We start from the raw sequence: 72,089 nt of genomic DNA on the forward strand, positions 1-72,089 counted from the left end.
CCGTTATAGATGTCATTTTGAAGGCTACTTAAAACGCCGCCACCTATGGAAACTTCATGAAACTATAGGGGCTAAAGCGGGAATATTCCACGACGTGCCACAACAAATTCCGCTTTTTTTCCGAAACATACCAAGACAAAAAAGTGTTTCACTATTTATTGAACACTCCTCCAAATACTCATTATGCGCTGAGCCAGCGATACGATACTTAAGAAACGTCGCAGCATTCGCCAGATGAGTTAGAAAAAACCACTTTCCCTCGTGCAGTTGTTGCAGCGGTTGCAAATCAGTTTCGTGCCAGAAATACCTCAGATTGTAATTCAGCTCACACGCAGTGGCGCTAAAAATTTTGGTACACGAGCAAATCGCAGATAAAGTACAGATTTTGCGGACGTGTGTGGGTTCTTCCTTGTCGACGTATTAATTTCTGTAACAGAAAATTTTCGGGGCACAGTTTACATAAAACTACGGAATTCTTACAAAAGCAGTAGCTACTTGGAGTGGTCTTGATAAAAGAATTATTCATTTAACGTGCCATATACTGTGTAATATTTTTTGTGACTCAGTTTATACAATGTTATAAGGCATTTTGATAAAACCATGGCCATCATTTAAGAAAAAATTCTTCTTTAACTGTAGAACAATTTCATTGTATCTTTTTATCCTGAGAACGCACTTATATCTGCTTCTTATCGCCGCATACTTTGTGTCTGTCCTCGATTCAGCTAGTCAAGAAATTTGCTTTCAGATAAGAATAGTATTATATCCTATAGAAATAATTATTGCTAGATACTAATCACAAGTAGTTCAAGAAGAGTATCAAGACGATTAATACGAAAGTTGACGTAGATCACGCATACACTGAAATGTCTATAGGTTATAGTTAATTTCTGCACGAGTTTGATGAGCTATTTCAACTTTTACTAGCGATTTGTCAATGGTGTGTCTGAAGGATTTTGTACAATGGTAATATTATTTATTTGTATCAGACATATTAAAGTTACATTACGAGCATTATTTTATTAACAGTATAAAGACTAAAGCGCAGTATGAGACATATTAAATGGAAAAAATTGAAGAAATATATGACGAAATAAAAGAAATTATTCAGATAGTGAAGGGAGACGAAAATTTAATAGTCATGGGTGACTGGAATTCGGTAGTAGGAAAAGGGAGAGAAGGAAACGTAGTAGGTGAATATGGATTGGGGATAAGAAATGAAAGAGGAAGCCGACTGGTAGAATTTTGAACAGAGCACAACTTAATCATAGCTAACACTTGGTTCAAGAATCATAAAAGAAGGTCGTATACATGGAAGAAACCTGGAGATAGTGACAGATTTCAGATAGATTATATAATGGTAAGACAGAGATTTAGGAATCAAGTTTTAAATTGTAAGACATTTACAGGGGCAGATGTGGACTCTGACCACAATCTATTGGTTATGAACTGTAAATTAAAACTGAAGAAACTGCAAAAAGGTGGGAATTTAAGGAGATGGGACCTGGATAAACTGAAAGAACCAGAGGTTATACAGAGTTTCAGGGAGAGCGTAAGGGAACAAATGTCAGGAATGGGGGAAAGAAATACAGTAGAAGAAGAATGGATAGCTTTGAGGGATGAAGTAGCGAAGGCAGCAGAGGATCAAGTAGGTAAAGAGACGAGGGCTAGTAGAAATCCTTGGGTAACAGAGGAAATATTGATGAAAGGAGAAAATATAAAAATGCAGTAAATGAAGCAGGCAAAAAGGAATACAAACGTCTCAAAAATGAGATCGACAGGAAGTGCAAAATGGCTAAGCAGGGATGGCTCGAGGACAAATGTAAGGATGTAGAGGGTTATCTCACTAGGGGTAAGATAGATACTGCCTACAGGAAAATTAAAGAGACCTTTGGAGAAAGGAGAACCACTTGTATGAATATTAAGAGCTCAGATGGAAACACAGTTCTAAGAAAAGAAGGGAAAGCAGAAAGGTGGAGGGAGTATATAGAGGGTCTATACAAGGGCAATGTACTTGAGGACAATACTATGGAAATGGAAGAGGATGTAGATGAAGATGAAATGGGAGATATGATACTGCGTGAAGAGTTTGACAGAGCACTGAAAGACCTGAGTCGAAACATGCCCCCGGGAATAGACAACATTCCATTAGAACTACTGACGGCCTTGGGAGAGCCAGTCCTGACAAAACTCTACCATCTGGTGAGCATGATGTTTGAGACAGGCGAAGTACCCCCAGACTTCAAGAAGAATATAATAATTCCGATCCCAAAGAAAGCAGGTCCTGACAGATGTGAAAATTACCGAACTATCAGTTTAATAAGTCACGGCTGCAACGAATTCTTTACAGACGAATGGAAATACTAGTAGAAGTCGACCTAGAGGAAGATCAGTTTGGATTCCGTAGAAATATTGGAAAACGTGTGGCAATACTGACCTTACGACTTATCTTAGAAGAAAGATTAAGGAAAGGCAAACCTACGTTTCTAGCATTTGTAGACTTCGAGAAAGCTTTTGACAATGTTGACTGGAATACCCTCTTCCAAATTCTGAAGGTGGCAGGGGTAAAATACAGGGAGCGAAAGGCTATTTACAATTTGTATAGAAACCAAATGGCAGTTATAAGAGTCGGGGGGCACGAATGGAAGCAGTGGTTGGGAAGGGAGTGAGACAGGGTTGTAGCCTCTCCCCGATGTTATTCAATCTGTATATTGAGCAAGCAGTGAAAGAAACAAAAGAAAAATTCGGGGTAGGTATTAAAATCCATGGAGAAGAAATAAAAACTTTGAGGTTCGCCGATGACATTGTAATTCTGTCAGAAACAGTAAAGGACTTGGAATGGACTTGGAATGGATAGTGTCTTGAAAGGAGGATATAAGATGAACATCAACAAAAGCAAAACGAGGACAATGGAATGTAGTCGAATTAAGTCGGGTGATGCTGAGGGAATTAGATTAGGAAATGAGACACATAAAGTAGTAGATGAGTTTTGCTATTTCGAGAGCAAAATAACTGATGATGGTCGAAGTAGAGAGGATATAAAATGTAGACTGGCAATGGCAAGGAAAGGGTTTCTGAAAAAGAGAAATTTGTCAGGAAGTCGTTTCTGAAAGTATTTGTATGGAGTGTAGCCATGAATTGTGGACGATAAATAGTTTAGACAAGAAGAGAATAGAAGCTTTCGAAATGTGGTGCTACAGAAGAATGCTGAAGATTAGATGGGTAGATCACATAACTAATGAGGAGGTGTTGAATAGGATTGGGGAGAAGAGAAGTTTGTGGCACAACTTGACTAGAAGAAGGGATCGGTTGGTAGGACATGTTCTGAGGCATCAAGGGATCACCAATTTATTATTGGAGGGCAGCGTGGAGGGTAAAAATCGTTGAGGGAGACCAAGAGATGATTACACCAAGCAGATTCAGAAGGATGTAGGTTGCAGTAGGTACTGAGAGATGAAGAAGCTTGCAGAGGATAGAGTAGCATGGAGAGCTGCATCAAACCAGTCTCAGGACTGAAGACCACAACAACAACAGAGACGTATTACATATACTCCACAGTCGTCGGAACACTGGACCAACGCTGCGCGAAGCACGAGATAACACTTATCTTCAGAATGTCGCCACGCGCTTGGCCTTCGAACATATGTTTCGTAAATTGCGGAAGACACATTTGTAAAGTAATACCTGAACATAAGACGTTCCAGGCACATAAATTTTGAATTTTCTTCTGAATTGATTATTACGCGTGAAATACACAAATAAATTCTCACTACCTGAAAGCATGTGTACAGTTCTTTACGTAGGTGTTTGTCAGACAGTTTGTTCGTAACCAGATAGTGGGAGCGGATTCAATTGCAATATTTTATCTCAGTGATGATTATTAAAACTACTCATCTACATCAGACTGTGTGAATATGTGGGGGGAAACATACTACTTCCGGCTAGTTTATGCCCGACTGTAAACAAAATGCAATAAATTAGTTCAAATGGTTCAATGGCTCTGAGCACTATGGGACTTAACTTCTGAGGTCATCAGTCCCCTAGAACTTACAACTACTTAAACCTAACTAACCTAAGGACATCACACACATCCATGCCCGAGGCAGGATTCGAACCTGCGACCGTAGTGGTCGCGCGGTTCCAGACTGTAGCGCCTAGAACCCACCCATCCACCCACACATACACACACACACACACACACACACACACACACACATCACACACACGACCCAAAATATTATGACTATCTGTCTGCTTAACAGCCTGTTCGACCACATTTGGAGAGCAATACAGCAGTGATTCCGGGTTGCATGATTTCAATATGTCGTTGATACGTTTGTGGAATTGAGAGGCACCAGATGTCAGATGTCTACGAACAAGCCACGTAGTTTTCGTAAATTACGAGCTAGAGGTTTGTGGGGGCGGACATGGCCCGATGGCATCCCAAGTGTATTCCATGAGGTTCAGATCAGGCGAATTCTGTGGCCAAGGCATAATTGTGAGTTCGCTATCATTGTCCTCAAACCACTGCAGCACGGTTCTAGCCTTGTGACAAGGACAGCTTCCTGCTGAAAGTTGCCGTCGCCGTCGGGGAAGACATCAAGCATGTAGGGATGCAAATCGTCTGCAACAATGTTCACGTAGTTGACAATTGTCACGGTGCCTTCCATTACTAAATACCTAAGTTTCAGGTGCAGAATACCGGAAAACCGGTTCATGTTAATGGCCTGGAGAAGAAAAGCAAGTCAGATTAGCAAGACAAGCATATTGTCGTCGGCCCCCTTGAGTTCTGAAAATTTGCTGGTGAGCATTAGATGCATGTAAATGTGCTTCTCTACTCTTAAGTTGATAATTATCACTATGTTTGGATCAGATACATGTCCCGACTCCTGTTCTCTCAATTGAATAACTATAAGTATAAAAAACATATTTGCTTAAGATGTCTCAGTGATTTCTCCTCAGACAGTCAATTAGCGGCGCAGCTAGTAGACTGCGCTTGCAACCACCCGGTATGTGTTATTGCACCTACTGAGAAAAGCAAATACATAAAGTTTAGGACTGCTCACCACCAGGAGCGATGCCTGTTTGTAGTGTACGCCGACTTTGAATACCACCTCACTCCTGTGACCCGCTGTGAAGGTGACCCCACGGCGTCACATACCACCTTTACAGAAAAACATGTACCATATGCGGCAGCGTACCAAATTGCATCCTCCTATGATTCCAGTCTTAATCACTACAAATTTATGTCAGAGATAATCCAGTGTTTGACTATACCCGCCAGGGTAGCCCAGAGTGCTAACACGCTGCTTCCTGGAATCGGGTAGGCGCGCCGACCCCGGATCGAATCCTCCCGGCGGATTAACGACGAGGGCCGGTGTGCAGGCAATCCTGGATGTGGTTTTTAGGCGGTTTTCCACATCCCGCTAGGTGAATATTGGGCTGGTCCCCACGTTCCGCCTCAGTTACACGCGTCGCAGACATTTGGAACACGTCCGCACTATTTCACGATTTACACTAGACGCAGGCATTTAGGATATACTGATTCCGTCCTGGCGGCAGGAAGGGCATCCGGCCATCCCTAAAACTAACATTGCCAAATCAGTTGTAACCACGCCGACCCTGCGATCGCTGCGGGACTATGACGTAAGCGATACATACATAATCCAGTGTTTGACTGCTCACTGAGCTCAAAAAACTTTCATGAGAAGTTGATAAGCTTTACAGCGACAACGTTCCCATGACTAAATCGAAGAAGAATGAAGATTTGCGTAATAACGCGGTTGATTGTCATATTTGTGGGCTGCCATTAGACAGAAAAGCGGAAATATAAAATGAAGCGTCAGCCAAAATTCAACGGGAGTATTAAAAGAATGGAATCAACCAGATTAAAGGGGGATGTAACGGAAAATGTCAACATTTAATTAAAAAACCATTACAGCCATATTTATTAATGTACAAATCTAAAATTTTGCATGTCTAAAGCAAAAGAACTTTGTTTTGACGGAAAAATATAATAAAATATGCAGGATTAATATTTTGCCAGAAATTTTAAATTTAATTTTTTTATTGTCTTTTTTTTATAAAAAGCTGTAACTCAAATTCTAATCATGCAATTAATATGAAAATTTAATTGTAGTGTCCTGTGAAGATTATAAGACCACTGAACTACAGTTATTAATTTATGGTACAAATTGTGTAATTAACAGAGTTTTTAATTTTGCACATCCAAAATTAACTTTCTTTCTTCATACAGTCATCTAAAAATCAGAATACAATTGCAGCATCTCGTATTTTTTAGTTCCAAGGAGACAGCAACACGTTGCGAATAGTTCCTGAAAATTTCATAGCATTAGAGCATATACGTTTTGAGAAAAGGCTTCTAATAACGAAAAAAATGTAAAACAGAGAAAATGAGGTTCAAAGATTTTCTTCTCACACTTCTACATATAATAAGCTTACCTCAATTTTAAAATCCTGCATACTGATACTCCTCATCCTCCAGGTTTCTCTTCTCTTCGAATCTGCCTGGCTTGTATTTGCAGGTAAGACACTTATCTGTTAGCTTGCTTGTCTTTGCTCTCGTCGATAGTGTAGAATGCATTTGTTGTAAAAACACCAGGATCTATACCAACTCTCTTCAGCACTTCAATTCTGCAATTATTTCCGTTATTGTAACATAAAACTACATCACAGACACCTATTTGGAGTACTTCAAGTCCACAGAATGTCCTTTTTGAGCATCTAATCCAAATTAAATTATTGAGGCTTCCATTTGTGTCCTCAATAAATCAGGAGTTACAAGAAATCTGAATGTGGTCTTAAATGCATTCAAAACAAGTTCTGATAATGAGTGTATGTGAGTACGTCTCATTTCTGTTGTAGAACTAACATCAATCGTCTTTCGGACACAGATTGTGCATTGATGTGTGGTCTGTGGATAAGCTGAGAGCTTATGTTCTTCATTTCGAGCTGCTTCCTCTTTTTCGTTTCCTAAACACAGTTTTTCCACCACCATTATGCATAAATCTTGACTTCCACGTAAAGGTTTGCGAATTCAATCTTCCGCCTACCAATAGGTGTTAGTATTGTCAAAATGTAAATAAACCACATGCAAGAAAGTTTTCAGACAAAAATATAGATGTCAGCCAAAGATTTCGAAAGAAAATAGCCTTCACACTGACAAAAATTCCGCTGAAGCAAGCAGTTTCCCAAATGTCGGAAAAGGTGGGAGTGGCCGCCAGCCCAGAGTTAATTAGTTTAAGAATTTAACGGCATTTCTAAAGCTGCTATAATGATAACATTCAAACACAACATAGATTAAACTGTGTAGATCAAGAAAATAATATTTTTGAGAAATCGATTTTTTGGACCAAAATCCATTACACCCCCCCCCCCCTTAACTAGAAAAGCTGTTCAGTTCTACAAAACTCGTATTAAAGCTAAAATTGAAACGATAAAATCGACCGTAGATGTGAAAGTAAAGTTAACCTAAAATAAATGATATATTTTTATAGTAGAGCGCAAGCGGGAAGGTAACCTTACATTCGGCGCTCGCATTTACTCTCTACCTTATAGAGCATTTTACACATATTGGAACTACACACAAAACATTAATAAGTACAATGAGCCGAACAAGAACATTTCTTGCTGACTGCCAGCCTTTTACCGGTCGTGATATGTCTGTTGCCTAACACATTGTCGCGTAAGGCATTGTTTTTAGCCCGAGTGCGTTATAGTCATGATGGCTCAATACCACGCAGTACTCAACTGCAGGCGACTGTCATTGTTTAGCGTGTTTTTCTGCTATTTCAGTTTATATAACTTCTCCCAGGACGCTATTCCAGAAGCTCTCTGTCTAACGACAAAGCAATTATCAAATACACATCAGCGCCCATGTTTAATAGCGTTTTCTCTTGTGGCTGGTCGTTCTTGATAGTATAAGCGCAAGCGCCTCTCCTGTTGCGAGAGCACCAGCAGCAGCGAGTACTGTTTGTATAAAGCGTTTATTTTGCATTTTGTTTACGACCTTCCACTAAGGAAGGGATTCTATTTGTGTTTATCTGCTCTGCATAGTAACTAACAGTTCTTGATAAAACTTTACGTAGTTTTCGTGTTAGATTTCTTAGTGTTTTCTTGATCGTTTAGAACAGAAAGCGCCCTAAAACCGTCTTTTGTTTGTTTCGCGGCCGTTAGCCACTAGTCACTTGAATCAGCAGTTGTCTTGTGACAGCCAGAGCGAGAGCACCAGCAGCAGCGAGTACTGTTTGTATAAAGGGTTTTTGTACTTATTTGCTGCGCTTAGCTTTTAAATAGTTTTTCTGGGAAAACCTAGCGTAGTTTTCGCGTCTCGTATTTCAGTGAGTGTTTCTTGATTATCAGAGTAGCTCATCAGAAGATTATCTTGGGAATTTGTCACCGTATAGAGTAGGGTAAACATAGTCATGTGTAGGGACTGTGGTTGTTGTGAGCGGACGCAAGGAGAATTGGCCACTCGTCGGGGGCAGGTGGAGGCTTTGTCTGTTAGGCTCATCGAGCTCGAGGCGCAGGCGTCGGCTCGTAGTGGCGTTGGGGCAACTGTGGTGAGACCTATGCCTACTTCGGTGGCCTTGGAATCACATGGAACCCCTGATGTCGCTGCGTCTTCCGGCAGTGAGCATCTTACCGGTCAGCCATCACTCCAGGGTGAATGGCGGACAGTGGTGGGCTCGCGCGTGCCTGGCCGAAAGGCGAAGGTGGGATCTGGCCGCGTGGCAGCTGCCTTACCCCTTTCCAACAGGTACGGGGTGCTTCCTAGTGGTGATGACATCGTTTCCGAGCCACCACAGGATGCCTCGCCTGTTGGGCCAGTGGCCGATTCTCCGGCAAGGTCCCGACAGTCACAGAGGGCGGGCCTATTAGTTATAGGGAGCTCCAACGTTAGGCGGGTTATGGAGCCCCTTAGGAAAATAGCGGGTAGGTCGGGGAAGAATGCCAGTGTGCACTCGGTGTGCTTGCCGGGGGGTCTCGTCCGTAATGTGGAGGAGGCCCTTCCGGCAGCTATTGAACGCACTGGGTGTGACCGGCTGCAGATAGTAGCACATGTCGGAACGAATGACGCCTGCCGCTTGGGTTCTGAGGCCATCCTTGGTTCCTTCCGGCGGCTGGCTGATTTGGTGAAGACAACCAGCATCGCACGCGGAGTGCAAGCTGAGCTTAATATCTGCAGCATAGTGCCCAGAGTCGATCGCGGTCCTCTGGTTTGGAGCCGTGTGGAGGGTCTAAACCAGAGGCTCAGACGACTCTGCGACTATAATGGTTGCAAATTCATCGACCTCCGTTATTGGGTGGAGAACTGTAGGGCCCCCCTAGACAGGTCAGGCGTGCACTACACACCGGAAGCAGCTACTAGGGTAGCAGAGTACGTGTGGCGTGCACACGGGGGTTTTTTAGGTTAGAGGGACCCCCCCTTGGGCGAAACGATAAAATACCTGACGGCTTACCAGAGAGGACATTATCATCGTTGATAAAGAACGTTCGTCCTCAGAGACCAAAAACAGGAAAAGTTAACGTAATATTGGTAAACTGCAGGAGTATCCAGGGCAAGGTTCCTGAATTAGTATCTCTTATTGAAGGAAATAGTGCACATATAGTATTAGGAACGGAAAGTTGGTTAAAACCGGAAGTGAACAGTAACGAAATCCTAGACACAGAATGGAATATATACCGCAAGGATAGGATAAACGCCAATGGTGGAGGAGTATTTATAGCAGTAAAGAATTCAATAATATCCAGTGAAGTTATTAGCGAATGCGAATGTGAAATAATCTGGGTTAAGTTAAGTATCAAAGGTGGGTCAGATATGATAGTCGGATGCTTCTATAGGCCACTTGCATCAGCAACCGTAGTAGTTGAGCGCCTCAGAGAGAACCTGCAGAACGTCGTGAAGAAGTTTCGTGATCATACTATTGTAATAGGGGGAGACTTCAATCTACCAGGTATAGAATGGGATAGTCACACAATCAGAACTGGAGCCAGGGACAGAGACTCTTGTGACATTATCCTGACTGCCTTGTCCGAGAATTACTTCGAGCAGATAGTTAGAGAACCAACTCGTGAAGCTAACGTTTTAGACCTCATAGCAACAAATAGACCGGAACTTTTCGACTCCGTGAATGTAGAAGAGGGTATCAGTGATCATAAGTCAGTGGTTGCATCAATGACTACAAGTGTAATAAGAAATGCCAAGAAAGGAAGGAAAATATATTTGCTTAACAAGAGTGATAGGGCACAAATCGCAGAATATCTGAGTGACCACCATCAAACGTTCATTTCTGAGGAAGAGGATGTGGAACAAAAATGGAAAAAATTCAGAAACATCGTCCAGTACGCCTTAGATAAGTTCGTACCGACTAAGGTCCAAAGCGAGGGGAAAGATCCACCGTGGTATAACAATCATGTACGAAAGGTACTACGGAAACAAAGAAAGCTTCATCATAGGTTTAAGAGTAGTCGAATCATAGCTGATAAGGAAAAGCTGAACGAAGCGAAAAAGAGCGTAAAGAGAGCAATGAGAGAAGCATTCAACGAATTCGAACATAAAACATTGGCAAACAATCTAAACAAGAACCCTAAAAAGTTTTGGTCATATGTAAAATCGGTAAGCGGATCTAAATCCCCTATTCAGTCACTCGTTGACCACGATGGCACCGAAACAGAGGACGACCGAAGAAAGGCAGAAATACTGAATTCAGTGTTCCGAAACTGTTTCACTGCGGAAAATCGTAACACGGTCCCTGACTTCAGCCGTCGCACGGACGCCAAAATGGAAAATATTGAAATAAACGATATCGGAATTGAAAAACAACTGCTATCACTTAGTAGCGGAAAAGCATCCGGACCAGACGAGATACCCTTAAGATTCTACAGTGATTATGCTAAAGAACTTGCCCCCTTTCTATCAGCAATTTATCGTAGATCGCTGGAAGAACGTAAAGTACCTAGCGACTGGAAGAAAGCGCAGGTCGTTCCCATTTTCAAGAAGGGTCGTAAATCAGATGCGAATAATTATAGGCCTATTTCGCTTACGTCAATCTGTTGTAGAATAATGGAACATGTTTTGTGTTCTCGTATTATGACGTTCTTAGATAATACAAATCTCCTTCATCATAACCAACATGGATTCCGCAAACAGAGATCATGTGAAACTCAGCTCGCCCTATTTGCCCAAGAAATTCACAGTGCCGTAGACACTGGCGAGCAGATTGATGCCGTATTCCTGGACTTCAGGAAGGCATTTGATACGGTTCCGCACTTACGTTTAGTGAAAAAAATACGAGCTTACGGAATATCGGACCAGGTTTGTGATTGGATTCAGGATTTCCTAGAAGAAAGAACACAACATGTCATTCTTAACGGTTCAAAATCTGCAGATGTAGAGGTAATTTCGGGAGTACCGCAGGGAAGCGTGATAGGACCTTTACTGTTTACAATATACATAAATGACTTAGTTGACAACATCGGTAGCTCCGTGAGGCTATTTGCAGATGACACGGTTGTCTACAAGAAAGTAGCAACATCAGAAGACTCGTACGTACTCCAGGAGGACCTGCAGAGGATTAATGCATGGTGCGACAGCTGGCAGCTTTCCCTAAACTGTAATATAATGCGCATACATAGGGGCAGAAATCCATTCCAGTACGACTATGCCATAGGTGGTAAATCATTGGAAGCGGTAACGACCGTAAAATACTTAGGAGTTACTATCCGGAGCGATCTGAAGTGGAATGATCACATAAAACAAATAGTGGGAAAAGCAGGCGCCAGGTTGAGATTCATAGGAAGAATTCTAAGAAAATGTGACTCATCGACGAAAGAAGTAGCTTACAAAACGCTTGTTCGTCCGATTCTTGAGTATTGCTCATCAGTATGGGACCCTTACCAGGTTGGATTAATAGAAGAGATAGACATGATCCAGCGAAAAGCAGCGCGATTCGTCATGGGGACATTTAGTCAGCGCGAGAGCGTTACGGAGATGCTGAACAAGCTCCAGTGGCGGACACTTCAAGAAAGGCGTTACGCAATACGGAGAGGTTTATTATCGAAATTACGAGAGAGCACATTCCGGGAAGAGATGGGCAACATATTACTACCGCCCACATATATCTCGCGTAATGATCACAACGAAAAGATCCGAGAAATTAGAGCAAATACGGAGACTTACAAGCAGTCGTTCTTCCCACGCACAATTCGTGAATGGAACAGGGAAGGGGGGATCAGATAGTGGTACAATAAGTACCCTCCGCCACACACCGTAAGGTGGCTCGCGGAGTATAGATGTAGATGTAGATGTAGATGTTGGTTTCTGCGCCTCTCAGAAGTGCCCATTGTTCGGTCGACATAAAAGAAATTTTACTAGGTGATGTGCTGATCAAATTACTTGTTGAAAAAGTCTTTTGAGCATAAAAAACGCTACTGCCATACCTACATCTACATCTACTTCTACGTCTACGTAATTGCCCTCCAATTCATACTTCAGTGTTTGGAAGTTGGTACGTATAATCACTTTCAGACAATGTCTCTACCGTTCCACTCTCGAACAGCACGTGGGAAAAATGAACACCTAAATCTCTGATTCTCTTATTTTATTACGATAGTAATTTCTACATACGTATGTGGAAATCAACAGACTATTTCGGCATTCGGAGGAGAAAGTTAGTTATTATCATTTCGTGAAAAGATTTCGCTGTTATGAAAAACACATTTGTTTTAATGATTGCCACGGAAACTCGGGAACAGACCCGTGACACTCTCTCCCATTTCGTGATAACACAAAACGAGCTGCCTTTCTCTGAACTTTTTCGATGTCCTCCATCAATCTCAGCTGGCAAGGTTCAGATGGTTCAAATGGCTCTGAGCACTATGGGACTTAACATCTGAGGTCATCAGTCCCCTAGAACTTAGAACTACTTAAACCTAACTAACCTAAGGACATCACATACATCCAGGCCCGAGGCAGAATTCGAACCTGCGACCGTAGCGGTCGCGCTGTTCCAGACTGAAGCGCCTAGAACCGCTCAGCCACACCGGCCGGCAGCTGGCAAGGATCCAATGAGGCGCAGCAGGACTCTAAAAGAGACGGACAAGCGTAATTTAGGCAGTCTCTTTAGCGGATTTGTTTGCACTTTCTAAGGGTTCTGCCAATAAACCTCGGTTTGTGGTTCACCATACCCAAAAAATTTAAGATGTTTGTAATTCTAATCCCTGTTTAGTTGAATCGACAAGCTTTAAGTTTGTGTGATTTATCGTGCAACAGAAATTTAACGAAATATATCTGAATACTCACATGCAGGATCTCACGCTTCTATTGTTTAGAGTGAGTTGCCACTTTTGCGACATGCATACACCTTGTCTAAACCATTTTGCAATTCGTTTTGGTATTCTGATGACTTTGCTAAACGCTTAACGACAGCCTCCTCTGCGGACAATCTAAGAAAGCTGTTCAGATTATCTCCTAAATCTTTTACGTGGATTAAGAACGGAAGAGGGCCAAGTGCTTCATCCGGCCAGTTAGGTTGGTTGCGACCAGACAAGTTATCTACTGCCACACGCGTTTGATTCGTCGGCTCCTAAGTGCACATGCAACCCAGTATCTCACATCAGAGTTTAACTAAGTGCCATTTCATCATAATCTAAACACAAGGTCTAACTTATCTAGTACTCTTGCTGCGTCCATACATAAAACAAAAACATTGCAACCTCCTTCTATGTTGCTGCCATCTGCACGTATAACAAGCTACAATGTACTCAGCGGACAATAAATGCCCTGTGGCTTTTAAGAAGAAGCCGAAATACATCCTCCCGTCACTCTCACAACGATTCCCCAAAAATTAACGTGTATGGCTAGTTTTCCCTGTGTAACACAGTAAAGTAAATGCTCCCATCTTCCCCCATTCACGTTTCTTGTTCTTTTCATTTCTCAATTAGCCACGTCGTTTCGTTTACCCTATCTTCATTAACTGCCCTTTATCACGTTCCTCATTATCTTCCTCTCCCACCCTATCTCTTATGTCCATCATTGTTAGCTCTCGTGGTTCAAAACTACCTTCCTGTTACTTGTCTCTATCGCCGTACTCTTGAACGATTGTAAACAGTATTAAGTTTTTTTCTTTCTTTATTATAGTAATTACTAAATGTTTTATAGTGTTGTGTATTACACGGTCCAATCACATTAATGCGACCAACGCCTGTGGTGTCACCTCCAGACACCACACTTGCTAGGTGGTAGCCTTTAAATCGGCCGCGGTCCGTTAGTATACGTCGGACCCGCGTGTCGCCACTATCAGTGATTGCAGACCGAGCGCCGCCACACGGCAGGTCTAGTCTAGAGAGACTCCCTAGCACTCGCCCCAGTTGTACAGCCGAATTTGGTAGCGATGGTTCACTGTCTACATACGCTCTCATTTGCCGAGACGACAGTTTAGCATACCCTTCAGCTACGTCATTTGCTACGACCTAGCAAGGCGCCATATTCAGTTACTGCAACTAATTACTTCAAGACTGTATTCTGAACAAATAATATTGTGAATCATGTACCGTCAAGAGCGACGTTCATCATTAATGGATGAAAGTTAAGTATCAAACTAATTCCGTCCGCTTTCCGAATTCAAATTCCTTGTCATGTTCCAGACCTCATGTCACTATAGTCCTTCCCTCCTCACGCCAGCCTGCGTGAGCTAAAACGCGTGCATTTCGGCCTCCATTCATAACACGGTGTTGGCTCTTCTGCCAACACAACAACGCCTATGTTTGACGTCAACGTCCAATAAGTGGCAACACTAGCAGGGGGGGGGGGGGGGGGCGGGGGGGGGGGGACGCGGAAAACAGTTCGGCAGTTTTCGTAATGTGGAAATGGAGCAATTTATCTGAGGTCCAAAAGGGCATGTTCACTGGCTTTCGGACCAATGGTGGAAGTATTTCAGAACGGGATAAGTTTGTAAACTGTTCACGCGTCGCCGTTGTTAAAGCATACCGCGTAAAATAGCGCTATCCAAAACCGCCGCTGAGGCAACTGTGCTGCACCACGGGCCATACATGACAGGTGTGAGCGACGGATGCTAAGATCTGTACTGGCGAACAGACGTGCAATTGCTGAGCAACTGACCGCCCAGATGAACCAGTGGCTACCAACAGTATCTCCTCAACGACCGTTCAGTGAACGTTGTTGCATATGGGTCTCCACAGCAGGTGGCTTCCACACGCACCCACCATTTGCGACGAAGGCTGGAATTTGCACCTCAATACCGCAACTGGACGTCCACTGAGTGGCGACGGGTGGCCTTTTGAGATGAATCACGTTTTATGCTCCATCCGACATATGGAGGTTGGCGTGTACGGCGTGAAACTTATGGAAGCAAACACCCTGCAACAATTGTCGGAAGGGTCAAGGCTGGAGGAGGGAACGTTATGGCCTGAAGAATAGTTTCGTAGCATTCCGTGAGTGATTTCGTCATTGTGGAAGGCACAGTTGAACAACATATATTAGGTCTACAACTTTGCTTCCGACGTTTTGCAATATATGGCAGTAGCGGCAAGTGGGGTTCGGGTGGTTGGTCATAGGCGTAATACAATAAGCTTAGGCATCTGTAAACATAATGCCATAAAAATATTAGCCGATTTGTGATTTCATCATAAGGTTGTTCTCGGTTAAGCACGTAAACCAACGTACCAATTTCTCGCTATTTGCGGGAAGTTTTAATTTTCTTCTTTAACATGAAGAAATCTGCGGCTGTGGCTCTTAAAATGCTGGGTAAGACCAATGGTGAGGGCACTATTAGTGGAAGAACGTGCAGAGAATGTTTTCAACGCCTTAAGAACGGTGATTTTGATGTCAAAGACCGGCATGGCGGTGGAAGACAGAGCCAGTCACAGGACATCATTATCGAAAGCAATTGTTTTGTTGCGTTCGAGCCCAGCACTGAAACACAAACGGCCGCAATATAGCGCTAGACACGTAAAGGTAATTTTGCAGCAGGTCAGTGCTCGACCCCATGCCGCAAAACACGTCAAAATATACATGGAAACGTTGATATGAGAAGTCCTGTGCCGGAGGGGGGGGGGGGGGGGGGGGGAAGGGGGGGGGTTTCTCCATACGTTGCTTTCTCTGACTACCACCTTTCTCGATCTGTGGCATACAGTTTGGCTGACGAACACTTCGATCATATGAACAAGTGCAAAATTGAATCGATTCATGGATCCACACAAAAGACGCACAGTTCTTCCGCCAGGGGATTCGTATGCTATATGAAAGATGGGAGAATGTAGTGGACAGAGATGGGCAATACTATGAATAATAATTTTTTTGTATGTTTTTCAAAATAACGTCCTGAACTTCGAGATGATGCTGTAATTTACCGTCTAGTAAGGTCATCCGAAGACCAGTATCAGTTGCAAAGCGATTTAGAAAAGATTGCTGTATGCTGTCGCAGGTGGCTGTTGACGCTAAATAACGAAAAGTGTGAGGTGATCCATATGAGTTCCAAAAGAAATCCGTTGGAAATCGATTACTCGATAAATAGTACAATTCTCAAGGCTGTCAATTCAATTAAGTACCTGGGTGTTAAAATTACGAGTACAATCAACTTCAGTTGGAAAGACCACATAGATAATACTGTGGGGAAGGTGAGCCAAAGGTTGCGTTTCATTGGCAGGACACTTAGAAGATGCAACAAGTCTACTAAAGAGACAGCTTACACTACACTCGTTCGTCCTCTGTTAGAATATTGCTGCGCGGTGTGGGATCCTTACCAGGTGGGATTGACGGAGGACATCGAAAAGGTGCAAAAAAGGGCAGCTCGTTTTGTATTATCACGTAATAGGGGAGAGAGTGTGGCAGATATGATACGCGAGCTGGGACGGAAGTCATTAAAGCAAAGACGTTTTTCGTCTCGGCGAGATCTATTTACGAAGTTTCAGTCACCAACTTTCTCTTCCGAAAGCGAAAATATTTTGTTGAGCCCAACCTACATAGGTAGGAATGATGATGAAAATAAAATAAGAGAAATCAGAGCTCGAACAGAAAGGTTTAGATGTTCGTTTTTCCCGCGCGCTGTTCGGGAGTGGAATGGTAGAGAGATAGTATGATTGTGGTTAGATGAACCCTCTGCCAAGCACTTCAATGTCAATTGCACAGTAATCATGTAGATGTAGATGTAGAGAAAAAACGGCGGAAGCAAGGTTGTAGACCCAGTACATGCATCTATCCTTTGAAGCCATGTCGACTCCTACATGCAGTGTGTTTTTCCTTGGCACGATGGCATCTACCGGCGGGGCAATGCAACGTGTCACACACCTCGCAGTGTACGTGCGTCGTTCGAAGAGCACCAGGATGAGTTAACCGAACTCCCCTTGCCACCAGACTCCCCGTATTTAAACCAAATTGAGAATCTGTGAGACCACCTCGATTGTGTTGTACGCGCATTGGCTCCTTAACCGAGGATCCTGACTCAGGTGGCCACGGTACTGTAGTCGGTATGGCTCCACATCCCTGTCAGTACCTTCCCGAATCTCAGTGACTCACTTCCTGCATCTCGCAACGATCCTCAATGCAAAAGATGGTTCATTAAATTTCCTGCATGCAACCGCGCAAATAAAATTTCCTCCACTGATATGTCGGCCGCGTATCGCCCGGTCATCATCAGACTGTCACAAGACGCGATCGAAATCTCAGTGGAGGAAGTTTTATTTGCGCAGCTGCATGCCCGAAATTTAATGGACTATTCATTACGCCGCGAGAAGTTGAAAATGCACAACAGGTGGTTATTCAGGCTTTTGATAGGTGGTCACATTAATGTGACTGAACAGTGTATATTATCTTATCACATGCTTATTGTAATGCATGTAATGCAAAATATGTAGAATGCCTGATTAGAAGTAACAGAATCTTTGATGGCCGCATTGGGGGTTTAAATAAAACAGTATTATACAGACACAAATATGTAATGCGTAATTGACCACTAGATGCGGACTAGGGGCGGACCCACCAGAATAAAAAGTATCGGTGAGAATTGTGATGTCAGTAGAGAAGCAGAACAGCAGAATGAGTCGGTGAGGAGAGCGCACTGACGTCGAACGTGGACTAGTCGTTGGACGCCACCCGAGTAACGAATTCATCAGGGACATTTAAATTCTTCTAAAACTACCCAGGTCGACTGTTGGTGATGCTGGTGTGAAGTGGAACCGCGAATGGACAGCCACAGCTAAAAGAAGACCGGGGATACCTCATGTTCTGATGGAGAGGGTACAAGATTGCAGAGAATGTCCGCCCCGATAGCTGAGTGACAGACGGCACGGTAGCTCAGCGTGTTCGGTCAGAGGGTTAGCTGCCCTCTGTAATAAAAAAAAACAAAGTTAATCGATCAACAACGAAAACAACGAACTAAAACGGATGTCGTACGACTTCCGCCCCGAGCAAATGCAACGAACAAAAGCGAACAAAATGAGATTAAAAAAAAAAAAGTGGTCAGCGTGACGGATTGCCGTCCTACGGGTCCGGGTTCGATTTCCGGCTGGGTCGGGGATTTTCTCCGCTCAGGGACTGGCTGTTGTGCTGTCTTCATCATCATTTCATCCCCATCCGGCACGCAGGTTGCCCAATGTGGCGTCGAATGTAAAAAGACCTGCACCAAGGCGGTCGGACCTGCCCCGCAAGGGGTCTCCCGGCCAATGACGCCAAACGTTCATTTCCATTTCCATTGCATGGAATCAGCAGAAGGAATCACTTGTGAGTTCCGAAGTGCTACCGGCAGTTCAGAAGCACAATGACTATGCGGGGCGAGTTAAAAGGGATGGAGTTCACGGGCTGAGAAACTCCTCGTAAGCCACAGGCTTTTGTAGTCATTGCTAAGCGACACTTGAGGTGATGTGAAGAGCGACACCACTTGACAGTACATCGCTCGAAATGAGTGATTTGGAGTGATGAATCACGCTGTACTCTATGGTAATCCGATGGAAGAGTTTGGGTTTGATGAATGCGTGGAGAATGTTACCTACCATTATGTGTAGTGTCTACAGTGAAGCACGGAGCAGGTTGTGTTACGATATGTGGGTGATTTTCGTGGTTAGAATGTGGTCCCCTTGTTGCTCATAATAAAACGCTAAATGCGAAAGGATACGAATACATTTTACAGGATTGTATACTGCATACTATAGAGCAACAATTTCGAGACGATGATCGTTTGTATCAGCAGGACGATGCAAAAAATGGTTCAAATGGCTCTGAGCACTATGGGACTTAACATCTGAGGTCACCAGTGCCCTAGATCTTAGAACTACTTAAAACTAACTAACCTAAGGACATCACACACATCAATGCCCGAGGCAGGATTCGAACCTGCGACCGTAGCGGTTGCGCGGTTCCAGAATGAAGGGCCTAGAAGCGCTCGACCACACAGGCCGGCCAGGACGATGCACGCTTGTCATGATGCAGCATCTATGAGGCAATGAGCCGGCCGCCGAGGGCCGAGCGTTTCTAGGCGCTTCAGTCCGCAACCGCGCTGCTGCTACGGTCGCAGGTTTGAATCCTGCCTCGGGCATGCATGTGTGCGATGTTCTTAGATTAGTGAGGTTTAAGTAGTTCTAAGTATAGGGGACTGATGACCTCAAATTTTAAGTCCCATAGTGCTTAGAGCCATTTGAACCATCTTTTTATGACAATGGTTCGTGGACAATAACATTAGTGAAATGGACTGGCGTGTCTTGAGCCCCGACCTGAACGCAATGGAACACCTTTGGGATGAGTTAGAAAGTCGACTTCGCCTCAAACCCCACTGCCTTTCCTGATTTCGGCTCTTGACGAAGAATGGGCTGCCACTGCTCCACAGACGTTCAGACACCTCATGGTCAGTGCCCCCCCCCCCCCCCCCCCCCCCCACCCAGCAGAGTCATAAAGACGGTGAGTGGACACACCCCCTGTTAACGTCCACTGATAGGTGTACGGATACTTTTGATCAGACAGTATATATGACTGCAAAGTTTCAGGCTTTAGTTAAAGAAGCGCCATAAGACGACGAAAGCAATTCGATAAGGGTAGAAAAGGAGGAATTTGGGTGAGAGAGGGAATGGTTTCCTCATAATGTGCAGCTGGGTTTAAGCGTTCTGTCTGTTGCGACGCCGCGTGATGCGAATTGAGCGCGTGCCTGCCACGCGGCCCGCTGCTGTGGCCTCGTGCCCGGCGAGATACCCTGGCGATAGCCGCGCCTGCCCCCAGCCGCTCCACACGCTCTACACGCGCTCTCGCAGCGCACCAGCCTGCCGAATGCCGACATGTGTCGTCTGCTTCACCGTGTGCTTAGGGATAGGTCTGTAAAGATAACCACTACACGCCGTACCGTATACATTATGTACAGCCGAGACCCAGTCCCGAAACAAAGTATTCGTAATTTGTTTCTTCCGTCTCTATCATCTATATAAATAAAATTGAAATGCTGTTCGTTGGTAAGTGCATCAATTGAAAACGGCTGGACCGATCTAGATAACTGTTTTCTTTTAATGTTCGTAATAGTACGAATAAGGTACTTAGGGAAAGAAAAACTGTAAAAGTTGCCCAGAAAACTGGAAAATTCGGAAAACCGAAAGCGATTTTTGTATTGGATTTTTGTATGAACTCAAGACCATAATTCACGATTCAAACGATGTATATGCATAATTCTTTCTTTGTTATGTTCGTTGTTTCTGTAGTATACAGAGAAGTTGCAGCATTAGAAAATTGCAGCGAAATGCAGGAAGATCTGCAACGGATAGGCACTTGGTGCAGGGCGTGGAACCTGACCTTTAACATAGACAAATGTAATGTATTGCGAATACATAGAAAGAAGGATCCTTTATTGTATGATTATATGATAGCGGAACAAACACTGGTAGCAGTTACTTCTGTAAAATATCTGGGAGTATGCGTACGGAACGATTTGAAGTGGAATGATCATATAAAACTAATTGTTGGTAAGACGGGTACCAGGTTGAGATTCATTGGGAGAGTCCTTAGAAAATGTAGTCCATCAACAAAGGAGGTGGCTTACAAAACACTCGTTCCACCTATACTTGAGTATTGTTCATCTGTGTGGGATCCGTACCAGGTCGGGTTGACAGAGGAGATAGAGAAGATCCAAAGAAGACCGGCGCGTTTCGTCACAGGGTTATTTGGTAAGCGTGATAGAGTTACGGACATGTTTAGAAAACTCAAGTGGCAGACTCTGCAAGAGAGGCGCTCTGCATCGCGGTGTAGCTTGCTGTCCAGGTTTCGAGAGGGTGCGTTTCTGGATGAGGTATCGAATATATTGCTTCCCCCTAATTATACCTCCGGAGGAGATCACGAATGTAAAATTAGAGAGATTCGAGCGCGCACGGAGGTTTTCCGGGAGTCGTTCTTCCCGCGAACCATATGCGACTGGAACAGGAAAGGGAGGTAATGACAGTGGCACGTAAAGTACCCTCCACCACACAACGTTGGGTGGCTTGCGGAGTATAAATGTAGATGTAGATGTAGAATAGTTTTCAGGAGGAAATTCGGGAAAATGACAAACGAAAGTCGGAAAATTCGGACAAACTGTGGAAATCATAATTTTGATATGCACCTTTGATCATAACTGACGGTGGGAACGACGTAGTTGATTAACTCTTTTTTTGTTTTGTTCGTTATTCTCCCGGGATGGTAACAGCTCAGAGGTGCGGTTTGCATTCGCAATGACAATAAGTAAATCACACTGGCAGTCATTTCGTATCTGCGGCATTAAGCTTGAAAATCCATGCTTGTCGCAGGGTCAGTCGTGTATCGCCTGTTATCGTATTGTAAAACCATCAGCTTTGTTTGTTTACGCGTCAGATAACAAAACCAAAAAAAATGTCGTGTATCGTAATGCAATGAAGTGAACGAAATGATGATGTCACAGCAAACCAATCGAAATAAACGGGAACTTTGGTTTGCTTGTTTACTTGAATATCGATCTTGTAATCGAAATATAAGTAAAACATCTTGATATTAATTGTAATTTGAAATTATTGGATGAAAATAAATCATCTGGTAGACATGAAACTATGACTTAACTGAGACTTGAGTTTTGGAAGAAAACCACATGGTTCCAAGTAGTTCAAATTCCAGGCACATCACACATATTTAACATTTCTTCGTTGTAATGTGGATAGAATTCATCTTGCATATAAAATTTCCCATTGACGTACCTCTGAATATACTCCTCCACAAACAGAACATGCCCGCATCTCGTGGTCGTGCGGTAGCGTTCTCGCTTCCCACGCCCGGGTTCCCGGGTTCGATTTCCGGTGGGGTCAGGGATTTTCTCTGCCTCGTAATGGCTGGGTGTTGTGTGATGTCCTTAGGTTAGTTAGGTTTAAGTAGTTCTAAGTTCTAGGGGACTGATGACCATAGATGTTAAGTCCTATAGTGCTCAGAGCCATTTGAACAAACAGAACATCGATGGCCACAATTGTTAACAGATAAAACGATCACCCAAATATCCTATTTTTATCATTCTTACTTTGTTATTGAAATTTGCACAGGACAACGTATATCGGGTCAGCTAGTTAGGAACATACTTTGTTTTGAAATTTGTGTGCTTTCCTCTCATTAAGAATGACTGTCGACGCAAATCACAGTTTGCTCTATTTTTCGGGCCTCTGTAAAAAGTCACACAGATTGATCCTTTCCCACTAAATGATGTTTGCACTGCACTACGAGAAGAAGAAAGGAAGATTAGGGTTTAACGATCCACCGATATCGAGGCTATTAGAGACGGAGCACACGTCCGGAATATTTCAAGGATGGCGAAAGAAACCGCCCGTGCCGTCTCAAAAGGACCATCCACTGAAATGTCGTTAATGTGAATTCATATGCACAGTAAATCGAGTCGCTGCAAACTCGAGGATTGATGCAGCTTGGTCGAACTAACTTAAGCCGGAGACATACCGCACAATTCTCGATCAAGCCACTGTCATGCGGATTACGGACACGGGCTATTCGGTCCAACCTAGACTCGAACTGCACGCGGAAAAGAAAACATGGCGAGTGACAAAACGTGTTCGGTACCAGTACTCCATCTCACAACCGACTTGGTCCGCTGGGAATAAGGAATTGCAGGAATTCGAAAACTACTGAGTCAGCAAGAAATGTGTGTGGGAAGGGATACGAAAACTGCTAACTGGACCCGAGCCGGACACGAAATCCGTGCACGAAAGAAGAGATGCAAGTGACGAGGCGTTTCATGTAACAACGAAAACGAACTTAAAGGCTCCTGACATATTCGTAACTCAGTAACGAACACACAACGTCTAACAGTTCTACTTAGGGATGGAGAGCTAGAAGAGAACGTCTCGTCGACGTAGAGGTGATCAGAGGCATGGTACTTGCTCAGGTGTAGAAGGATGAAAAAAAAAGAAGGCGGCTGTATCTGCTCAAGGATTTCTCTCAATATTCGCCGCAGGTGATTTAGGGTAATAAGAAAAACCAGTATCATGATCGGAAAAGGGGAATTTGTAACCAGTGTCTCCTCAATACAGGTTTTAGCGTCGTCATCTCAAGTTGATTCCGTATTTCTAGATTTCCGGAAAGCTTTTGACACCGTTCCTCACAAACGACTTCTAATCAAGCTGCGGGCCTATGGGGTATCGTCTCAGTTGTGCGACTGGATTCGTGATTTCCTGTCAGGAAGGTCGCAGTTCGTAGTAATAGACGGCAAATCATCGAGTAAAACTGAAGTGATATCAGGTGTTCCCCAGGGAAGCGTCCTGGGACCTCTGCTGTTCCTGATCTATATAAATGACCTGGGTGACAATCTGAGCAGTTCTCTTAGGTTGTTCGCAGATGATGCTGTAATTTACCGTCTAGTAAGGTCATCCGAAGACCAGTATCAGTTGCAAAGCGATTTAGAAAAGATTGCTGTATGCTGTCGCAGGTGGCTGTTGACGCTAAATAACGAAAAGTGTGAGGTGATCCATATGAGTTCCAAAAGAAATCCGTTGGAATTCGATTACTCGATAAATAGTACAATTCTGAAGGCTGTCAATTCAACTAAGTACCTGGGTGTTAAAATTACGAACAACTTCAGTTGGAAAGACCACATAGATAATACTGTGGGGAAGGTGAGCCAAAGGTTGCGTTTCATTGGCAGGACACTTAGAATATGCAACAAGTCTACTAAAGAGACAGCTTACACTACACTCGTTCGTCCTCTGTTTGAATATTGCTGCGCGGTGTGGGATCCTTACCAGGTGGGATTGACGGAGGACATCGAAAGGGTGCAAAAAAGGGCAGCTCGTTTTTGTATTATCACGTAATAGGGGAGAGAGTGTGGCAGATATGATACGCGAGCTGGGATGGAAGTCATTAAAGCAAAGACGTTTTTCGTCGCGGCGAGATCTATTTACGAAGTTTCAGTCACCAACTTTCTCTTCCGAATGCGAAAATATTTTGTTGAACCCAACCTACGTAGGTAGGAATGATCATGAAAATAAAATAAGAGAAATCAGAGCTCGAACAGAAAGGTTTAGATGTTCGTTTTTCCCGCGCGCTGTTCGGGAGTGGAATGGTAGAGAGATAGTATGATTGTGGTTCAATGAACCCTCTGCCAAGCACTTAAATGTGAATTGCGGAGTAGACATGTAGATGTAGATGTAGATGTAGATCAGTCTTACTTGTACTTACTGGCTGATTCCTGAAATGTTTTAAGTAGGTCTTCGTGAGAGGATAGTTTAGCCTCGAGAACATACGAGTATATTTAAATGCGTAGGGCGCTAGCATGAAAAACGAGGTAAATGAGAACTGGATCGAATGCGGGTACCAGATTTAAGCATTTCGTCTGGTACACTGGTCAGTTAGTGTGGCTTTAGGTGATTAACACACTTTTTCACGCACATGTCACGTTGGTACTCTATCTCCATAGACACATTGAACACAATTTGTACAATTCATAATCTAATGGCTTGTATGGCTTTTCATGGTATCCTGGGATAAACAACTATGTGGCATCAGAAACATTATCCAGGCAGATGAAACATAGTTGCCATGCACAGGATGAACAATTGCCCATTACATGCAACATCTGAGGTTAACGGTAGGACAGAGACCGTGTAGTCTACGTTTCGTGGTTGTCGTACTGGATACGCCATCTGTGATGTCTCTAAAGCCGTCGTCAGTGGCTTCCGTGATTTCATGTAGTGAGGGGACTCCAGCAGTTACATGAGCCAGTGGTACTGACTGAGTAATTCAGATTCCAAAAATGAGAGTTGTTGAGAGTTTAATTGCCGTTTTATTTCCAGAAAAGACATATTGCATGTTTTGTTATTGGAAAAGCTCTCAGACTGGAAAACGGATCACATTCCATAGACCTTGACATTAACAATCGTCTCCTCGTCTGATCCCTATGAAGGAATTTACCAGTTCGAGGCCTTTTCTGTCAATTGGACTCCGGCTCAGCGCCTCATCACCCTTTATTCTGGTCGCTTATCGAACGCCGATCTCGCACTGTCACTCATATCACGCCTTTTGCCTTATCTATGGTTATCTCTGGAAAAGAATCACGAATGGGCTACTTCTTGTTGCTGGCTGTCTTAGCGCTTCTTTCCGATCTGAGAGTTGAAAGGAGTACGTCTACTTGTGTTTTTAATTGCCGACTCAGTGCGTAACTAATGTTGATTATGTACTTACCGTCTCTAAAACAGCTCCCAGCGTAATTAATTTTCTGACCAATCAGGATAACATCAACAACAACATCATCATATTATTTTGTGTGTCCCACGCTTGAGCTGTTAGGAAAACGACCAGTGACAGATTCTACAGAACATACGTCAGAGTAAAGGCTTTTTATTTCTGCTCCAGGTTTTCTGTCATGTTGTTAAAAGCCACAACGATTCCTTGTGCAATAGGAAGCGCTTGCCTTGTCTGAGCTCTGTGAAATCTGGGCAGACGGGACGTTCCAAATCTATTCTGTTCAGTGTACATAATTAAAAATAAACAAAATATAATAATAATAATAATAATAATAATAATTGTAATAGTAATAATAATAAGGACGAGTATTGCCGTAATTATCTGCCATCATGCTAATTACTTAAGGATAATTACGCTCCTTTGTAAAATACATTGACCTGTAGAAGTTACTTTTTCATATAAAATACAAGGATGAATTTCTTAGAAGAATCGTGATGCATTATTTAGATGCGCAAATACTGAAGTTTCCAGTATCGCTGTGATGTAAATGCGAATAAACAAGCTCGCGTGTGTATATCATTTCTGACTTGCAATTATAGCCAGTTATTTCTGGAAAATACATCAGAATAACCTTGGGAAGTGGCGTGGACTGGAGTGGGGATGTAAACATGAGGAGACGTCCTGATCAATAGAGGAGATACTGGCTCAGCGAGGTGGCGCAGTAGTTAGTACACTGGACTCGCTTTCGGCAAGACCTATCTTCAACTCCTGTCTGGCCATCTCCATTTACGTGTCCCATGATATGTCTGAATAGATTGGGCGAAGTCTGGGATCATTCCTCTGTAAAAGGCACGACCGATTTTCTTCCCTACTTCGTGGCTTCGGTGTCAACGGGACGTTAAACCCAACTTCCTTCCTTCCTTCTCCCCTACTTAGCCCTCTGTGTGTTTGTGCTCCCTCCGCAATGATCTCGTGCTCGACAGGACATTGAGGATTTTTACCGTGGTGGGCCAATGGAAGAGTCAATACGCGGTAAACCAAAATCTATGCTTTTTATGTAAAGTTTGAGTGAATAGTCCGAGGAAGCTCACTTTCAGATGGAGCACACGTCCCGAATGTAATTTTGTATAGAAGTTAGCGTTTCGTCGTCGACTACGTCTAGATATGGGGCACAATCTTACATGTTAGATGGATAACGATGGAGGAAAGAATGTGAGCACAGCATCACTCCGCCACATCATTCGGCAAGGATGTTGGAAATCCAAGTACTATTGGAATGAAACCTTTTACGGGGCCATAAGCGAAACAATACTGGAAAGGGAAGGAAGGAAGACTAGGAGTTAAAGTCACGTCGACGACGAGGTCATTAGAGGCGGAGCAGCAGGTCGTATTGAGAAAGAATGGGAATGATTCGTCTTAGCAAAGTATTAAAAATAAAATAGATAATGTTCTGAAAAAATTTTTCGTACATATTTCACTTTTTGTGAGGGCAACTAGGAGTGAGGGACGGAGGAAACTGGATGTAAGAGACTGGATGTGGCGACGTTTGGGGAGTTGTACTTGCCTTGGTGTTATACCCTTGGTTTCTACAGACCAAGAACGTTGAGTATGCCATGTCACTGACAGAAGAAATGAAAACTGTGTATAGTGTAACAGAATCTGACATCCACTTGAAAGACCACTCATGTGCTCAGTTCGGGATCCTGAAAACCACTAATGTCCAAAACAGTGGAAATCTTTCTGTCACTATTCATGTAAGCGAATTCTTTAAGATCTCCAATATTTGCCTCGCAAATTATTTCTTTGAATAAACAAGTAATGGACGGGACTGCTTCACGTTTTACGTGCTTCTCAAGCGACAGACGTGTTTAAAATCTAACCGAAGCTCGTAAAGGAGATGTTCAGCATCCAATTGATACTAGTCCAGTCGGCCAAGCAAAATTAGTGTAGTCCAATATTTTGTATAGCAGTAGGAGGGAATATCATGAATAACATACTAAAGTCATCACCGTTGGGGTGTGAATGTGAGGGTCGTGGGGAGTGGGAGTTTTTGTGATAGGGGGAGAGGGGAGCTTTTAAAGGTCCCTTCCTCATGTTTGTGTTGAATAACTCGAAAACTGCCGCGGCTAGCGAATATGTTTCCCAACAAAAAATTAAACTACTTTAAATATCCTACAAAAATGGCCCAATTCACTCTTCTCTAGGACTTATAGTTTCCGCGTTGCAGGGGAAATTAAAATCGCAGATTATTAAAAATGATCTTTAAATGGTATAAAATTACTGTTAAATGAAGTGGAGAAAGAACAAATATTAAATTTGTGCACCACGTCTAAGTGCAGTAGAGCCATATTAAGGGGTTAATTATGTTCTGGGGTTGTAACAGGATGGAGGAGGCGGGGTGGAGTGCGGAATCACGATGGAAGGTACGTCACCGGACTGTGGTCCTGCACTTACCTCCTTCATAGGTCTGCAAACCGAAGAGCAGGCGATTCCCCACTCTATGTGCTCTATTATGTTACAAGAAGTAACTACAGGGTGTTTCACAAAGTTATACCGACCCTCTGCAGTGCGTCATATGAACCACTGGTGACGAAGTGCGCATACCCGCCCAGAGGGAGGGAACGGGTTTTTATTTTCCACAAATTTCATTAACACTTCATAGCAGTGGCGGCTCGTGACCGAATAAGGCGGTGGTGCCCCTTGCTCGCCAAGAAAAACATTAACAACGGAGAGAAAATCGGTACACTGCTCACGTTTTTGTAATCCATAATATAAACGGATCGCTTGTTTATGTCACTGCAGCATCTGCCAGTATCAACAGCAAAACATGTACACAGAATAAAGTATTACTTTGCAGAATAAAAGAAATTAAGATATATTGCAACTCTATTAACGCAAAAAGCAGTAGGCCGCCTTTACTAACCTTCCTCAGCAGCAGCGATGTTAATACTGTTCGATTGCATCTCTGTTATTTTATGTGGTGGTGATCAGTTGCACAGGAAATCCATTTTTATTTTCTTCATATATGCAAAGTTTTCAATCATTCTGAAGTCAATAATTCCTAAAACGAAGTATTGTTCAACAGAGAGCATTGCAAGTGCAGATTTTTATCCTTGTTCCATGGTATTCCGTAAGAAGGTTTTAGTACGTTTCAGTGATGGAAAACAATGTTCTGCTCCTGACGTGGTTACTGTAATTGTAATTACCGCTTTCAAGAGTTTCACAGATTCGCTCAATGTATCATAAAAATTATTATCTGTTATGTAATCCAGCAAGCTCAAAGCTCCGTAATACTTTTGTACTCATCTCTTCTATAAATAACCAAGTGTTGTGTTCGAAGTTTCTATGCTTCAAAAAAGAATAGCATACAACAACTGCTCTGAAAAAGTTTCTGGAAAAATGAAAGAATAAGTGGTGAATTTCTCAGGTAGAAAGGGAGAGGCAGTTACTAGGTGTCCAGTAAACATGAATCTGCCTTTCTCCTCATAACTTACAACATCACAAACTTCTTTCGCGTCTCACAGTAGATTACACATCACTCCTTCATTTTCAGCTCTTCCTCTTTTATGATGCTCGTGCAAATCTGTTGAATTTCCAATCACACCTTCCCTAATGTTTGTAATTTCATGCTCAAAAGCTGTCAGCTGATGTGCATAAGTTGGGTTAATATACCTTTTCTGTAGCTGAGTATACAAAAATCCACATAGATCACAATTTTATGAAAAAACGAGAATTGGAAAATGATCCTTTTAATTCTTAAAAATCGTAATCAAGCTGAAGGCCTGTAGGACTGTGTTTTCACCACACAGTTTTTTCCCCATTGGTCATATTAATTATGTGCTCGATAACATGTTCCCTATATTCGAAAACAGTATTGACGCTCCTTGACTGGAAATTCCAACCAATTGGCACTAAATGCGGCAGAAGTTTTCGTACTATTTCATCGAGGAATGCTTTTCTTTGTGGAAATGCTGTAAAGGAGCTGCAAAGGCCCTGAAATTTGTAGAGAAATATTCGTTAAGTTTTATTAATCGAGGTGCCTTTAAGCATAATCAGATTCAACTGGCGACCATAACAATGAATGTATGAAACTTTGTAAAATTTTTCCTTAGCAAGAGCCTGCACCCTGTGTGATGAGCCAAGATTGCTGCATCACCGTATATTTGTGCTGCTAGTTTGTGTGGAAAATTCTCGAAATGATGATTTATCGGTTTGCCAAAGACAGGACATCATGTCCTTCTGGTGCAATGACGTCCCAAAATCTTTCAACTGGTCTTCCATTAATGATGTACCTATATACTATCACTATTTGTAAAGCACATACTACATCACTGGTTTCATCAGCTGTTACAACCAAAAACTCCGCACCCGTAGTTATTTTCTAATTTCTTCTTAGCAGACTTGAAACATGCACTGAATTAGCTCATTATAGGTGGTTTCAGAGGTGGCTTTGAAAACTGTTGCTTTTTCTAAATGCGATTTTAATACCGATTATAATTCTGCACTATAAATAATCAAGGCACGAAAAATACCAAGATTGGAACATGATTCACTGTCATCGCGTCGCCTGAGGACAAGCTCCAAAGCATCACAGAAACGAATACAGTTAATAATTAGTGTAGTATGTGCCTATTATCGGTGACTTTTTGGCTGTTTAATGGCACGGACCTTCTGTATCCACTGTCTAATTGGGTAGCTATATTTACATTCTCTAGACTTGCCAGACTCAAAAAGCTATTCACCTGGGCCGAAGAAACTTTGTGTTTCAAATTTTGTCACGGAGGTGTTGAATATCACAGGCTCCGTGTTTATCTCACGAAGGCTCTAAAAATAATAATAAGGTAAATAAAATAAGGCGTTTTCCAAATCACAACCACACAGGCATTCATGCTTGCTGTACAGTTAGGAGTTAATTTTTCTGTTGAACTGACGACTTTCCGTTTTAACTATCTGTGAAATTGTTAAAGTGGAAGCCGGTCAAATAATTTGTAATTTTTCTTCAAAACTTCGTAAATTGATGAGTTTAGAGAACAAGGAAATTACGTGTTTCATTATTTTATGTATTCACTTGCTGTCTCAAAATTCTCAATACCACGCTCCAAAATAACGGACACAACGCACACGAGATAATTGTTTCGCTCGCACTGGAAGGAGGCGCGAAATCCTCGCTTTGTTCGAAGACCTGACTGCTCAGATTTCCTTCGGGGGGAGGGCGGCGGGCAGGCCGCTGAGATCGTCCGCTCCAAGGTACCAGCTGCGTTACACTGTTTCGCACTGTTTATCTATTTGTGTTGCTAAAAGGGGGAGAGCTTTATTTCATATCTCCTAATTAGGATTTTATTTGGAGGGAATTAAAAGGGACAGCTCCGCCATTCGCCTTACTACCAAGGGAAACCAAAAACCTCAATCGGAGCCAATGGTGTTAATACCGTCGGCTGCTACTTGACTGTGCAAAGCGTAGTCTCTATAGCATCGCACGTTGAGGCTGCAAATTGTTTCATCAGTCGCGCCATCGTAGGAGCTATCGGTGTCTTGACGTGAATTTGCAGCTCGCGTCCGCGCACCCAGTCATCCTCGCGGTGTGCCGAGGTGTTTCCTTATCCGCTTGTCGGGAATGAAATAGTGAATGCTGGTCAGTGGTCAGTTCGCTGGCGGCTTCCCCCTCCACTCCTGGGTCGCCCGTCTGGGGGTGTTGCCAAGCATTGCCCTGCATCCCGTACCCCCCCCCCCCCCCCCCCCCACACCACTTGAGATGTCTAGGTCGGCATTTGCAGTCCCAGTGCAACCCAAGTCGCCGTCGGCACATTTTCATCCCAATTGGCTGCCAACGGCACTTGGAGCCCGACCATTTCAAAAGAGAAAAATGGCGCGCTTCTTCTTCACTTGTGTAGAAAGAACCAAAAGCAAACACAGTTTAACGAAAGTATTCCTGGGGGCGGTGAAAACCAGCAAATCCATCTATGAGCCGCCCTTGCTTCGCGGAATACATTCGTGAGTTATTAATCATACTAATGCAAGAAACGCGTGTGGACAGCACCTACGTAAATCTCTTCACACTGTTTTATACTGCTGCGGTGGAAAATGATTTTTAGTCATCCTGTGTGGAATCTGTAGCGTTCTTCCGGGAAAGTCAACTTCCCTCAGCAAGAGTGTTGCTCGCGTTTTTGAGGTTACAGAAAGACTGCAACCTTCCACCATTTCCTGTGCAGACCTCTTATGAGATCAGACAAAATAAATCCACTGAGCTCACGTTTATTTTGTGGAGTTATTTTCAGTTTATTAAACTGCTCGCTCAGGCATGTCACATACCTTACCGTAGGCCATTCGGCCTTACCAAGTTCATGAAATCCATAAACAAGTGTCTACCACGGACTACTCGCATGAAGATGCTGTACTGTAAGGAGGCTTTGCGTTCTCTTTTAGGTATACAAATACTATACTTTTAACAAACCTTTTATACTTCTCTATGAATCTCCTCCAAACAGAATCAGGTAACTTCCACAGCAAGATAATCGATCGTATGATTCGAAGGAAAATCTCATCAAACAGTTTCTGAAGAGGAAAACGTTTCATGGACTTCGTTCTAACGGTCGATTAACTTGCACACATGTTCATATATTGAAGGGTTTGGAAACGTTTCTCACCATCAATTGTTTTTAAACATCCGCGGCAATGAAGAATTTTGTCACGTTTCTTCAGCATCTTCTCATCGACTCCCGCTGATGTTGTCGCTTCCAGTCTCAACATAGTATTCAAATGAAAGAAATCATCGAAATGAGCATGACAAATCTCCAATTGAAAATCGCACATTTGCGAGGCCCCTGATATGGGTAATTATGTTCATTTGTTGCTGGAATGTTGTAGTGACATAAATTTTAAAATCGTTAAATACTAAAAAACAAATTACATAACTTTTATGGAAGTTGTACTTAAAGTTAAATTATGAAATTAAAACTAGTGTAATATAATAAACAGAAATAGAGGAATAAGATTCCATCTCGTTCTTTCATAGGCAATGAGACTGGGTAGGTCTGTTGGAGAACATCAAATCAACTATCTCAGCATACTGTGATTTAAAAACAAACAAAATAAAATAAAAATTTTGGATGACAACTGAAAGTTTGAACACAAAATTTAAAAAGTGTGTATCATGAAAGTTTAGCGTGTTCGTAATTAAACTGAAAATGTTAACGACTAGCAGTGGTTGCTTCTTGGCTAGGAAATGTTAAAATACATCATCAGAACCGAATAGAAAGCACATCATTCCAGCTGCTAATATAAAGATTTACAAAGCAACGTTTCCACCTAGCTATTCCTCTACGCCTGAAGCGAAAGAAATAATGGTTGGAGGAAGCAGAATCCGTCTGGACTGGCTGCAGAGTCGATGGCCTCTGCTGACAACCTTCACCTCCTCCGATCTTCGGCCGCTTTCCCGCCATCCAATCAGCTTATTCTCCCTAATCTGAGCTGCTGCGTTTCCAGTTGCTTCTTTTTTTGTCATTGCCGGTGCTCACACGACTTTGCTGTCTCATCTTGTGATGAGCGCTTACGCCACCGATCCCTCCTGTTTTCCTCCTACACTCGCAGTTGGAGCCTGACACATTCTCCTGCTGGCTTCCCTTTCCTCGCGTTTCTGTTTATTTTGTAGTTTTGTGGTTCGTACAACGGCAGATAAATTCTTATTTTAGTGCTGTTAGTCATCGATACGCTTCCAAAATTAGATGCCGTCGTTTCGTAGCTCTCTAGCAATATTGTGCACAGTAATGCGGTAATTATAACTTAAAATTTGAATTGTATTTTCTCGTTGTATCGCTGGCTGTAAACAGACTACATAAGTGTTTAGTTTTTTTTTAGATTTTAACGCAAATAATTCGATTTTTAGCCTTTAGAATAAACTCATTCGTCTGCACCCAATATTTGACTAGCATTATGTAACGTACGCATAACATTTCCTAGTAGAAGTGCAACTTTGGGCGAAGGCATCGGTTTTTCAGAAAGAATGGACTCGATTATCGACAGAGCTTTTCAAAAATTTAGGATGCTTTCCCAGAAACTCTGAATCTCCATCGTGTCGTGTTTAGTGATGTAGAACGTCGGGGGAAGATGCCATACTTTTTGTTTCAATATGAAATTATGACATGAATTTTGAGATTTTCAAAACGAAATTAATCATATATGTTTGGCATGGTTTCTTCAAACTGCAAACCGACGCATTTGATGCAGTCATAAATTTTACGCCCCGTAGTATTTTTTTTTTTTTTTTTTTTTTTTTTTTTACAAGATGGGCTACTAATGGGCTACTAGGTACCTTACTCCGAAGGTCAGGGTAAGATGGGATAATAAAATTGAAGCCACCACCAATTTTATTGCATATTTCGTTGTCAAGTGATACAAAATAAAAGTCTGTATTGCAATTACCTGTCGTTCTACGGTCGATATTTACTGTTTTAAAGTCATCGCATATATCTGGGTCAGCTGTGCATGTTCTATGAAGCCACTTCTTACAAAGAATGCACTGAATCCAGTTCACTTGCGGTCCATTTTTTCGTAGTAGCTTCTTTTACACACAATAAACTCATTGTCTTCAGTAGTCAATTTTACATTTGTCTCTCGTTTGGTGGTAGGAGAACTTTTTTATGTCTGTCTTTTTCTGTTGCGCTGCTTTAAAATTTTTTTGGGTTTCCTGGTCTGTCAACACCGATGCAGTTTTCTTCCTCCTTCCCTCTGGTGTTTCCCAAAATGGTAGCGATGCAGTCTTTTCAAAAGAGGTAGAGGCCCCAGCTTTAGCTGCGACACTTGCGTTGCATGCAGGTTTTGACCTTATAGATTCTTTAGGTGTGTTGGGTTCTGAATTTCCAGGTACCCCAATCATGATGGTTTCATTACGATGCTTCTTCGTAATTTCTAGGCATCGTCTCTAAACAAATAAGTTTTAGAAAAAGGTATTTCGAATGTCAAACTTACCACAAAGAAAAAGTGGCCTCTTTCGCAGATATCGGGATGAGATGCAAGTTGGAATACGTGTTCGAACATGGCAGCAAACGGGACGTTATTGGAGGTACACGTAGTTCAGGACACAGAGTACATGATAAACACGTCGTTAGATTTCGTAAACACGTATAGAAATTGCCATTATTATTTGTAAATATACCTGTCATTATTTTACATTGTGATTTTTAATACATACCACAGTTGTTTAGCTCTCAAAGAGGAAAAGCATCGATTAAAACTGCTGTTTCCGCTTGCCCGTCGAGACTTGGACTAAAGGAAGCAGTGGGCCGCTGGGTGCCGCTCTCTCTTGACATGGTGAAGTAAACAGCAGCAAATGGGCATCGTACCCCGATTAGCATATTCTTCAGGTTCGCTCTATAATAACTTGTGTTATAGTTGGATGATACAATGTTAATATTAAAATCACATTAAATAGGATACATTTTTAGCTCAGATTCTGCAAATTTAACTAAGATTTTTTGCGATAAATAAGCAAATTAAAGTAAATTGTTTTTCAAGGTTTTGTAAAGTGGACATGCCAGTACCGTATTAACCCACTTTCTGATATTTAGATTCTGGTGTCACAAAGTACATCTACAGCTACATACACACTCCACAAGCCAACGTATGACGCATGCTAGAAGGTACCCTCTACCATCACTAATCATTTCCTTTCCAGTTCCATTCGCAAATAGAGCGAAGGAAAAACGACTATCTATATGCCTCCGTGTGAGACATAATCTCTGTAATCTTATCTTCACGGTCCTTACGTGAAATGTACGTTGGTGGCAGTAGAATCGTTCGGCAGTCAGCTTCAAATACCAGTTCTCTAAATTTTTTTCTCCAATAGTGTATCTTGAAAAGAACGTCGCCTTCCCTCCAGTGGATGCCATTGGAGTTCCCGAACTATTTCCGTAATACCTGCGTGTTGTTCGAACCTACCGGTAACGAATCCAGCAGCCCGCCTCCGAATTGCTTCAATGACTTCCTTTAATCCGACCTAGTACGGATCCCAAACACTCAAAAGTACTCAACAATAGGTCGCAATAGTGTCCTGTAAGCGATCTGCTTTACAAATGAACTTTTCTGAATGTCTCCCAATATACCGAAGTCGATAATTCACCTTCCCTACTACAATACTTCCCCCCTCCCCCCCCCCCCCCCCCCACTCCCAAGAACCATGGACCTTGCCGTTGGTGGGGAGGCTTGCGTGCCTCAGCGATACAGATAGACGTACCGTAGGTGCAACCACAACGGAGGGGTATCTGTTGAGTCTGTTGAGAGGCCAGACAAACGTGTGGTTCCTGAAGAGGGGCAGCAGCCTTTTCAGTAGTTGCAGGGGCAACAGTCTGGATGATTGACTGATCTGGCCTTGTAACACTAACAAAAACAGCCTTGCTGTGCTGGTACTGCGAACGGCTGAAAGCAAGGGGAAACTACGGCCGTAATTTTTCCCGAGGGCATGCAGCTTTACTGTATGATTAAATGATGATGGCGTCCTCTTGGGTAAAATATTCCGGAGGTAAAATAGTCCCCCATTCGGATCTCCGGGCGGGGACTACTCAGGAGGACGTCGTTATCAGGAGAAACAAAACTGGCGTTCTACGAATCGGAGCGTGGAATGTCAGATCCCTTAATCGGGCAGGTAGGTTAGAAAATTTAAAAAGGGAAATGGATAGGTTAAAGTTAGATATAGTGGGAATTAGCGAAGTTCGGTGGCAGGAGGAACAAGGCTTCTGGTCAGGTGGATACAGGGTTATAAATACAAAATCAAATAGGGGTAATGCAGGAGTCGGTTTAATAATGAATAAAAAAATAGGAGTGCGGGTAAGCTACTACAAACAGCATAGTGAACGCATTATTGTGACCAAGATAGACACGAAGCCCACGCCTACTACAGTAGTACAAGTTTATACGCCAACTAGCTCTGCAGATGACGAAGAAATTGAAGAAATGTATGATGAAATAAAAGAAATTATTCAGATAGTGAAGGGAGACGAAAATTTAATAGTCATGGGTGACTGGAATTCGGTAGTAGGAAAAGGGAGAGAAGGAAACGTAGTAGGTGAATATGGATTGGGGCTAAGAAATGAAAGAGGAAACCGCCTGGTAGAATTTTGCACAGAGCATAACTTAATCATAGCTAACACTTGGTTCAAGAATCATAAAAGAAGGCTGTATACATGGAAGAAGCCTGGAGATACTGACAGGTTTCAGATAGATTACATAATGGTAAGACAGAGATTTAGGAAACAGGTTTTAAATTGTAAGACATTTCCAGGGGCAGATGTGCTCTCTGATCACAATCTATTGGTTATGAACTGTAGATTAAAACTGAAGAAACTGCAAAAAGGTGGGAATTTAAGGAGATGGGACCTGGATAAACTGAAAGAACCAGAGGTTATACAGAGTTTCAGGGAGAGCATAAGGGAACAATTGACAGGAATGGGGGAAAGAAATACAGTAGAAGAAGAATGGGTAGCTTTGAGAGATGAAGTAGTGAAGGCAGCAGAGGACCTAGTAGGTAAAAATACGAGGGCTAGTAGAAATCCTTGGGTAACAGAAGAAATATTGAATTTAATTGATGAAAGGAGAAAATATAAAAATGCAGTAAATGAAGCAGGCAAAAAGGAATACAAACGTCTCAAAAATGAGATCGACAGGAAGTGCAAAATGGATAAGCAGGGATGGCTCGAGGACAAATGTAAGGATGTAGAGGGTTATCTCACTAGGGGTAAGATAGATACTGCCTACAGGAAAATTAAAGAGACCTTTGGAGAAAGGAGAACCACTTGTATGAATATCAAGAGCTCAGATGGAAACCCAGTTCTAAACAAAGAAGGGAAAGCAGAAAGGTGGAGGGAGTATATAGAGGGCCTATACAAGGGCAATGTACTTGAGGACAATATTATGGAAAATGGAAGAGGATGTAGATGAAGATGAAATGGGAGGTACGATACTGCGTGAAGAGTTTGACAGAGCACTGAAAGACCTGAGTCGAAACAAGGCCCCGGGAGTAGACAACATTCCATTAGAACTACTGACGGCCTCGGGAGAGCCAGTCCTGACAAAACTCTACCATCTGGTGAGCAAGATGTATGAGACAGGCGAAATACAATCAGACTTGAAGAAGAATATAATAATTCCGATCCCAAAGAAAGCAGGTGCTGACAGATGTGAAAATTACCGAACTATCAGTTTAATAAGTCACGGATGCAAAATATTAACCCGTATTCTCTACAGACGAATGGAAAAACGGGTAGAAGCTGACCTCGGGGAAGATCAGTTTGGATTCCGTAGAAATATTGGAACACGTGAGGCAATACTGACCCTACAACTTATCTTACAAGCTAGATTAAAGAAAGGCAATTTGTAGACTTAGAGAAAGCTTTTGACAATGTTGACTGGGATACTCTCTTTCAAATTCTGAAGGTGGCAGGGGTAAAATACAGGGAGCGAAAGGCTATTTTCAATTTGTATAGAAACCAAATGGCAGTTATAAGTGTTGAGGGGCATGAAAGGGAAGCAGTGGTTGGGAAGGGAGTGAGACAGGGTTGTAGCCTCTCCCCGATGTTATTCAATCTGTATATTGAGCAAGCAGTGAAAGAAACAAAAGAAAAATTCGGGGTAGGTATTAAAATCCATGGAGAAGAAATAAAAACTTTGAGGTTCGCCGATGACATTGTAATTCTGTCAGAAACAGTAAAGGACTTGGAATGGACTTGGAATGGATAGTGTCTTGAAAGGAGGATATAAGATGAACATCAACAAAAGCAAAACGAGGACAATTAAGTCGGGTCATGCTGAGGGAATTAGATTAGGAAGTGAGACACTTAAAGTAGTAACGGAGTTTTGCTATTTGGGGAGCAAAATAACTGATGATGGTCGAAGTAGAGAGGATATCAAATGTAGACTGGCAATGGCAAGGAAAGCGCTTCTGAAAAAGAGAAATTTGTTAACATCGAGTATTGATTTAAGTGTCAGGAAGTCGTTTCTGAAAGTATTTGTATGGAAGTGAAACATAGACGATAACTAGTTTGGACAAGAAGAGAATCTAAGCTTTCGAAATGTGGTGCTACAGAAGAATGCTGAAGATTAGATGGAGGAGGAGGATATTAGTGTTTAACGTCCCGTCGACAACGAGGTCATTAGAGACGGAGCGCAAGCTCGGGTGAGGGAAGGAAATCGGCCGTGCCCTTTCAAAGGAACCATCCCGGCATTTGCCTGAAGCGATTTAGGGAAATCACGGAAAACCTAAATCAGGATGGCCGGAGACGGGATTGAACCGTCGTCCTCCCGAATGCGAGTCCAGTGTGCTAACCACTGCGCCACCTCGCTCGGTAAGATTAGATGGGTAGATCATATAACTAATGAGGAAGTATTGAATAGGATTGTGGAGAAGAGAAGTTTGTGGCACAACTTGACTAGAAGAAGGGATCGGTTGGTAGGACATATTGTGAGGCATCAAGGGATCACCAATTTAGTATTGGAGAGAAGCGTGGAGGGTAAAAATCGTAGAGGGAGACCAAGAGATGAATACACGAAACAGATTCAGAAGGATGTAGGTTGCAGTAGGTACTGGGAGATGAAGAAGCTTGCACAGGATAGAGTAGCATGGAGAGCTGCATCAAACCAGTCTCAGGACTGAAGACCACAACAACAACAACAACAATACTTACATGCTCATTCAAGTTCATATTGCTTTGCAAAGTTACTCCTAGATAATTAATCGACGTGGCTGTGTCAAAGAGCATACTATTAGTGATGTACTCGAAGATTATGGGTTTGTTTTTCCTACTCATCTGGAGTAACTTACATTTTTCGTCTGTTAGAGCTAGTTGCATTTATCACACCAATTAGACGTAAAAGACCGTCTTGTTTCCCTACATCATCCTCTTCTTCTGTCACATTATTTGTTTAATCTAACTAGGGGTGGCCGAGCGGTTCTAGGCGCTACAGTCTGGAACCGCATGACCGCTACGGTCGCAGGTTCGAATCCTGCCTCGGGCATGGATGTGTGTGCTGTCTTAGGTTAGTTAGGTTTAAATAGTTCTAAGTTCTATGGATCTGATGACCTTAGAAGTTAAGTCCCATAGTGCTCAGAGCCATTTGAACCATATTAATCTAACTACCTTTACATTATCTTACAGAAACCGCGAGTGAGAATCGTAGGCCGCACTATGCTGTCTTGGATCTATTCCTTTCTGTGAAGGAAGGGAGGGTATCGTTTAAAGTCCGGTCAGTGTTGCAGAAATTGAGCATGATCTCGCTTTGGATCAGAAGAGGAAGGAAACCGGGTGACATCTTGCTAAAGGACCAAACTGGTATTCGCGTCATTAGTTTTACATTGTGCACTTTCTTGTTGTTTTCAATTGCGGTTGCAGTTTTGAGACGTCATTCATGAAGGAAATTATCAAGGGAAGTACAGTACATCTGAGTTAAGCTGTACATTCTGTGCCTATTGTAAATGGAGCAGCACACTCCACTCCACATAAACCTAAATGAACATATGAATGCGTTGAAACTTCCTGGCAGATCAAAACTGTGTGCCGGACCGAGACTCGAACTCGGGACCTTTGCCTTTCGCGGGTAAGTGCTCTACCAACTGAGCTACCCAAGCACGACTCGCGCCCCGTCCTCACAGCTTTACTTCCGCCAGTACCTCGTCTCCTGAATTTACTTTGACGATAAACTATCCAAAACAAAGAACTTTATTTTGATTTTATCCATACTGGATGAGAGGTCGTGGTTGTGAATGTCAATGTTAAAAAATATATCGGCTCAACCACTTGCTTATAGTGTAAAACACTAAGTTTGACGCGTTTTGGAAGTCAAGCTTCCATCATCAGAAAATAAAAAGTAAAAGAACCAGTTAAAACTCGCTGAAATGGAACATGCACCAGGCACAATAAAATTGATAATAAAATTAAAACATCGTGGCTACTTCCCTTGTTGCAGCCGTGTCTTCCAAGGTGCAGCTCCACGTAGTCGTCAAAATATAAAAAACTTTAAAATGGTGTCGACTATGGTGTTCAACATCTAACCACATGGCACTCTCCTCTATCGCCGTAAACCGCCCGTGCGTCTTCGTTGATAACCACACACCACGTAGCCAAACACGACACTGAAACGCGAGTGAGCTCACGCGCGCCGACCGGTGTGGCCAAGCGGTTAAAGGCGCTACAGTCTGGAACCGTGTGGCCGCTACGGTCGCAGGTTCGAATCCTGCCTCGGGCATGGATGTGTGTGATGTCCTTAGGTTAGTTAGGTTTAAGTAGTTCTAAGTTCTAGGGGACTGATGACCTTAGAAGTTAAGTCCCATAGTGCTCAGAGCCATTTGAACCATTTTTGAGCTCACGCGCAAGTAAACAAGGAAGTCACAGAGATGTCTATACAAACAGATAACGTACACATGTTCCAAGGACCTCATGAAATGATGGTATCCTGACAATTGCTAAAAATGTAGTTACTAAAGGAAACCAGTGAAATGTTTGAAAAAGTTATTTGTATCACCAGTTAGCTGTTCATTCAGTGTGTTCTGATCATCCACGCTATGTATCGTAATTTCCAGTTGTTCTAGTAGGCCGCGCGGGATTAGCCGAGCGGTCTGAGGCGCTGCAGTTATGGACTGTGCGGCTGGTCCCGGCGGAGGTTCGAGTCCTCCCTCGGGCATGGGTGTATGTGTTTGTCCTTAGGATAATCTAGGTTAAGTAGTGTGTACGCTTAGGGACTGATGACCTTAGCAGTTAAGTCCCATAAGATTTCACACACATTTGAACATTTTGTTCTAGTAGATTCAGCTTTTTGCCTTTGTCCTGTTTATGTAAAATAACGAGATCCTGATCTATTCCCAACATGGGGTGTCCCGTTTCCCAAACATGCGTGGCTACAGCTGACTTTTCGAAATTATTAAGCCGGAAAGCATCGCTATGTTCTTTGTAACGCTGCGGTTTAAACTAAGAAATAATTTACAGCAGGAAAGCTATAAATATGAGGGAGCTGGGGTCTATAAAATTCAGTGTAACACGTGCAAGGCAAGCTATGTAGGCCAAACTGGTAGCTCCTTTAAAGTACGTTACAAAGAACATAGCGATGCTTTCCGGCTTAATAATTTCGAAAAGTCAGCTGTAGCCACGCATATTTGGGAAACGGGACACCCCATGTTGGTAATAGATCAGGATCTCGTTATTTTACATAGACATGACAAAGGCAAAAAGCTGGATCTACTAGAACAGCTGGAAATTACGATACATAGCGTGGATAATCAGAACACACTGAATGTACAGCTAACTGGTGATACAAATAACTTTTTCAAACATTTCACTGGTTTCTTTCAGTAACTACATTTTTAGCAATTGTCAGGGTACCATCATTTCATGAGGTCCTTGGAACATGTATACGTTATCTGTTTGTATAGACATCGCTGTGACTTCCTTGTTTACTTGCGCGTGAGCTCACTCGCGTTTCAGTGTCGTGTTTGGCTACGTGGTGTGTGGTATCAACGAAGACGCACGGGCGGTTTACGACGATAGAGGAGAGAGCCATGTGGTTAGATGTTGAACACCATAGGCGACACCATTTTAAAGTTTTTTATATTTTGACGACTACGTGGAGATGCACCTTGGGAGACACGGCTGCAACAAGGGAAGTAGCCAAGATGTTTTAATTTTATTATCAATTTTATTGTGCCTGGTGCATGTTCCATTTTAGCGAGTTTTAACTGGTTGTTTTACTTTTTATTATTCTGATGATGGAAACTTGACTTCCGAAACGCGTCAAACTTAGTGTTTTACACTATAAATAAGTGGTTGAGCCGATATATTTTTATCAAAGAATTTTATGATGATGCGGTATTTAATGTCTTATAAACAACACTGTTACAGCAAAATGTTCAAATGTGTGTGAAATCTTATGGGACTTAACTGCTAAGGTCATCAGTCCCTAAGCTTACACACTACTTAACCTAAATTATCCTAAGGGCAAAAACACACACACACACACACACACACACACACACACACACACACACACACACACACACACGCCCGATGGAGGACTCGAACCTCCGACGGGACTGTTACAGCAAATTTTATTGACTTGTGTTATCGTGCAACGTCTACTAATATAAGAAATTCGCATTAACATAATGTCTTCTCCAGTCAAAGGACTGTTCGAATTGCCCCCGTAACTACCCAGTAATCTTTCCCAAAGTGTTGGTTCTGTGTATGAGAGTAATCTACTTCTTCCTTCCTGTTATGTCTCTCCGTGTAGACAGTTGGGCAACTATGAAAAGAAACGGCGAGTTTCATCTGAAAGAAGCTCTTCGCAATGAGAAATGACAGCTTAAATAGCATATCTAGCAGCTCTCATTCTTCTGCGCTTCACGCAGTAGCAAGGCAGACGGTGTCAAGGTTGAAGTTGCAACGTTTCTGCAGTTACTTGTGATGTGGGTGGTATTGTGCAGTGACTGACGTATTACAGGCCTTCCACTCACTTATCAGGACCTTGCGCCCCGACAACATGAGAGTCCTTTACGGATGGTGCGCTTACTTAATTTCGCTATGGACAGGGACCTTGCCTACAGACCATTTCAAATGCTACAGTGATTGTCAGTCCAATGTCGACAACTTACGAAACAGTATAACAGTCAGCCGAAGTTGAATGAGACTAGAGGGCATATGAGATACCCACCCATGTTCTAATTGCGTGGATATTCCACATATTTCGACAGCCCACACAAAAGTAATGTATGGCTGATGTTCCTACATTTTAATCTTCCGACACTGAAACAAATGCGTTGTTCTGGAACAAAATAAGACTAGAATACCCAGTTTAAAAAGTTGTTGAGATTCACCAAAATATCAGGGCATGTAGCATATATGCTACATCAGGACTCAAATGTGTTTTTTGTCCTGTTGATGACATGCTTTCAGGAATTCATGTGGTGGATTTTATTTATAAACTGACAACTGAAACACACAATTTGTACTCATCTGGACCAGCTGCGTCCTATATGTCATATAAGGACATTGTATATTATGCTGTGGGACCAAGACGCTGCTGCATTCGATTATGTTTTTATTACAGTAGGCCTATTTCGGCGTCACTGCCATCGTCAGGTTATCTGTGGAAGTACATAGTAGGGTACAATATTTCAGATTTTGAAGCAGATAATTTAACGTATTATAGAACTGTGCCTTGCTACGTACATCAGGTGGTCTTCATGTCCATATGATATCGCTGTCTTAGTTGCTGTCACTACTGTATAAATCTGCTCCTTTGATGTTGGCGGAGCTGCAGTAGGTGTTAAACTGTAGTTGGAGCAGTTATATGTCAGTTTTTCCAATCATGTAAGTTCATTTCATAATGACTTTACTTGATAGCTGTATTGACAGTTGAGTCAGCGGTGTTATATGGTTACAGGCTGCCTGAAATGTCAATATGAAATAAACTTTCGAAATTGGGAAACTTCAGACATAACTGCTCCAGCTACAGTTTAACACCTACTACAGCTCCACCAACATCAAAGGAGCAAACTTGTACAGTAGTGGCTGCAACTAAGACAGCGATATCATATGGACAGCAAGACCACCTGCTGTACGTAGCAAGGCACAGTTCTACAACACGTTAAATTATCTATTTCAAAATCTGAAATATTGCACCCAACTACGTACTTCCACAGATAACCTGACGATGGCAGTCACGCCGAAATAGGCCTATTGTAACAAAAATATCGTCGAACACAGCGGCGTCTTGGTCTCATAGCATAATATATAATCAAGTACATAAATATGTTTATGTAAGAAGCACAAAACCTTATTTTGTTATATCTAAAAATACAATAAGAAATTTTTCATGGGAGGGGACTTCGAAAAGTGAGTTACATATTATTATGGCAGGTCAAGTAACTTTTATTGAATGCTGCACTACACTTCAAAGTGGAACACATACATAACATTATTTTTCAACAAGTCTCTGTAAACAACGGTCGGAACTTTCTACCAATCGTTCAATCCTCGACGATAGAAATCCGTTCCTTCGCCATCAAGCCATTTGAGAATATCTCTGTGAACCCCTCTATCGTCGGAAAATCTCCAATTGCTTCGAATCAGTTCCTCGGTTGCTTGCGCGTTGTCGTCTGTGGCCCCACGGGTTCGAGTCCTCCCTCGGGCATGTGTGTGTGTGTGTGTGTGTGTGTGTGTGTGTGTGTGTGTGTGTGTGTGTTTGTCCTTAGGATAAGTTAGGTTAAGTAGTGTGTAAGCTTAGGGACTGATGACCTCAGCAGTTAAGTCCCATAAGATATACACACATTTGATTTTTTTTTGTCCGTCTGTGGTCGTTACCGACGTCGATGGCTTTCCTTCTCCATCAGCACCATCCACGGGTGTCCGGCTCTGCTCAAATTGAACTGAATGTAGCTTGTTTTACAGTAATTTAAAGAAAGACCATTAATGTTAAACCAGTTCACCGTTTCATTTAGAACCTTATTTGCTGTTACCTCAAGTTTATCTACTGAATTATGAATAAGTAGTGTAGTGTCATCAGCGAAAATGGTGAATTTACAATATTCTGTACAGAGAGGGAGATCACTTATAAATATAATAAAAAGTAGGTGGCCCAGAACTGAGCCCTGCGGCACTCCACATGTGATGGTACCCCATTCTGAAGATAATGGGACACCATCTTGACTAACTACTACAACTTTTTGTTTCCTGTTTGACAGATATGAGTCAAGCCGTTTCCCTGCTGCACCACTTATACCGAGATATGCAGCTTTTTGTAAAAGAATTTGCTGATTTACACAGTCAAATGCTTTTTTTAGGTCACAAAATATGCCAATCACTTTCAATTTTTTGTTGATAGATTCCAAGAGTTTGCCAGTAAATGGAAATATTGCATCTTCTGTTGACAAACCTTTCTGAAATCCGAACTGACTTTTGCTGAAGATATTGTGTTCACTGAGATGCTTAACTATCCTGGCATGCATTAGTTTCTCTAAAACCTTTGAAAAGCTTGTCAGTAGTGATATAGGCCTATAATTAGCAGTATCCATCTTATCCCGCTTCTTGTACAGTGGTTTTACAACTGCATACTTAAGCCTCTCAGGAACTATTCCTTGCTTAAGTGACGCATCAAAAATGTGGCAAAGGACTTTACTTACTTGGCTGGAGCAGTATTTTAATAATTTGTTAGAAATGTTGTCAATTCCAACAGAGTTTTTACTTTTCAGGGATTTAATAACTCTTTCAATTTCTTGAACAGTGACTGTTTTTACCTTCATGTGTTGTACTGAACCACGTACTGTAGCTTTCAAAAGATTGATGGCTTGCTTCATGGACCCTTGTAAACATATTTTTTCTGTTACTGTTAAGAAATTCTTGTTGAGTGTCTGCAACTGGTTTTGGATCGCTAACAAGATTACCCTCACTTTTGATTTGGATATTTTCACTACAAACTGCATTTTTCCCCGTTTCCTTCTTTACAAATTTCCAGATCGTTTTTACTTTATTGCTCGAGTTGTCAATTTCTGCCTTCAAGCACATGTTCTTTGCTGCCTGAATGGTCTTATTCAGAACTTTATTGTAGATTTTATAGTGTGTAATCCTACTGTTATCATTTGAACTCCTGGCTGCAGCATATAGTTCTCTTCTTGTTTTACAATAGATTTTGATGTCTTTAGTATTCCAAGGCTTGTTCCCAGATTTGAACAGGTTTTCTCTCACATATTTTTTAGGACATGCTTCTTCAAAAAGGCTTGTAACTTCATTGATAAATGTATTAAATTTTGAATTAAAATCAACTGTAGCATATACAGGAGACCAGTCCACAAGCTGTAATTGCTGATCAAAGGTTTCAGCGGTGTGTCTGTTTATAATCCTAAATGTTTTCCATATGAAATTTTCTTTTCTTTGTACATTCATTTGGTTTAGAGTGAGGAATTGCCCTTCATGATCAGAGAGACCATTTATAATATTTTTCATGGTTAAAATAATGCAAATATCCTTATCTACAAATCATTATCTATTAAAGTGCTAGAGCTGGCAGTTACTCTAGTTGGAGTGTCCACCACTGGTACTAAATTGTAACAGTACATTAAATGTTCAAAGTCTGTTTTGTTTCTATTTTCTGTTAAAAGGTCCACATTGAAGTCACCCATAACAATGATAGATTTAGTTTTCCTGCATAGGTGGGACGGAAGTGATTCAGTTTGTCTTAGAAATACATTTAGATTTCTAGCAGCTGTCCTTAAACAGCCAAAACAATAACAGTTGCTCTGTCTGCTGTTAACTCGACGCCACACACCTCAAAATATTGTTCATCACAGTATTTGCTAAAATCTAGGGATTTATACACTATATTATTTTTTATAAATATTGCAACACTACCTTTTTCCATAACAGATCTACAGTAATGAGTAGCTAAACTGAAGTTCTCAATCTGTAGCACATGGATTCCACTCATAACGATGTTCTGAGAAACACAGTATATCAGGCTCAATTTCACACTGGTCTTTTAAATTTATTAGCTACTGGTCTATTTTATTCTTGAGGCTACATATATTTTGGTGGATAAAGACAAAGTTTGATTTTTTTCTCACCTCTGCATTTGCGTGCTGTTTGCTAGGAGTGGCTTTTTTCAGTACATTGGTTGATAGTATTGCTTAAGGTGTGGAAAACTCATATTGAACACACGAGAGAGATGCTTCACGCAACTTCGAATCCTAATCTCTCGTGTTACTCACCACAAAAAACGCTGAGTTTGTTTCCTGTTCCGTGTAGGACGGGCAATAGTTACCGCTGAATATGTTGTTTTAGCTGTTGGTTCCGCCACTGACGATTCTGCTGCTTTTGAGAATGCTTCTTTTTCTTTTGCTGAGACTGGTCCCACACCGGTACATGGAATTTTTCTGTTCGCTCTCTCTGTTCGCAATGATTTCATTTATCATTTTACATACAAAGTGTTTTCCTTCATAATTTAGATGCATTCCGTGTTTGGTATTCTGGCATCTGTCCAATTTGCCTATATCAAGGACGCTAAATTTTCCAAACAAAGAACTCATCTGCTTTATTTTAATGTTAGTTTTTCAAATTTCTTTGTTTACACAGGACTGATACATTAAATCATATCTGTTTGGTAATGTTGCAACTATCGTATTTTTTGTTTACTGCGTTCCAGGAATTTCTGAAGTTCAGTAAGACAGTTATTTGCTTCGTTTTTCGCAACATCATTTGCGCCCGCTGTACACACGACATAGTCATTTTTCCCGACATTTTGTCTTGTGAATCAACACCAATCATGTTTTTTGCTGTTGCTCCTGGCTTCACAAAACCTGTTGCGTCGTATTTGGTGTTTTCTTTGAATAGTCTCGTCACTTTTCTGCCGTGACTGTCCATTAAAAATAATACATTACTTTCGGGTTTGCACTGTTGTACGTTTTGGTTGATAGTGTCTTTTCTCATTAATACGTGCAATAGATGTCTCATTATTATGTACAATAGATGGCATGCTCAATTTCGCGCCTTCATTGTTTGCGTTAATGCTGAACTCAGAGCCTGTATCACCATTCTGATTACAAAGTTTGTTCAAAAGTTCATGTTCCCCTACCGATGTTAGGCCTAAATCCGCCTCTTCACTCACGGAAAGAACTTGAAATTTGTTTTTAACCGCCAACTGTTTGGTGTTTTTACTCCCTGGTGATGCTTTCGTATTCACACCTCTGTTTTTAAATGGTATATTTGTCCACTCGTTAGAGTTTTTTGTGTAAGACAACTCACCTTTTCTTTGACTAATGACTTACTTATTTCTTTTCGAAGTTCTGACATCTCACTACTTAATACACTGACGATTTGCTGAAGGCTAGAAATACGCTCACTGAACTTCATAATTTCGTCCCTACTATTCACACACACTGTACTTTTACCGATATTATTTTCGTTTTCCACAGGAACACTACTCACTTGCACACACAACATCTCCGCCGGTCAGAAAGAAGAACTGTAGGCCTTGTCTAATGATAAATGCCTCCAGGAGAAAGCGAAATACAGTCAGGAAGTTTGGAAAAATATATGATTAGTTGGCTAAACTCCAGCAGTGTGGCATCATCTGTATTGTGTCGTAACTGAAGGATAGCCATACTGTCATGGGCATTTGGCTGGCGCCAAAGAAAGGCACCCCGAGCAGACAATAAGGGATAGCAGTGTAGATGTGCCCTGCCCTCTGGGAAACGCTAGACCCAAAGCAATAAAAAGATAAAAATCTGTAAAACACTTATTGGTGTCGATGTCCAGCAATTAAATAAAATATTAGTTAAATAACAGGTAAAAAATAGATTCATACTGCACGTAATTAGTTATGAACAACAACATAGCTCACGAGATATTCACTTCTAAACGCACACTACGTCTTCACTGCAGAAGCCATGGAAATTACACAAAGAGCACTCCGAAATATTTTTATGTTCCGCGACCACTCGCAAATTGCTCCACTGTCCAAGTCTTTCCCGCAACTGTCCAACTGTCGCGCCGTCGCGTCGAGGCTTCCCGTGTCCTGTGCGACTGTCCCGAACTACCGCACTGTTCCAAACTGCCTCGTGTCCTCCCCGGAGACAATCACTGTGATTGGCTAAAGCGCTCCCGCCCTGTCTTCAAGCCAACGCCCATTCACAAACATAGTGAAACGTACGAAATACTGGAGTTACATTTAAATAACTTGAAATTAAATAACTATTACTACGGCTAGACCATAAACACGCTCTAACACACATTATTAGGTACATAAACAATTTAAATAAACATATATATGAAAGGAATAGAACAAAAGGTAGGCCAGTAGCCTAATGTCTCTGTGCTTTCTAAAACACAGTAAATATTTAATCAATTTCTTCATGAATAGTATATATCGGATATACAGGGTGTACAAAAAGGAACGGCCAAACTTTCAGGAAACATTCGTCACACACAAAGAAAGAAAATATGTTATGTGGACATGTGTCCGGAAACGCTTACTTTCCATGTTAGAGCTCATTTTATTACTTCTCTTCAAATCACATTAATCATGGAATGGAAACACACCGCAACAGAACGTACCAGCGTGACTTCAAACACTTTGTTACAGGAAATGTTCAAAATGTCCTCCATTAGCGAGGATACATGCATCCACCCTCCGTCGCATGAAATCCCTGATGCGCTGATGCAGTCCTGGAGAATGGCGTATTGTATCACAGCCGTCCACAATACGAGCACGAAGAGTCTCTACATTTGGTCAGGGGTTGTATAGACAAGAGGTTTCAAATGCCCCCATAAATGAAAGTCAAGAGGGCTGAGGTCAGGAGAGCGCGGAGGCCATGGAATTGGTCCGCCTCTACCAATCCATCGGTCACCGAATCTGTTGTTGAGAAGCGTACGAACACTTCGACTGAAATGTGCAGGAGCTCCATCGTGCATGAACCACATGTTGTGTCGTACTTGTAAAGGCACATGTTCTAGCAGCACAGGTAGAGTATCCCGTACGAAATCATGATAACGTGCTCCATTGAGCGTAGGTGGAAGAACATGGGGTCCAATCAAGACATCACCAACAATGCCTGCCCAAACGTTCACAGAAAATCTGTGTTGATGACGTGATTGCACAATTCCGTGCGGATTCTCGTCAGCCCACACATGTTGATTGTGAAAATTTACAATTTGATCACGTTGGAATGAAGCCTAGAGAACATTTGCACTGAAATGAGGATTGACATATTGTTGGATGAGCCATTCGCAGAAGTGTACCCGTGGAGGCCAATCAGCTGCTGACAGTGCCTGCACACGCTGTACATGGTACGGAAACAACTGGTTCTCCTGTAGCACTCTCCATACAGTGACGTGGCCAACGTTACCTTGTACAGCAGTAACTTCTCTCACGCTGACATTAGGGTTATCGTCAACTGCACGAAGAATTGCCTCGTCCATTTCAGGTGTCCTCGTCGTTCTAGTGTTATATGTGGTGTGAACTCAAGAACATCCTGCAGAAGCCTGTTTAGGGAACTAGGGATACTAACTACAGCTTCCCAATATATTTATTCCTTAATGAAATTTGTCATTAAAAATATATCACTTTTTCAAACCAACAGCTCAATTCATGGAATCAATACTAGAAATAAGAATAATCTTCACAAGGATTTAAAGTCACTTAGTCTTGTACAAAAAGGTGTGCATTATTCAGGAACACACATTTTCAATAACTTGCCAGCAGCCATAAAAAGCTTAACAACCAATGAAATTCAGTTTAAGAGAAGCCTAAAGGATTTATTGGTGGCCAACTCCTTCTACTCCATTGATGAATTTCTGAGGAAAACCAACTGATTTGTATATAAGTACAACATAACTTCTGCACAATTTCAGTGCAGTAATGTGTTCACTGAAAATTTGTGTGTGTGTGTGTGTGTGTGTGTGTGTGTGTGTGTGTGTGTAAGTATAATCTAACTTCTGCACCATTTCAGTGCAGTAATGTGTTCATTGTAAATAAGTATTACAGTAGTTGTATTACATGTTTCTTACCTTATAAATAAATATAAAACTTTTTTATTTTAAATTCAGTGCAATAGTATTTGTAAAATGACTCTTAGTGTTCATTAAAAAATGACGATCATTCCACTTGGGACCTGTGGAATGGTAATTAGCTTATTTGTTTTAGTTTAAATATTTGTCATGTATTGTTGTTTTTCTGACATGTTCCACATCCTGGAGGACCTCCTCACTACGGATCAATTGGAATGAAAGTAAATCTAATCTAATCTAATCTAATCTAGGTCTTCCCCAGTCGCGAGTCATAGGCTGGAATGTTCCGTGTTCCCTAAGACGCCGATCAATTGCTTCGAACGTATTCCTGTCGGGACACCTTCATTCTGGAAATCTGTCTCGATACAAACATACCGCGCCACGGCTATTGCCCCGTGCTAATCCATACATCAAATGGGCATCTGCCAACTCTACATTTGTAAACATTGCACTGACTGCAAAACCACGTTCGTGATGAACACTAACCTGTTGATGCTACGTACTGATGTGCTTGATGCTAGTACTGTAGAGCAATGAGTCGCATGTCAACACAAGCACCGAAGTCAACATTACCTTCCTTCAATTGGGCCAACTGGCGGTGAATCGAGGAAGTACATTACATACTGACGAAACTAAAATTATCTTTAACATGGAAATTAAGCTTTTCCGGACACATGTCCACATAACATCTTTTATTTATTTGTGTGTGAGGAATGTTTCCTGAAAGTTTGGCCGTACCTTTTTGTAACACGCTGTATACAAAGGCCTAGATAAATAAGTATATTTATAAGCGTGTTGCTACCGTTTTTCCGTGTAACTGTGGAGTACTTATCGCCTGACGCGAGCGATAGTAATCGGCCACTTTGACCTCCAATAACTCAAGTACTATTTAAGTTACATTCCTGTAATTCATACCAATTTAGGTTTACAGTAATAACTTCCTAAAGACACTGCGATCGACAAAATCGGATGAAGCGTTTAGCCTATATTTTGGAAATTCGTTGCTGGGTGTTACTTGTATAATTTACCATCAGATACTAAACTTTAAACCAATAAAGATATTGAAAATCTGATTACACCATCAGAATCTTCGTGCAAATAATAGTTATGTGTTTGTCTCTTTTTGAGGTCCCATGATTCATCTGGCTACTATTAATTTCTATACGAACTGTGAAATGTCTGCCATTAAGGTTTCACAAAGTCCGCCATCTTTGGCACTGCCGGCATAGACATCTCCTTCATCGATACATAGCACTGTCCTCGTCATGGCGGACTTCCCAGCCACGCGGCTGGACCATCCACTGGGGCTACCCCTCTCGTCCGGCTAACGTTTGGCACCACGTGGTCCAGCTATTGTGCGGCATCACGCGGTTGCTAACGAGCCGCGGCTCACAGCAGCCAGGTGGGGTTTTACAATCTGCAGTAAGGTGGTCATTACAACAACATTTTTGACGGTGGCTGGACTGAGGATGGGATTATAAAGGTTCGACTCTGTGGCAGTTGTGGTAGATCAGGGCTCCCTCTTTAAGGAGAAGGTTTATGGTGGCGGCAGATGCAGAGCAGACACGGATGAGGTGAGTGGGTCCAAGGTAATTATTGATCCAAAAGGCTTTTTAGACTTCCAAATCCAGGTGGTTGTTCAGTTCAGCTGCCATTTCTTCATCCATAATCTCAAGGTCAATCTTTGTGATCACTGCTGTGAAGGTGGGAGGGCAATGGGGAGGTTGAGGTTGTTTGGTCCTGGGTGTGGCGGTGAGAGGTGTGAAGAGGCTTTGGGACCAAAGGTAATGCAAGGAAGTTTGGAGAGGGCAGTATGTAAGTTGGGTTAAGGCTTTTTAGTAGGCTGGACTCTTGTTGGGATGATTTGTTGGATGTGGAGGCTTGATAGGTAATTTTTGATTTTGAGGTTGAGTGATATGGATTTAAGGAATTTTGGTTCAGGGCTGGAGAGGATGAATGTGTGGATGGTAGGGAAAGAAGTTGGAGGAGGACGAGTTGTATCCAAATGCTGAACGTCAGTTCGTGGCCTTTCAGAATGTCAGTGGTTTGAAGTTTCGTAGGTTTCTTAACGGATGTTGGAGGGAAGGATGTTTTTATGGGATGAAGGGAGGGGCGGCGACGTATGACGTTGTGATGCTTACCTGGGAGTTGTGAAGGTCCTTCAGTATGGCCTGCATTGGTCAGCGCAGTGAGGCTCAGTGAGGTGATACCTGTGATGTCACTGTTGTGACTTTAACTCGGTGGGCAGTGACATGGGCAGCGATAGTGGAGCTAGCTGGTGAGTCGTGGCTGGAAGAGAAAAGGTAGGGGGAGCTGGGACAGAGAGAGAGGTCCATATGTAACTGTTGTGGTCGGACAGGGTATGGTAGGTAAGGGGGGTGGATGAAGGGGGTGGATGGGAGGACATGCTCCAAGTGATGACACTGGAAACAGGAAATGGAAGAATGAACACGATTGACATAGCAGGGGGATCCACAACGACAGAGAGTGATGAATGGGTAGACTGATGTGTGTGCGTGTCGCCAAGTGGAGCTGGGGCGACGGCGACGAGCTGTGGTGAAGATGTGAACTATGAGAATGTCTCCAATGTGGCAGGGATGGAAGCAGCTAGATAAGGTGCAGTAGGATTGCGGCGGTCAACAGATGGAGGCGGCGGCGATGACAAACAGGCGATGACGCGGCGGTGATACTGATGGAGGCGACAAATGGCAGTGAAGATACGAGCAGGAGATGATCATTGGCGAGGCAAAAAGTCGATGAGAAGATGATGACCAGCAGTGAAAGCGATGATGAGTAGCGAGCGTTTGTGGCGAAGGCAATGACACGTAACGAGGCCTGACAGCGAAGGCGACGAACAAGACGATCTGAAAGTCTTCCCTATCGGAATTTAGACTCTGAGATCTGCCCAGGCAGCTCTTAGTCCCAAGAAGAGGATTTCCAACCTTTGGATGCCTGCAACTGACAAATTCTGTAGTTAATAGAATTATTTGTAGCTATAAAATGAGAGAACACAATTTTTTCCGACTGCGTCAATAAATTCATCTCCTTTACACCTTCCAAGGGTACAGAATTAAGTTTTTCTTTAAACTGTATAACAATCTTACATTTTCGAGCTTTAATTTTACAATTATATCCAGAAGTAATGTATCGCCATCCGGTAACAGCCAAAAAATCACCAATCTGTTGTACTACATGATAGGCAGATGCAGGCGCGAACAATTGTTGAATGGAGTCTGCAGCTTTAAACGTGTCCTGTTGCGATCTGTGCTGGGTAATGTAACACTCAGACATAAAATGATCAGACAGAACGTTATGACCACCGACCTACTATCGGCATAAACCGAACCAGGCGATATCAGCGTCACCTGGACAGGAATGACTGCTAGTCAGACACACTCACCCTGCATGTAGTATCAGTGAGCATGCTGTCCGTGTGTAGAATGGGGAAGGTCGGCACGAGCATTTCGGAACCTGCACGTCGTGTCTGGTGTTTGAGAAGTGCTTTGGTGAGCGTCTTAAACACGTGGCGAAATAGAGGTAAAACAACTTCCAGACATCATGGGACTGGGCGGCCACGCTTCATTAAAGATGTCGGACGTCGCAGTAGGTTGAACAGATTGGTAAAACAGTACAGGCGGAATTAACATCAGACTTTAATGCTGGCAAGAGTACAAGTGTGTCTCAACACACAATGCACTGAAAACTCCTAACGATGGGCCTCCACAGCTGACGACCAATGCATGTGCAAATGTTAACACCACGACATCAGAAACTACAACTGAAATGGGCATGTAACTATCAGCATTGGACGTAGGTGCAGTGGCAGAGGGTTGCATGGTCTGATGAACCCCGATACGTTCTTTATCATGCCGATAGGAGGGCGCGAATTCGTCGTCTTCCATGGGAACAGCTCCATTAAGCTCTAGAGAACATTCATGCGGGAGTCCTTAGGTACAGTGGAAGTCGTGCAAGGGACCATGACGGCCAAGGATTATCGCACACCCGTTGCAAATCACGTACACCCCTTCATGACTATCATGTTTCCTAATAGCATGGCATTTTTCAGTAAGATAATGCGCCATATCACCATTCCAGGAGTGCGATTGAGTGGTTCAAAGAACACAATGGGCAGTTCCAATTGATGTGCTTCCCGCTCTCTCCATCTCGCCAGATCTGAAACTGATTGAATACATCTGGAATGTGATTGAAACAGAGCTCATCGCTCACATCCCCCCCCACCCCCGCCCCCCGCCCTTCCAACCCTCACCCCCCACCCCCGCCTTCGAATTTGTGGGAATTAGGTGACTTGTATAGCAGATGTGGCACCAACTCCCACCAGTGACACCTGTGACCTACCGACGCCTCCTTGCTTCCATGCCACGACACGTCGCCTCTTTTATCCCTGCCGAAGGTGGACATAATATTCTGGCTGATCAGTGTGTTTTACTAAGTACCCAGCAAGGTCCTACAAACTGCATTATAGTGCACTGAGACACAATTCGGTCTTGAAGGATGGGTAGTTACAAGGCGGATTCCGTGTGCATTCAGTATAAGAGAGTTGCTTTTTTGTTGGAGTGTTATGTGTTTTGATAGTGCCACAAACATTAGATATGCAAGTGTTTCAAAAGAGTGCATCGGTATTACAATTCTGATGTGTTTCTTTTGATTCATTTTATTCATTCATGGTGTTCCGAAGATACTACCAAGAATGAGAACCTTCAGGGATATGGACCGAGACACTCATAAAAGAAAAGCAAGTTTTAGAATCTTAACCTGTACTTTTAACGAAACTACGAACTATTTCAATTCCCCTCAGTACTATACCTGAATGACACTTGGTAAATTAGCAGAAAAACCGCTATCACTACTTTCAAAAAACGCTGCAAGTATCTCCTTAAGCATCTCAGATAGTTACTGTTTCTCGGCCCATATTTACATGAATACAATGATATTAAAAAAAATAAAACAGTTACCTGCGTCTGTAACAACAGAGGGAATTAATTCATTCTGTGTGTTCCGAAATTATAAGAAAGAAGGGGAAAGTACGCGATGACGAAGTGGAATGTATAGATCATAGATGAAAGCTAAATGCTAATAAATCAGGAATTTTGGTACTCGCCTAAATAATCTTAAGGAAAGTCAGTGAAATTTTTAGGCATTCACGTCAACAATAAAAGTTACACTGGGAATCCCCAGGCAGAAAGAGTTTGCAATATATTATAGGGAGTAGCGAAGATGAAAATAAACATAAAAAACAGTGGCAATGAGGACCTGCTCCTTATGGTCTATTATGCATTCTTCCATACATACTTGAACTGTGGGCTAACTCTCTGAGAAACCTTTGCTGGGGCTGTGAGTGCCTTCCTCTGTCCGAAGAAAGTAATAAGATGCATTCTCGTTTACAGAACACAGCTTTCTGCGAAAAACACACCACTGATTACGAAATACTTACTGTTCTCAGCTTGCACATACTCCAACTTCTTGTCCATCTCAAAGAGAATAAATGCCCATATATCTAACTCTAGCTATGAAGCGAGGAACAGAAACTCGCTTAATGTCGTGTGGACTAGGCTACCCAAGCCCAAAATCAGTTTTGTATACATTGGCAAGATGTTTCTGAACAAAGAACCACCAAGTGTTAAGGACTGTCTTCTCCCGGTCACATCCTTCAGTATGCTGATAACACTGCTTTCCTCGCCCTCTATCCTTTGCTCCAGAAATCCCATCGGTCAATCTAAATCCAACTCGATCTGTTTACTTCCTTGGGTAACCAATGATTCCTTACGATTAACCCCTCCAAAACCCAGACAATAATTACAGGATGCACCACCCACACCTTTTCTCTCCATGACTTCTACCTCACACTTCTATCTCAATGTTTACAACTGTTCCATCCAACTAACTGACACACTCAAATACCTTGGACTAGCCTACGACTGGCATGTAACATGGAAACCTCGCCAACAACCATCCCATAGAAAGACCACAGTCAACTAAAACTATTAACCAACTGTACACTGGGCTCACACCCCTCCACTGTCCTCCATACGCATAAATCCGTGATCTGCCCCATTCTTTGCTATGCTATTGTTGCATGGATCTCTGCCCCTGCTAAGTTCTATAAGTCCCTCCAGATCCTCGAACGTCATGCTCTGCGCCTCACTTCAAGGATCCTTTACCAACTCATCAAATTCCAACTTCTCCTCACTCTCAGTGAACACCTCCAAATAACGAATAACCTACACCATCCATACACTCGACTGCAACAATATTGTTGTGTTCCCTCTCCTTTCCAGTCCTAGTGCGCTGCCGTGCCTCTACTTAAACATCCCACCAACCCTTCACCTGCACACTAAGTCCTGTCCCAAAGACATTTCAAATGGTTCAAATGGCTCTGAGTACTATGGGACTTAACATCTGTGGTCATCAGTCCCCTAGAACTTAGAACTAATTGAACCTAACTACACTGGACTCGCATTCGGGAGGACGACGGTTCAATCCCGCGTCCGGCCATCCTGATTTAGGTTTTCCGTGATTTCTCTAAATCGCTCCAGGCAAATGCCAGGATGGTTCCTTTCAAAGGGCACGGCCGACTTCCTTCCCCGTCCTTCCCTAATCCGATGAGACCGATGACCTCGTTGTCTGGTCTCCTTCCCCAAAACAACCCAATTAAACCTAACTAACCTAAGGACATCACACACATCCATGCCCGAGGCAGGATTCGAACCTGCGACCGTAGCGGTCTCGCGGTTCCAGACTGCAGCGCCTAGAACCGCATGGCCACAACGGCCGGCAAAGACATTTCAACCATCTCCTTCTCCCATACCACAAAGTCTACCCCGGCTTATAGCCTTCCTACCAACTCTGAATTCTCCCCCCCCCCCCCTACACACACACACACACACACACACACACACACACACACACACACACACACGAGAGCTCCCTTCTCCTTCTCTCTCATAAAACACCTCCTCTCTTCCCCCGATCTGTCCCCACACCCATCCCTTTTCCTCTCAAATCTATAATTCCCAGTACCATCTACACTCCTGGAAATGGAAAAAAGAACACATTGACACCGGTGTGTCAGACCCACCATACTTGCTCCGGACACTGCGAGAGGGCTGTACAAGCAATGATCACACGCATGGCACAGCGGACACACCAGGAACCGCGGTGTTGGCCGTCGAATGGCGCTAGCTGCGCAGCATTTGTGCACCGCCGCCGTCAGTGTCAGCCAGTTTGCCGTGGCATACGGAGCTCCATCGCAGTCTTTAACACTGGTAGCATGCCGCGACAGCGTGGACGTGAACCGTATGTGCAGTTGACGGACTTTGAGCGAGGGCGTATAGTGGGCATGCGGGAGGCCGGGTGGACGTACTGCCGAATTGCTCAACACGTGGGGCGTGAGGTCTCCACAGTACATCGATGTTGTCGCCAGTGGTCGGCGGAAGGTGCACGTGCCCGTCGACCTGGGACCGGACCGCAGCGACGCACGGATGCACGCCAAGACCGTAGGATCCTACGCAGTGCCGTAGGGGACCGCACCGCCACTTCCCAGCAAATTAGGGACACTGTTGCTCCTGGGGTATCCGCGAGGACCATTCGCAACCGTCTCCATGAAGCTGGGCTACGGTCCCGCACACCGTTAGGCCGTCTTCCGCTCACGCCCCAACATCGTGCAGCCCGCCTCCAGTGGTGTCGCGACAGGCGTGAATGGAGGGATGAATGGAGACGTGTCGTCTTCAGCGATGAGAGTCGCTTCTGCCTTGGTGCCAATGATGGTCTTATGCGTGTTTGGCGCCGTGCAGGTGAGCGCCACAATCAGGACTGCATACGACCGAGGCACACAGGGCCAACACCCGGCATCATGGTGTGGGGAGCGATCTCCTACACTGGCCGTACACCACTGGTGATCGTCGAGGGGACACTGAATAGTGCACGGTACATCCAAACCGTCATCGAACCCATCGTTCTACCATTCCTAGACCGGCAAGGGAACTTGCTGTTCCAACAGGACAATGCACGTCCGCATGTATCCCGTGCCACCCAACGTGCTCTAGAAGGTGTAAGTCAACTACCCTGGCCAGCAAGATCTCCAGATCTGTCCCCCATTGAGCATGTTTGGGACTGGATGAAGCGTCGTCTCACGCGGTCTGCACGTCCAGCACGAACGCTGGTCCAACTGAGGCGCCAGGTGGAAATGGCATGGCAAGCCGTTCCACAGGACTACATCCAGCATCTCTACGATCGTCTCCATGGGAGAATAGCAGCCTGCATTGCTGCGAAAGGTGGATATACACTGTACTAGCGCCGACATTGTGCATGCTCTGTTGCCTGTGTCTATGTGCCTGTGGTTCTGTCAGTGTGATCATGTGATGTATCTGACCCCAGGAATGTGTCAATAAAGTTTCCCCTTCCTGGGACAATGAATTCACGGTGTTCTTATTTCAATTTCCAGGAGTGTATCTCTCTCTTCCAGTCCACCACAGCCACCCCTATTTCGTCACCACCTCTTACCAGTCCTCATTCCTCATCACCAACACTCTCTGTTCTCCCTCTGTACCCACCCCTTCCTCCTACATCCTACTGTGGCAGGGCAGGTCCTCCGTTTTTAATGTTGCTCCATTTTTAATGGTCTGGGTATCTTCTGTCACGTCAGTGTCTTTTCTTCAATTGTTTCTTCTAGTCGTTACTGTTCTTCAAGTATTTCTCAAGTGGTTTTAACTGTGCTTTCTGTCCACATTTTTGTCCCTGTTTTAAACAATTCATCAAGGTAGCATTCTATTAGTTGTATTCTCCCATTAACTTCGCCTTCTATAATAACTTTAATTCTTAGCACAAATGTTTCCTTGGTTTGGTGATTAGAAAGGAGATAGTATATTCTTTGATGTGGCAATACGTAATATGTTCATGACCAGGGGGGCTGTTGCATTTAGTGTGAAGTACTTATTTTATGTCCTGTGGTGTGGCTCGGGTTATTAATTTTGTTTGTGGCATGTTGTTCAAGTACTGGAAGGTGGGAGTCAGGGGTGGGATTATGATATCTGTGCGTTCATGGATAGTATTAAATTGGGAATAGTCAAAGTGAGAGTCGTCAGGAATGGAGATAATGTCAGAGATTTAGGACCCAAAGTGATCGGCTTTCCTCAGAAATGGGATCGAGTATGTCTGCTGGGGGGCGTCATTTGACATGTGTACTTGGCCTTGCCTAAGGCTGTCGAGCATACAGGGTGCAGCCGTCTGCAACTTGTGACTCAAGTCAGCATCAACGACGCCAATTGAATGGGTCCTGAGGCCATTCTCATTTCTTACAGGTGGCTGGCGGAGGGGGTTAAGACTGCTAGCCTCGCACGTGAGGTACAAGCAGAGCTCGCACTTTTCAGAATTGTTTCCATTGATCATGATTTTTTGGTTTGGAGCCAAATTGTTGAGAAAGCAATGAAACTGGTTTTTAGCCTTTCCGCAGTGGTATTCAGTGTATGTGTTGAGCAAACTGTGAAGGAAAGCAACGAAATAATTGGAAAGGGAATTAAATAAAGGAGAAGAAATACAAAAATTTGCAGGTAGCCAATGACATTGCAATTCTGTCAGAGACGGTGTGAGGTTACTACTGAGCCATCAACATACTCCTGTTGATGTCAGGAAAAGTTGTATCAGGTGACTTTCTCTCCACAGAATCACACGAATTTAACTACAGGTGTCACACAACAGATAACTTAATGAATTTAATTTATTAAACAGGGCTGGCCATAGCACACATGAAACATGAGTGCTGTAACTCACAAGGTGATAAAATAGGGAGTTCCATCAAACTACTGAATGACTTGATGGTCACTGTAAAACCCTATTTTTTTACAATTTTCTGTGAACTTCAGGTTAGACACAAGTACACAAGGACATGAAATCGTTACGTTCATTATGTATTAATAAAAGTTTACAACGGAATTAAAATAACAGATGGAGTAATGGGGTCGGATGAATAAGTTAAAGTCAACACCTCATCGGAGGGACGTTTAAGTTCATACTAGTCGCACAGTGCTTGCCAAATGTTAATGACAGACGAAAGAACTACAGAAAGAATCATGCATGCACCCACTTATCTTGATTGAGTACAAGTTGAGTTCAAGATTCCAAAATATTGTACTTGAATTTGAAGTGCAAAAGTCCTAACATCAATCTGAAAACTAACTCTGCGTGCATTCTTTCTCTTGGCTTGCGAATGCTATTTATTTATTTATTTATTTTCTGTCCATATAACAAAAAGTTTTCGGAGATAGTCAGGAAAATTTAGGTTACATTAAACATATACAGTAAAATATTTACATTCTTTCACAATATCATATGGATCAGACACATGTCTGTACACACTATTTTTCAAAAGGGCACTACAAGTATATTCCTCTATAGTGTAACACAATTTAGCTTATATTTATAATAGTACAGTACACATAATACAGTGCATAATTACATTCTTTCATACCACTGATAGATCAGACATATTGTCTATATACACTGTTTTCCAAGTTGTCACTACAACTTGAGGTCCTCTGTAGAGTAATAACACTTCTCTATTAATAATTGCTTCAGTCTACTCTTTAACATATTTAGATTTGCTTTCTTGAGTTCACAGGGTAGTGCATTGTAGAAAATTGCTCCCATTCTATGTGGGCTGTGGACCATTGCCTTTTTATTGGTCACAAGTCTATGAAAATTTTCCCTTCCCCGTGTATCATAGTTATGTACATTACTATTTGGCATATTAAATTCAGGATTTTGTTTCACGAACATGACTGTCTGTGTACACCATAAGAATTTTATATTTTCTAAAGATGTCTCTACAAGGCTCTCTCTTCTTTACCTTGGCGACCATTCTTACTGTCTTTTTTTGAAATCTAAAAAGTCTATCTATATGAACTGCTGATGCCCCACCCCATGGTGCGGATGAATCAACCCAAAATATATTTGCCTTAAAGTATCATGGTCCAAGAAGGCTGAGACCCGTTTCAGTAGATACACATTTCTACTGATTTTCTTGCAAATATTATCTACATGTTCTTTCCATGATAAGTGTTCATCAACAACTATGCCCAAAAATTTATGTGAATTTGCATATGCAAGACCCAATTGGGATGTGAATACAGTATCAGTTATGGCAGCATTATAACTGAGGATGAACTTCATTATTACCGTTTTGTCTTTATTTGCAAGAAGCTTGTTTGCTGTAAGGTATGCAGACAGAGTATTAAAACTGATCTCAGTACTGTTAGCTGCAGACTGCATATCACTGCCACAGCTGATGAAGGATATGTCATCGGCACAGCATACAACCATGCAATTTTGGGGTTCAAATAAGTTATTTACATATACATGGAACAGAAAAGGCCCTAGTATGCTTCCTTGAGGCACGCCACATTGAAGTGTCCTGAAGGTTGATTTGGTTGTTGGGAGCTTCTCATTATTTTTATACGTTAGCTTTACACACTGTTTCCTGTCTTTCAAACAGGAGGTAAGTAGTTTCAAGGCTAGTCCTCTCAACCCATACTCTTCTAGCTTAGACAGAAGAATGGTATGATTCACAGTATCAAAGGCTTTACTCATATCTAGGAAAGTGTCTATTAGTCTATTACCTTGTCACTTTTGTCGAGCTTATTTAATATTTCATGTATAAAAGATGCTACTGCTGTTGTAGTAGATCTCCCTTTTCTAAATCCATGTCGTAGGTTGTTTAACAGATTGTGTTTGGTGAAATATGATTCAACTTGATTTAGTATTACTCTCTCTAACAATTTGCCTAGTTCTGAGCTTAATGATATTGGCCTGTAGTTTTTAATCCCTTTTTATCCACTTGTATAATTTCAGTAATTTTCAAAAGCTCAGGGAATACACCATTACTGAGGGAAGTATTTATCAAGTGAGTCAGGGGTTCCCCTAATTCATCCCTGCATTCCTTTAGCAGTTTAGGTGAAATGTCATCCCAGCCACAAGACATTTCTGGTCGAAGTGCTGATATGATTGCTAGGACGTCCCTCTCAGTAATGCCGTGGATATAAAAGGACTGGCTACTAAAATTTTGTGGCTTGACATGAACTTCATTTGTACCATCTGTACTGAACTTTTGTATAAATTTCTCACACACTTCTTTTGGGTCATTTATTTCTTCACCATTTTCTTTTAATGTTATGTTGCTGTCTTCACAGGAATTCTGTTTCCCACTTTTTTTATGCATCACTTTTTTTATGCATCACTTTCCAGGCAGTTGTACTGATACAGCTAGAGTTCCTTATTTCAGAGGTATATTTCTGTGCTTTTAGGTTAGTCAAGGACACTCTGTATGTTTTTCTGAGCAGTTCATATTTTGCTGAGAAATATTGTAGTTTAGTATCTCTAAAAAGTATATAGCAATCTTTCATTTTCTCCCTCAGTTCAATAATTTCAGAAGGGAGATTCTCGGCTTTATGGTTTACAGTTTTATTTACTTTTTTAACTAAAGGACAGGTTTCATTTAAAGTGTTACTGAATAACTTATAGAAATATTCCCATTTTTCATTCACTTCAGTTGGATTCTACACTGGTTCCCATTTTTCATTCCCTACTGCCATCTTAAGTTTAGAATAATTAAATTTTCTTTTTTATATAACTGTATCACTTTCAGTTACATCTGTGTTCCCTACATCAATTTCCATAGTAAGGACTCTGTGATCACAAATGTAGTTTTCCAGGGTGTTTACACTTACTTTCTGTTTTCCTACATTTGTGAGAACATGGTCAATACTATAAATGCCTGCCCCACCACTTTTGTGTGTCTTTCTGCAGTACAAGTTTATAAGTTTGTATTTTTTTAGTCTGTAACCATATGCTTCCTCTTCCGTGCATCGCAATTCACTCGCTAGAAAGAGGTGTGGCTTAGTTTCATTTAAGTAAACACCCAGCTGCTCTGTTTTATTATTTGTCGGGTTAATTTACTACGCTTTCCTCTAAAAAGAAAAAAAACATCATTATTTACTTTGTGACTGAGAACTCTGTTTAATTGCTCTTTTTCTTTGATAATTTCCCATATTTTGTCACACAAGAATTTTTTGTCTTCAAAATTTAGGTGCATACCATGTCTGGTATGTATGCTTCTGTTCAGTTTGCCTGTATCTAATATTTTACATTTGCTAAAACGAGCACACATTTGTTTCCTTTTAATGTTTGTTTTTCGAATCAACTTATTTACACACGAATTAAACCTAACTAACCTAAGGACATTACACACATCCATGCCTGAGGCAGGATTCGAGCCTGCGAACGTAGCAGGCGCGCGGTTCCGGATTGAAGCGCCTAGAACCGCTCGGCGACAGCGGCCGGCTAATTGCATTGTCTAAACCTAATAAGGCACATGGAATAAATAACCCAATGGTGCACCATTTGGAAGGTAAAAATAAACCCTGATAAATGTCAGGCCATACTGTTCACAAGTAGGAGGAGACCACGTAACCTCCAAATCCAATTTGATGGAAGGGAACTCCCTGGAGTAATTCAGCAAAATATCTGGCTTTCAAAAAAGACTGCACTGCCGCCTTTACAAGGCCCCCTTCACTGCCGGTAGTCTGGCGCGGTAGGCGTGGCCCGCACAGAGTTCTGTGGCGGCCACAGCAACGCTCGCAGGTTATAGAGGCGCCGCCTAGCGGCTGTCTACATCCATGCCTTCTGGCAGGCTATCCAAATTGTCGGATCAGAATACCAGACTTAGTGTTACGGCGCCAGCGAGTGGCGCCTGTGCTGGCTGAATATTTTGTCATCTGGTCTGGACTGAAAGTTACACTTCCTCATAGCCCAGAATCAAAGTCACTCTCTCGGCTGAAGTGTCTTCTGGCGAGTCTTGGACGGAAGAATGTTCCACAGAGCGCTTCCAGCAAGAAGCAGAATTTTAACTTGTGCATGATGTTGCATACCAATAACAATAATTCTTCTGAGTGCCGACCAATCAGGTCCGTTCTAATAATGTAACAATCCTTCTATACTCAGTTTCAACATAATTAACCATTTTTGTGAGTTTTTCGTGCTGGAGTTCAGAAATAAGCAGTTGCTGACTACCATCATCTGCCCTGCTCCTTGTTTTTACCCAACCAGCCCCGTTCCATATACGGTTAGCGGTCACAGCACTCTAGACATTATTGTTATTATCCAATAATAGATGCTCTTCTTATCAGAATCAACAACAAGGCAATTAACTTAGTGTTAGATTGACGGCTGCAGGTGCTGCATTCCTAACCACAAGTGCCGTATGACCTATCATTTTGCTCGACTTCACAGGTTTTTATCTTTTTAACACTTCGGGTCTAGTGTTTCTCAGAATACTGGCTTCCTGCAGAGGGCAGGGCACCACGATACTGCTATCCATTATTGTCTGCTCGCAAAATGTCCACGATACAACAGCTTTCCGTCGGTTAAGACAAAACAAAGACGATGGATCTTTGTTGGAGTTTAGGCCATACGCCGTATCCTGTTCCAAACTTTTTCGCTGCACTTCTCCTTCCCCTGGCGGCGTTTGTCCTTAGACAAGACCTACAGTCCCTCTTCATGACTGGACGCTGCCTGTCTCCCACGCTCGGTTGGCCTTTGCGCAGCCTGTACTCACTCTCAAATACATTTAGACAGACTTCCAGAAGAAGAATATAATATGGAAATATAGTCATTAGCTGTGGCAGTTGCTGACATTGACTTTATTATACTTGTGCTCTCATTTCTAGGTTGGCTGTAATTGACACTGCTGGCCATTAAAATTGCTACACCACGAAGATGACATGCTACAGACGCGAAATTTAACCGACAGGAAGAAGATGCTGTGATATGCAAATGATTACCTTTTCAGAACATTCACACAAGGTTGGCGTCGGTGGCGACACCTACAACGAGATGACATGGGGAAAGTTTCCAACCGATTTCAGCCGGCCGGTGTGACCGAGCGGTTCTACGCGCTTCAGTCTGGAACCGCGCCACCGCTACGGTCGCAGGTTCGAATCCTGCCTTGGGGCATGGATGTGTGTGATGTCCTTAGGTTAGTTAGTTTTAAGTAGTTCTAAGTTCTAGGGGACTAATGACCTCAGATGTTAAGTCCCATAGTGCTCAGAGCCATTTGAGCCAACCGATTTCTTATACACAAACAGCAGTTGACCGGCGTTGCCTGGTGAAATGTTGTTGTGATGCCTTGTGTAAGGAGGAGAAATGCCTACCTACGTTTCCGACATTGATAAATGTCGGATTGTAGCCTATCGCGATTGCTGTTTATCGTATCGCGACATTGCTGTTCGCGTTGGTCGAGATTCAATGACTGTTAGCAGAATATGGAATAGGTGGGTTCAGGAGGGTAATACGGAACGCCGTGCTGGATCACAACGGCCTCGTATCACTAGCAATCGAGATGACAGAGCATCTTATCCGCATGGGTGTAATGGATCGTGCAGCCACGTCTTGATCCCTGAGTCAACAGCTGGGGACGTTTGCAAGACAACAACCATCTGCAGGAACAGCTCGACGGCGTTTGCAGCAGCACGGACTATCAGCTCGGAGACCATGGCTGCGGTTACCCTTGACGCTGCATCACAGACAGGAGCGCCCACGATGGTGTACTCAACGACGAACCTGGGTGCACGAATGGCAAAATGTCTTTTTTAGGGTGAATCTAGGTTCTGTTTACAGCATCATGATGGTCGCATCCGTGTTTGGCGACATCGTGGTGAACGCACATTGGAAGCGTGTATTCGTCATCGCCATACTGGCGTATCACCTGGCGTGATGGTATGGGGTGTCATTGGTTACACGTCTCGGTCACCTCTTGTTCACATTGACAGCACTTTGTACAATGGACGTTACATTTCAGATGTGTTACGACCTATGGCTCTACCCTTCATTCGATCCCTGCCAAACCCTACATTTCAGCAGGATAATGCACGACCGCATGTTGCAGGTCCTGAACGGGCCTTTCTGTATACAGAAAATGTTCGACTGCTGCCCTGGCCAGCACATTCTCCAGATCTCTCACCAATTGAAAACGTCTGGTCAATGGTGGCCGAGCAACTGGCTCGTCACAATACGCCAGTCACTACTCTTGATGAACTGTGGTATCGTGTTGAAGCTGCATGGGCAGCTGTACCTGTACACGCCATCCAAGCTCTGTTTGACTCAATGCCCAGGCGTATAAAGGCCGTTATTACGGCCAGAGGTGGTTGTTCCGGGTACTGATTTCTCAGGATCTATGCACCCAAATTGCATGAATATGTAATCACATGTCAGTTATAGTATAATATATTTGTCCAATGAATACCCATTTATCAACTGCATTTCTTCTTGCTGTAGCAATTTTAATGGCCAGTAGTGTTGATTAGCTGGGCTTACTAATTTATTGGAATTCAATTATGGTACATGACAGTTTTGAAGGAAAAAATCGAGTACCATCACTCCTCCCTGGTTTTCAAAATCAGTGCTTATGTAATTACGCTTACACGCCTCATAGCGTAGGTACATCAGGGTATTTTTCATGTATCTGAAATTGAGTTTCTGTGCACGTTATGGTGAAGGAAAGTATCTTCGCCAAGGATGCATTCATCCTTATAGTAAGCCACCACACATTCTCCCTTATTGCTGATGTTATGGTAAACTGTATTTCATGGAACATCATGTTCAAAGGGATTACTAGCTCAGAGCCTTTCATTAATCCTTTTATGCCAACTTCACAAATATGCTCTGCTTAAATTCCTCACTCACAGTTACTTACCCTATAAAATGGCATTGCCTCAATATTATCACTCACACATCGACAGCTTAGTAACTAGTTCAGACATACTCTTCATTGAATACATGATTATAAACTCCCGTTCACTCCTGCTTTATACTGTTAAATAAGCACTATCACTCACACTTTTGGACAGCATATGTGTGTAGCTATACAGAGCATCCATATACGAGGGGCGTTCAATAAATAATATTCTTTTCCGAAAGCAGGTTGGTTTTATTAAAGATTCCAATACAACGTATTATTACACACGCTTTTGGCTACAAAACCGTATTTTTCAACATAATATCCGTTCAATGCGACGGCCGTGCGCCACATTACTAGGAGGGCGTGTATGCCCGTATGGTACCACTCTATTGGTTGGCATCAGAGCTAATGTCTTGCTGCATCAATAATCTGCCATCATCAATGTACTGCTTCCCGCAGAGTGCGTTCTTCATTGGACCAAATAGATGGAAGGTGTGAGATCCGGGTTGTAGGGTGAATGAGGAAGAACAATCCAATGACGTTTTGTGAGCTTCTTTCGGGTGCGCGGATTTGTGTGAGGCCTTGCGTTGTCTTGGTGAAGGAGAAGTTCATTCCCATTTTTATGGCGAATAAAAACTAGAGTCGTTTCTTCAGTTTCCTGAGGGTACAACAATATATTTCAGATTTGATCGCTGCACCAGAGGGAGGACATCTAACGGAGTAGCCCCTACAGAGATCTGGAAGACTGTCGCCATGACTTTATCGACTGAGAGAGGGGCTTTGACCTTTTCTTCGGAGGAGAAGCGGTGAGGCGTAACTCCATGAATTGGCGTTTTGTTTCCAATTCGAAGTGATGAACCCATGTTCATCACCTGTGACAGTGTTCGACAAAAAATTGTCATGATTAGCCTCGTAATGCGCAAGCAAATTCCGAACAGATGGTCCTACATTGCGGTTTATGCGGCGAGGAAACCAGTGGACCTACAGCTTTTAGTACCCTAACAGGTGGACGAGAGGGTCGGCACTATCAACAAAGACATCCTGTTACCAGCGAGTTGTCTGATTGTTATCCTGCGATCACCTCGAATAAGAGTGTCCGCACGTTCCAACATTGCAGGTATCACAGCTGTCTGCGGCCGGCCGGCACGCGGGATATCCGATAGGTTTGCGGGACCTTTCTGTGATGACGACAGACGCCTCATCCAACAACTCACCGTGATTTTGTTCACTGCTCAGTCTCCGTAGACATTCTGCAACCAACTATGAATATTTGCAATGCTCTGGTTTTCCGCCAAAAGTAACTCAGTGACCGCTCTCTGCTTGAACGTACCTTCGTTACAGGCGTCATTTTGAAGGCTGCGTATAGCGCCACCACCTATTGGGACTTCATGAAACGACAGCGGCTGAAGCGGGAATATTCCACAACGTTCCACAACAAATTCCGCATTTTTTCAGCTAAAATTGGCTGAGTACAAAAATGTGTTGCATTACTTGTCGAATGCCACTCGTACTAAAGCATACATGCATATAAATACAAAAAATACATGTGTACATCACAATACAAGTAATCCAAATGCGTACGTATACAGATTACAAAAATCATACTTGTGCATATAAGAAAACAAGCGTACGCCTGTAGATAGTGGCAAAAAATAATGTGAATGTTATATACACCCATTGTCATCAACCAGGGCTGCGGCGATGGGGTCTCAAGCTGTGAGCATAACGTGCATGATGGGCTAGGTTGTGGTGCTTCCGGACGCCAATTCGAGGGACCAGCCTGGAGTGGTAAGTACGTCGACATCAGTAGCGTGGCTAGTCCACCTCCAGATGGCTCCGATATTTCTGCAAAGGAAGAAGTGAGAGTTATTAGTATCACACACACACACACACACACACACACACACACACACACACACACACAATAGATAAACATATCCACCAATAATAATAATTTATGATTCTTACGTTGTGGTTCCCCAGCCCTAAGCAAGGTCACAAGATAAGAATTTTTTTAAAAAAATGAGAGTAGCTTTCATCCCACCTTGTATACAGATTACGATTCTATCGTTACGGCGCAAAGCCAAGCGCCGGTACGCCAGTCAGTAACGATGGAGAAGAGATGGCTCTGAGACGACGTCAGCCAATCGCACGCTGACCGACCTGTCTCCAGGACGACAACGCAACAGCAGCGGCCCCTATGTGAAGAGGACACAAGCGCCGCGACCGACTGGTGACCGCCCAGTTCAATAGCAGCTTCAAGACAAGTGACTTGGATTGCAGCATCAACGCTACATCGCTTCGCTTGTACTCTCTATGTAGCACAAGCATGGGATTGTTTATACTGAAGAAGATCGATTATTTTATATGTCTCCCTTTGCTTGCGACACATCTGTGTAATTGCTAAAGTTAACTATTGTAATTTTCTTTTTGTTATGAAACTTATTAGCACAATTTGTTTGAATGTTTGTCTATCGAACCGAGTATGCAGACTTCCTAGACACTACATATTTCGCGACGAGGATGCCTATAGCTTTCGTATCAAAAGTGTTGTCCAAAGCTCAGAACAAGCGACTATTAATCAAATTGTGTGCATATGTAGTATCGTCTCAGTTGTGTGACTGGATTCGTGATTTCCTCTCAGAGAGGTCACAGTTCGTAGTGATAGACGGTAAATCATCGAGTAGAACAGAAGTGATATCTGGCTTCCCGCAATGTAGTGTCGTAGGCCCTCTGCTGTTCCTGATTTACATAAATGATCTAGATAATCTGAGCAGCCCCCTTCGATTGTTTGCAGATGACGCTGTATTTTACCGTCTAGTAAAATCATCAGGCGATCAGTTCCAATTACAAAATAATCTAGAGAGAATTTCTCTATGGTGCGAAAAGCGGCAATTGTCACTAAACAGAGAAAAGTGCGAGGTCATCCACATGGGTACTAAAAGAAATCCGATAAATTTTGGGTATACTATAAATCGCACAAATCTAAGGGCTGTCAATTCGATTAAATACCTAGGGATTACAACTTAAATTGGAAAGACCAAATAGATAATATTGTAGGGAAGGCGAAACAAAGACTGCACTTTGCTGGCAGAACACTTAGAAGATGCGACAAACCCACTAAAGAGACAGCCTACATTACACTTGTCCGTCCTCTGCTGGAATATTGCTGCGCGGTATGGGATCCTTGCCAGGTAGGATTGACGGAGGATATCGAAAAGAGCAAAGAAGGGCAGCTTGTTTCGTGTTGTCGCGCAATAGGGGTGAGAGTGTCACTGATATAATACGCGAGTTGGGGTTGCAGTCACTGAAACAAAGGCGGTTTTCTTTGCGGCGAGATCTATTTACGAAATTTCAATCATCAACTTTCTCTTCCGAATGCGAAAATATTTTGTTGACGTCCACCTACGTAGGGAGAAATGATCATCATCAATAAATAAGAGAATTCAGAGCTCGAACGGAAAGATTTAGGTGTTCCTTTTTCCCATGGGCCATTCGAGAGTGGAATGGTACAGAAGTAATACGAAAATGGTCCGATGAACCCTCTGCCAGGCAGTTTAAGTGTGAACTGCAAAGTAACCATGTAGATGTAGATGTAACTATTCACGAGAAGAGAAAGAGGCGTTAGCTATTGTGTATGGTGTCAGCAAATTCCCCCACTATTTGTATGGCAGAAAACTTTACTTAGTAACGGATCACAAAACATTGCAGTCCTTGTTTCATTCGATGAAGCCGGTTCCTGTACGAACTGCCCAAAAACTGCAAAGTTGGGTTTTGTTGTTGTTTCAACACCAATAGGTAATTGTGAACCTTCCGACAGCTCAACATGGTAATGCGGACGCACTTTCACGTCTTCCGATTGGCCCTGATACAGACGGTAATCCGTCCGCTCCTGGAGCTTTGCCGTTGGCGCAGGTTTTGAGGACGGCTCTGACTTCATCCTCTGACACGGCCTCCGTCAGCAGAGCGCGATCGGTGTCGTTCAGCCGTCTGCGCGTTTCTTCTAGTATTTTTGCTGTTTCTGCGTCGTCTGGTACATCGCTCTCGAAGAGTTCAGAGAAGTGCACTTCTATGTGACGCATCATGTCCCTCCTAGTTGTTATCTTGCGGCCAGTTGCGTCGC

The sequence above is a fragment of the Schistocerca serialis genome, chromosome 3 (assembly GCF_023864345.2).
Source record: "Schistocerca serialis cubense isolate TAMUIC-IGC-003099 chromosome 3, iqSchSeri2.2, whole genome shotgun sequence".
In the NCBI taxonomy this organism is placed as follows: domain Eukaryota; kingdom Metazoa; phylum Arthropoda; class Insecta; order Orthoptera; family Acrididae; genus Schistocerca; species Schistocerca serialis.